Source organism: Cryptomeria japonica, chromosome 7 (assembly GCF_030272615.1).
Source record: "Cryptomeria japonica chromosome 7, Sugi_1.0, whole genome shotgun sequence".
NCBI classification, from domain to species: Eukaryota; Viridiplantae; Streptophyta; class Pinopsida; order Cupressales; family Cupressaceae; genus Cryptomeria; species Cryptomeria japonica.
The window spans coordinates 684,066,413-684,138,501 of record NC_081411.1 but is presented as its reverse complement, the minus strand read 5'-3'; the positions used below and the strand labels follow the sequence as shown (position 1 = coordinate 684,138,501).

Genomic DNA, 72,089 nt, shown 5'->3' with positions numbered 1-72,089 from the left:
TCAATTTGTAAAGAATAAACATGAACAAAATACCTCGAGATCTTCAGATGTTGAGAAGGTGAACATAGGTTTTGAAGATGATCCCAAAGTTGTTTTGATTGGAAAATGCCTTACCCGCAAGGAGAGGAAGATACTCATTGATTTATTGACAAGATACATTGATGTCTTTGCCTGGTGCTATGATGATCTTAAAGAGTTCATGAATGAAGAATTCAAGCATCATATTTCTCTCAAACCTAATTTTTCCCCATTCAGGAAAAAGAAAAGGCAGTTCAATCCGAAGATAACGGATGCTATTTTTGCAGAAGTGGATAAAATGTTGAAGGCTTAAATAATTTATGCAATTCACCATTCCATGTGGGTAGAAAACATAGTTCTTGTCAGAAAGAAGAATGGTGCGATCATAATTTGTGTTGATTTTCACAACCTAAATCAAGCATCCCTCAAGGATAACTATCCTCTTCCAGTTATGGGTCATCTTCTTCAAATTGTTTCTGGATCTAAGATGATGTCCATGCTTGATGGTTTTTTTGGTTACAATCAAATTAGTGTAGATCAAGAGGATCAACATAAGACCGCCTTTACCACCTTGTGGGTGACTTTTGCTTATAATCGAATGCTTTTTGGTTTGTTTAATGTCAGTGCCACTTTTCAACGTATGATGGATCTCTCTACTGGTGACTTAAGAAATAAAATTATTATTGTCTACTTGGATGACTTGACTGTCTTTTTAAAAAAATGAGATGAGCATGCTTATCATCTGGAGTGTGTGTTGCAACATTGTAGGCGACAATGAATTTACTTGAATCCAAAGAAATCAATTTTTGGAGTGACCGAAGGAAAACTGTTGGGTCACATTGTTTTGAAGGAAGGTATTCAAATTGACCCCGAGCGAGTCAAAGCTATTCAACAATTGTCATTACCTTCTAGCAAGCCTTCAGTTCGCTCATTCTTTGGCCAAATCAATTTCATAAGAAAGTTCATCCCAGATGTTTTTGAGATTACAAAATTAATTGTCAAGATGATAAAAGGTGATGTGCTATTCAAATGGTCAGATGAAGGAAAGAGAGCATTCAATCAAATCAAGTTAACTATAGCAGATGTGCCTACATTGATGTATCTATATTTCAACAAAGATTTTAATATTTATTGTTATGCTTTGGATTTTACATTGTCTGCAATCTTGACTCAACATCATAATGATAATGCCAAAGCACCGATTACTTTCATGAGCATTCTTTTGAAGAAGCATGAGCTGAAATATTCTCTGGTTGAAAAGAAAGCCTATGTAGTGGTGAAGACTATGAATCAGTTTTGCTTCTATGTTTTGAATTCTCACTCTAATGTATATGTTTCAGATACTGTTGTGAAGACAATCCTCACCCAACAAGAAATTGTAATGAGCAAGAGAGCTTCTTGGATCGCTAAGGTTCAGTAGTATGATATTGACATCAAACCTACTGAGCTTGTCTGAGGGCGGGGGTTATGCAAGTTGATGACTGAAAACACTTCGGGAGGAGAGGTTACTCAAGAGTCTGAATTGCCATTAGTCTTGTTTGTTGGAAACATAGATGATTGGTTCTCTAACATAGTATACTTCCTCACTTATGGAGAGTGCCCAGCTCACCTCACCCCTAAGGAGAAAAGGACCATCAAGTTGAAGGTGGCCAAATATATTATCTAGGGTGATGTCCTATACAAAAAGGGATTTGATTGTACTTTTCTAAGGTATTTGGATGAAGAACAGAGAGAGAAGATTCTTCAATTCTTCTATAATGAGGCATGTGGTGGACATTTCTCTTCTTCAGTGACAGTGCTCAAAATACTGAGAAATTGCTACTATTGGCCTAGGATGTTCAAGGATGCCAATGAGTGGGTGAAGAAATGTGATACATGCCAGCAATTCAAAATGAAAATACACCTTGCTGCTCTACCATTGAAGCCGATGATCATCGAAGAATTATTCCACCAATGGGGTTTGGATTTCATTGACCCTATTCATCTCCATTCTAGTGCAAATCACACTCACATCTTGGTAGCTAAAGACTATTTCACTAAGTGGGTTGAGACTGTTCTAGTTAAGAAAATAATGTCAAAGGTAGTTTGTGATTTTATCAAGCAAAAGATCTTGGTGACGTTTGGAGTCCCACATAAGATTGTCATCGAAAATGCTACCAATTGCTCTTCTCATGAAATATCGAAATTTTGTTACAAGTATGGAATCATGCTCTCTTATGCATCCGACTATTACCCTCAGGGGAATGGTCAAGTCCAAGCTAGTAATAAGAATAACATTACCATTATTTGAAAGTTAGTTGATGAAAACCAGATAACATGGCATAAACATCTATATGAGGCACTATGGGTTGATCATACAATAAAGAAAAGGGCTATCGGGTTATGTCCTTTTCAAATAGTTTTTGGTACAAAGGCAAGGGTCCCTATTCCTTTGGTGTTAGCTTTTCTCAACTTACAAGAAGTTTTGGAGAATTATGAATTCAAAGATGCATTATAAAAGCGAGTGTTGTACTTGACCAAGATGGAGGAGCAGAGGGAAGTAGTAGTGGATAGAATCATAGAACACCAAATGCGAGTTAAAGAATTGTTTGACAAGAAAGAAGGAGAAAGATCATTTTAGGTTGGTGATCTAGTTTTGTTATGGGGTAAGTGGAGAGATCCAAAGGGAATGCATGGTAAGTTTGACTCACTTTGGAGAGGGCCTTTTCAAATTAGACAAGTTTGCGGTGAAAATTCATTCTACTTGGCCTATATGGATGGAACACACTTGCCCCTTCCTTATAGCGGTAAACATTTGAAACTCTATAATCAGTAGGGTGGATTGTCCTCCATCCATGTACATAGGTTAAATACATGTTTGTCCTTGTCCCAGGTTTGGTTTGTTGTGGAGGTTTTCTTTCCTCCATGTTTTTGTCCTTCTAGTCCTTTGCAATATTTTTGTTTTTCATTCCTCGTGACTCTATTCCCAATGGATAGTGCATTGGCCTGCGAAACCAAAGATTTTGGGTTTGTCTTGCATCCTTTGCAGTCCTTGTCTCTAGTTAGAGCTAACTGATGCCCCATATTTGAAATACCCAAAATTTGAACTTCAAATTGGTCCCAATGTTGTATGAAGGCTCAAATATGTATTTCTGCAAAATGAGTGAGCATGTGATCCAAGGTTGTCATTCTTAACCAAGATTGTCATCAATCATAAATATGCCAGTCAAAATGTGAAAAATGGACGAGTTTTTAAAATTACAAACAATTGGGGGAAATCATTTTGTGAACATATTCTAAACATCATTTTGTACCATATGACCAATTTTCGCCTGAATCTAGTTCACAGTTTGCTATATTTTAAATTTTCAAATTTTGAAGTTCCTCGCTCTAAAAAAATTAAAATCCCTTACCCTGGGTTTCTTCATGAGGACTAAATGATTGTATATGCTCATTTTCTTACCTTGAAGGTTTTTTTGAATTTCGGAGCTTAAATCCTTACCTAGTGAAAGTTGTGGTAATTTTTCCTAAACCAAGGCATTAAAGTCTAATGGGAAACATTTGAATTATACATTTGAATTATTCTTTTGAAAATAATTCAAATATTTTAAATTATTTTTAAAATATTTCCCATTTTTCTCTTTTAGAGAGGAAGAGCAGTCAAAAGTCTTTATGTAGGTTCTTATGGAGTAGTTGCAAATGATCCTTTACTCAATGCCCTTTGTTGCTCAAAAATTTCATATTTCTAACCTCAAAGGTTAAAAATGCTCAAAAAGTGAGCAATGCTAACTTGTTTCTTTGAAAAGTCAAAATCCTTACCTTGGGAGGTTAAAAATGATCCAAAATTAAGCATTCCTAACCTAATATGCTCAGTTTCTCAAAAATCCTAACTTTTTAACCTCTATTCGACCATTTGAAAGAAAGTTCTAAGTTATGTTCATCCACTGAGCAGACGTAATACATGGCTTTATCAGATGGGTTGCTACTGTGTTGGTAAACAAGCTTGTAAAATGAAGAATATGTGCATTACTTGATAGCATGAATTAAAATAAATCATCTCAAGCAATCAAAATTAAATGATGGCATAACATGCACCAAGTGAATGATTGTTGAAAAACCTTTAGAATATTTTGCATAGGAAATAAGAGCTTTGAGACTGCCTACGGACATCCACAAAACATATAATAAATTCTCTCTTAATTAGACGAATATGGGAAAAATAGATTAGGTGAAAGATTTTTTGAAGCTTTCAAGCAATTTCAGCTAGCAGCCATGAATCCAAACTCTAACATCTATAACGATGAATCATCCCATCCTATTTATAGCAAGGAATTCTCTGGTACACTTGCATGCAAACTATGTGAAGTGTCTTAAGGATTATTTGTTTCAAGAAATAGAAATCAATGACTGCTCCACAAAAGACTAATTGATAGACCGTTATAAACTTTCAAGCAAACGCAAGTGTCATGGTCGTTGATATATTGGTAGCTATGAAGGTAAAATGTGTAAGCAAAGAAGATGTGGCAACCAATTGACAAAATGCCTTGATGAGATGCCATCACATGGTTTGCAACGATTACAAGTTATGCCAAATGGATATGTCGAAAAAGTCTCAAGAAATCTTGAACAAATTGATTCAAACACTGACATCAATAAAAGCAAAATGAAGAATAATCTGTGTTAGAAATTACAATTAGAAATGCATGAATATGTATGCAAATGCAGATGCACGAATCAAAATTGTTTAAAATAATGGCTTAAAAAGACACTATCTTGTGGAAGGCATGATTGTAGATATGCATTGCATGGATTCATTGAAATGTCTTTAGAAACATCCAAGCAAATACATGGGCATAGACAATGTGCACAAACTATTTGAGAGAATGCTTCGAAGAGATTTCATCTCATGTGATGCAGCAATAGAAGGATATGCACACAATGTTTTATTGAAAAAGATTTCAAAGCTTTCAAACAAATATAAGCAGCGGCTGTAAAACCAAATTGTAACCTCGTTGTCATTCTTGTTGCCAGTGCTTAAGTAGAAAACTTGAAACTGAGTATGAGCAATGACCAATGCAAATGCAATTCCAAGTGTAAAGCCAAATCACACTTAATGTTTATATAAATATGGAAGCCCTCAACCGCATATGGACACTCATCAAAATGATTGAATGAAATATTTTATTAGATGTGATATGTGAAATGCTGGCAACTGCAGATAGTTACAAGCATACATCAAAATAGGGTTGACTTGTGATAGTTTTCCAGTCATAATGAAGTATAAGTTTCATAGCCCCGATTACAAACCCATTCTCAAATGGACGCTTCCAGACATTGGTGATATGGAATTGGGAAATATAAATCTTCCGTATTTTTGGAAATCAATGTAAAATAAGGACAAAACATTGACAGCTCTGAGGTTGTTAGACATTGGATTGGCACATGCGGCAGGGTACCCTTCATCAATCCAATGCTCGTAATTAGTTTTGGAATGCATGAAAGCATTCAATCTAGAGACAAAAGAAATTAGGACATCAGAAGGTAATGTGGTGGCTAAAATTGATCCAATCTCTATTGTCATAGTATTTAGATTGCCTTTCAGAGACCAATTCACAAAGGTAGATAGAGAGTATGCAGATAGTTATTTTGTCAATAATGAATCCTAGTGTTTAAATAATATAGCTAGAAAATGGATGGCAAAAAAAAGAAGAGGGAAAACATAGCTTCCTAAGATAACAAAGGTCTCTATTGATGGAGGATATAGAAAACATGTTATTTTCTTGAACTAGATCATGAGAAATGAGGATTCAAATGAGTTGGAGGGGTGGATGTTTTTGTTCATCAACATCATCTGTGAAGGCATACAATTTATTAATTGGGCTAAGATCATTAGTAGTAATCTTTGTGATCAACTACTCAAATTGAGAAAGAATTATAATTTCTATATGGCATCATATCTCTTTTACGTCATTGTCGGAATGAAGAAATGGCGAGGGTTGAATGTTAAAGACATTTATGATGATGCAACTCATATTTACAATTATAATCCATAGTTGCAGTTGGAGGAAAGCTATCATCACTTCAGTTGGGATAACGATGCCCTTACTATGTTAACAGTAAGAGAACTGCAAGGTAACATTGGACTCATAATTTCTCTAGAAGCAACAACATTGGTACAGAAGTATGGTAGCTACTTGATATAGTTTTTGAAGTTCACATACATCTGGATAGGATGTTATGATGGCTGCCCTCTCATGTTGCCAAGGTTTGTTGAAGATAAGTTGATCCTCATTGAGGTGTGCAGGAAAATTGCAAAGGTCAAAAAAATTTGTCAGAATAAAAGGAAAAGCACTATCTCTTTTCCCATTGGAGTCGGTTACTACAGCTGTTAGAGTGACTCAGAAGTTCAAAGTATCGAGAGGTCTATAGAAAAGATTCACCTATGCCCTTATGATATGAAGTTCCTTTTGATAGAAAAGGGTATGCTGCAGGAGAGGTGGAACTTGGTGTCAGATTTGAGCATTTTCCTAATATGGAAGATTTCTGACAAGACTGTGAAGATGATTTTGAGGTACGAAAAAGGGATTGGATGAGGCTCACTGTCAAGCAGATAGTTGATTATAAAATTGAAATAAATGTGAATGGCATTGAGGATGATGAGTCTGATTTGATCAATGCTTCTTATTTTGCGAGGATTCAGCTTCTTCCTCTTCCACCCATAAATTGGTCACTTTGAGAGATAAGAAGCATCCAGGAAAGATTAGCCTATGTGGTTTGAAGAACACTCAAATGGGCTTAAAAGTAAGAGGATTGAGGCTACAACAACAAGATCTTCACATAAAGGTAGTACTACAAAAATAGAAGTGGTGCACCAAGAAGTTCTTCTCTTCCAACTAATTTGCATAGGTCAAATCTATCTATGAGTCTACACCAAAATATATCCAAGGGAGGTGATGATGAAGAAGATCCAGAAAAAGGAAAGGATCTTGCAAAGTCATGTGAAGTTAGTTTTGTCATTAAGAAAAAGAGGTCAATGACAAAAGGAAAGACAATGTATCTTTCCCAGGTGATAGAAGCTGAGTTAGAATGTATTTCACCTCAATATCATCACAACATGGATAATCAAAAAATTCCCTTTATATCACCTTCTATCATTATTTCATCACCACAACATGATGGTTTTTCCATTCTTGAGGAAGCTAAAATGAATGATGCCCATACTAAAGTTCAATCTCCACTCTTTCCAGACAATCCAACATCTTTAACCTTAGAATTTGTGAATAATCAAAAATCATTTCCATCATCTTCATCATTTTGGTTACAGTAGAGCTTAAAGAATAAGAAGAGAACTGTTTAGTTGATAGCTCCTAGTTTTGATGTGGTTGCAAATGTACTTCACAGGACAACCAAACCCAAGAAAACAAATGTTGCATCCTTATTGGGAATTAGTCCTTCATCATGAAATTTATGTGTTGAGGTAGCCCAGCCTATTGTTGAAAAAGATGTCAGTGAAGCTAGTGAGGCATATTTTAATGTGACATGAGCGGATCTAGGACCTACAACACATGAGGGAACTATTCAAAATTTTCTTTTTTTTTGTAGCTGTTCTTGTTAACAAAAAAAATAAAGATAAGGAAACAAAGGATCAACTAAAGCAACGGATACAGGTTCTCTCATCCTATATCAAATCCATTGTGGATTCTTCAGATGTACAGTTGGAGTTAGCATCAACTTTGGCATTATTGTATGCTGAAGAAATTATTGGAAAGAAGGTTATTGAAGATATACATAAATGCAGGAGACATGTTAAAATGGTAGAGGAATGGATTAATCAAATGAAGTCAGAGACATTAGACTTCATTGAAAAAGCCAAGGATGTTCACATGAAACTTGATGTACAGGAACAAGAAATTGCTAAATAATTGAAGAATGCCAAAGAACAAGAAATGTCTTGGTAGGATTCTTTGAAAGAATTCCAAAGAATAGCTAAAACAGATATGGATGTTCTCGTTGCTAAGAAAGTCTTCTCGCATAAAGAAGAAAATCAATCAAGTACATGGTGCAACAATATAAGTTGGAAATTGGATAATATCAAGCAATGCCTAGGTGAGTATCAAAAACTCTTGGTAACTTACGAGAAAACAAAAATGAAGGTAACAGAGGACACAATGAATATTATTGGTGATATATATGTAAAGTAACAATTTCAGCAAATGGATAGTCAGGAGGTCTTAAGAAAATTTCATGATAGAATCAATACTGAGTTAGCAAATGTGTAGGTTTTCGATGTAGAATGAAGAGACTTCATGTTATTTCAGTTGCTTTGGATGCTTGTGACATGCCTTCATATTATCATGATTTGGTTGACATTCAGGATGGCCAAGCTACTACCAAATTGAAGATGAACAATGTGATCATTCCCAGATACAAGTTCATGGTAGATGCTCTCAAAGCATATATGTTGCTCAAGTCCAAAATACTAGTTCGACAGGATCCAATAATCAACTAGCATGCTTCTCCATGATATTAAGAATTAATATCATACTTTCATCTTTGTATATTCTCTTTTGTTGTGTTTTAATTAGTTAGTCTCAAGTATTATTTTCAGTCTTATTATTATAAATTGAGATTTTCTATCTCATGGAGTCAAAGGTCAGAAAGTTGACTTTTTTTGCGCATAATTCTTTAAGTTATTAACTCATTGTAATTTGCACAGAAAAGAGTTAGTTACTAACTCGGGATTGAAGTTGGTTATGAGGTAGTTACTCATAGGATGTTATAATTAGTGGAAAGGTAGATTGTTAAAGGAAATTTTGGACTTTGTGAGTTTTGGGACAACTTAAATTTTGGATTGTATAACTCCATTATTTGAATACAAAGAAAATCGGAAGTGTTTCCATGATTGTCAAGTATTCAGTTTCTCAAATGTTATATAAATATCATGCGATATTGAAATAACAAGTTTGGAAATTGCTTTCCCAATTTCATGAAGACAATGTTCATGTAACATTATAGACTTCTTTGGTATCTTTGGGGTATATAGGTGTCATGCAAACTTCAATGCCTCATTTCACTACCTTTTAATGCATAGTCTAGATTTGATAGTGACAAGGTTAGAAAATAACAATCCTATGTTTGTTGTGTATATTTTTTCTAAGTTCATTTATAGTTAGTTTCCCCTTTCCCTTTTTAAGTTAAATTTTTTCAAATATAAAAATACCCCTATCATATGAGGGAGTTTCCCCTCTCAAACGCAGAGGAAGATCGTATCCAAAGAATGATCTATCCAACTATTGGGAACTTTTTCTTTGTCACTCCTCCATTGGGCACATAGTAGAACATTTTGAAGTGACGAATATGTTTACCAATAGGTCGATACATGTCATGATGATAAGGATACGAGGTATCATAAGAGTGATCTTGAGTATTGCCCCCAAATCTGATATGGTGTCTCCTCATGTCATGATTTTGAATATTTGCTTGAGTGTAATTGTATGTATTGGTATGATCTTGGTTATCACCATAACTGGCATGAGAATGAGTGTATGTGTTTGGAATTTTAGGTTTTTGAAATAGGGAGGAAGGTGACTCAAGAACGAGACACTCTCTTCTATTACCACCATTATCAGACCTCCTTTGTCTTGTATTAACTTGATTTATTTAATTCGTATCATCCTCCAAAATTTGTGACATATCAAAATCATGGGGTAGTCTTGTTCCACTTTGTGCCATGACTTGCAGGAAATATTGTTTATCCCTCTTCATGATTTCTTGAACCAATTTATTAAAATGGGGATCCATGATAGTCTCCTCAAATTCTGTAGAATCCACAGATGTATTGTCATTATCATTATCATTTCCATTATTGTTCTCATTGTTGTAATGTCATGGTTTGTTTTTTTGCTATGATTGTCAAATGTATTGTAAAATTCATCTCCATTAAATTCATAGGTAATCAAATTTAAAGACCTCAAAGCTTCTTCGACTTCTCTTCTAGACCTTTATGAATGGGTTTCAACCATGGTAAAGTCTTGACCAAAATGAAAGGTAGTATGAAAATGAAAAGACTATAGATGACCAAGAGGTGTATGAAGTGTAGATGAATCTAGGGTAAACTTGCAATTTCCAAGAATGTAAGAGTAAGGTGTGGCTTCCAAAGAGATGATGGATCTCTTGATGAGGTAAGTTGACCTTGACTCAAGAAGATCAAATTAGACCTTTAAGATGATAGATCTTGATACGGGAATCACCTAGTGTTGTGTTGTAGTATGTTTGCAAGACTGTGATGAGGACAAGCAAAGTAACCTTTTGACTTAAATTTGGGAAACATGTATGAGGGTAATTTAAGTGAAGGAAAATGATTGACTATGTGTGACCAAGATAGGTTGACTGCAAAATGAAGCCCTATAAGAAGCAACATTAGAAGCTCTTGAAATCTGAAAAACCTAAGTCCCTTTTGTTCTTGACAATTTTCTATAATTTTTGAGCTGTGAACACAGAAGCGGTTTCAATAGACTCATATATGATTTATGATCCCAGATGCAGTTACAGTAAACACAGACGCATTTTTCTGGTGATAATGACAATTTTAACTTGAAAGTCAAAGATGCAATTTTACTTTGCACAGAGGTGATTCAAACTGACAGGGATGTAGTTTTTGAAAATGTGACAATTTCTTGTTGATATTTTGCAATAGGACACAGACGCAATTCTATACTACATAGAAACAATTTATGAATATAGATGTGATTTTAACAGTCACAGATGCAGTTTCTTATAGTTTGCGCAATTTTGTTCGATTGTGAAGTTGTTTAATGTGACCAAATCTTAATGTTTTTTACTCTTTTTGTGGCAAGAGGACACAATAACAAGGAAAACTCAATGTTTGAAAGTGTTTTGTTTAAAAGATCAAAAATGTTTCCAAATGTGAAATTTTTTTGCATACACTTGAAAACACGGTAGACAGAATGTTTCTTTGTTTTGTTTGAAAATGTTTGAGTGTTTTTTATCATGCAAGTACAAATCTTATATTGGTCGAGGTGATAGTTGTTGAATCTCACTTGGGGGGTTACCCTGAGCTATGCAATTTAGAATGGATAATTAGAAGCTTGACCCCACTGGCTCCACCCTCGACACTCACTTCTCTGGAGCAACCAAGCACCAGTCCCCATGAAAAACTCTCTGTGGCGAATTTTGTATCTCTACTAAGAACTGTAAGAATGTGAACCACTTTAGAGGTCTGACCTTTTGTTCCAACAACTAGAAGGTTTTTGGCTTCTAACACAAAAGGTGTCTAGAAAGGGCATCCATTCGGGTGGCTATAATCAACAGTGTGTTATGCTTCATTAAATGCAAAGCCTCCTAGTCTATAGAGGTTACACTCTATAGGGTTTATGGGGAGTCATAATATCATTATACCAGTTGCTTGCAACTTTTATCACAAACACTTTTATTTATAGTGGTTTGGAAGAGCTTGGCTTTAGCCTGTTACCACTTCAATCATTCTCTCTCACTTGGCCTTATGGGCTACTCGGGAGGCAAGCCCTCTAAAAGATAAAACAAAAAGAGGCTATTTCTCAAGACACACAAGACACTTGTTAATTATCGAGCACCAATTCAAGTGTTTTGCTATACTAAAGAAGACAAAGCAAACAATTTCAAAATCAAATATTTTCCAAAGGTCCTGCACATCCTACAAGCACATAAGTAAGGTAAATTTAAAGATCCAAAAGACTTTGTGAAATAGGGGCCTTTGAGAAGACATTTTTCTCCTTTTCAAATAGCTGCATGTGAAATAGGGGCCTTTGAGAAGACATTTTTCTCCTTTTCAAATAGCTGCACCACTTCATTAATCGGATCAAAAGAGGTTATCCCCAAAAAACCAAGTCTGAAAACCCTAAATGAAAACAAAAATATAAAACTAGAAACATAAACATAGCTATACTGAATGCAGATGCAAAAACAGATCATAGATATAGAATGGTAGAAAAAAGATGCAATTTCCTAGATCCGAGACCTGCAAAACATACATCAAATGCAAATGCAACAAAAACCTATACAGATGCGAGATTTGGACACAGACGCAACAAAATAGCTCACAGACGCAATTCCAAAAACCTGTAACTACAAAAACTAAATATAAATACTACAAAACAAAAATGTAGCAATAGGCAACACAAACATGAAAAGAAAATAGAAATGTAATTAGATGCTTCACAGACACAACTTTAGGATGACAGATCTTCAAAGTCAACAAAAAATTAAAAACATATAAAAAGTAGTCGCAGACGCGGAAATAAAACAGAGACCCATCTAGATCCATCACAGATGCAGAAAAATGTAGAGTCATCACAATGCCAAACCTGCAACTTTTAAAACACAAAATATACAAGCAAAAAGTCAAAATAAAAAAGGACAAGAGTCCCACCAGGCGTACCAAAATGTATACGATAAAAATGGATAGTGAAAACAACAATATTGAAAGACTAACAAAGATCCAATCAAAAAACCCTAGCCTAACAGTGAAAACAATCCACCATACACAAATTAAGATACCTAAGATCATGCAAACAAACAAAATAAACCAAGATCTACCATTCACATGTCAAGTAGGGTTTCAATATCCATTTCTTCATCTCCCCATTAATCGTTTTTGATATATTTGCTCTCAAGTTTATGTATGCATAAGAGCTCAACAAAGAACAAAAATGTGGTTGATAGCTTGATCGCAAGAAGGCTTGATTGCATAAAATTGATTTGATTATTAGATGATTAAATGATTAGGTTTGAAAATGAAGGAAGCATCCTCTTATATAGAAGACACTATAGGAAATGGAGGGATAAGATTAAGAGGTGTAAAGATAAATGGTCGGCTAGGATTAAAGAGTAGGTAGAGGGAATAATTAAATGATAAAGGGGGTAGGTAAGAGAATAATTAAGAGATGAATGACATGTGTCATGGGTAGAAAAGGCTAATGAATTAATTAAATAAATATAGATTTATTTAATTAATAAAGGAAGTGGGATCAGTTAAAAAAATAAAATATTTATTTAATTTAGGAAAATGACAATTTAAATAAATAAAAGTATTTATTTAAATGAGGAAAGGCTTATAAGAGGATAAATGAATTAATTAAATAAAATAAATATTTATTTAATTAATAGAAGACTTAGGATAAAATAATTAAATAAATAAAATATTTATTTAATTAAAGAGGACAATTTTAGGTGTCTACAATTTTAAAACATCCACTTTGTTCCTATCACATTCTTATCCATTGCTATAGGTAGCAATTCGCATGTTTGATTCTTTTCTATCCAATTGAGCTCCTCTTTCATCCAACCTTCATCCTTGCTAGCTTCTCAAAAAAAATTGGCTCTACGTGAGATAGGAAACAAAAAAAATCTTATTCACTAGTCTTAACAAGTTTTCTTCTTGTTTAAACTCCTTTGTCTTTTTCTTCAATGATATTATCTTCTAAATGGTTCTTCCACACATACTTCATAGGCGCCTTTAGGTGCTTTTTTAGGTTCCTTCTCATCTACATCTCTTATTTATTCTCCAAAACTTCCTTCTTTTATGTAGAAATTAGAGAATCCTCTATCTCAACCTTAGGTTCAAGGGTGGCATGATTCCATTCTTCACTCACTTTGACATTCATACTTTCCACAATCTTCTTCATCCTTTTATGTGGCACCAGTATGCCTTACTCTTTGTATAATATTACTTCATCTAATCTTTCAATAAACTTTCCTAAGTCTTCTTTAACTCTCCTTATGTAGCACTTGCTTCCAAATATCTTAAAACACCTCAAAATAGAAGATCTTCCATGTCATAGCTTATAAGGTTGTGTGATTCACTCTTATTTTTATCCTATTAATAATTTATACAATAGTATGCACAACTTCTTTCCAATACACATTAGTCGAGTTAACATCTTTCAACATAGTTCTAGACATTTATACAACAGTCCTATTCTTTCTTTCAAACACTCCATTCTCCTAAAGAGTCCTAGGTGCAGATCCAATTGCCTTATAATACCATGTTCTTCACAAAATATATCAAATTAATTTGATGTAAAGTCTCCTCTTCTATCAAACCTCAAACACTTGATTTTAACATCTATTTGAGTCTCAGCCATAGCTTTGAATACTCTATATCTATCAAATGTTTCGGATTTCTCTTTTAAGAAAGTAACCCATGTAATTCTAGAGTAATCATTAATGAGCAACATAAAATTTCTTTCACGATTTACTCTACAAGTCCTTATAGGTTGACATAGATCTATATGAACTCCAAAGGCTTTGTTGTATAATACTCCTTGTTCTTGAATGTGTTCCCCATTTTCTTTCCCATCTAACATTCCTTACACATTATATTATAATGTTTGATAGCATGATAGAATGGACCTTCACCATGTTGCAAAGTTAACCTTTTATAGACTTTTATGCCATAACCAGCATTCACTGCTCCACACCAACATACAACAACTTCCTCTATTTTCCTTCACATATTAGACATTGTTATTTGTTCGTATGTCTTCTACAACTAACAAACTAGAACATCCTTTTCTAATTTTAAATCTAGACCCATGGAATGTGAGCTTGTATCCTTTACGGAACATCTAACTTACACTCAAAAGATTATGTCTCGGACCTTTAACATAATAGACATTGTCTATCTTATGCTTACCATCAATGGATATGATTCCTTTGCGATAGATAGGTACAGCCTCCTTACAAACAAACTTTAGTGATCCACCATCATATTTTTGAATTCTATGAACTTTATTTTATCTCTTATCATATGATTTGAGCATCCTGAATCAATTATCCAAGATTTAGGTTCCACCTTTACATGTAGTGCAGTCTTTGCAAAAATTGATCTTTCACAGTGTTATACTCATCATACAAAGTACCAAACATATCACTATATTTTTCTTCTATAGCTAAAAATAATGATTCTTTATTTGAATCATCACCATCTTCATCTTCAGAGGAATAGGTATCCATTGAACAAAAACTCTTTTGAGACTTATCTTTGTCGTTTACTCTTTTGTTTTTTTCATTTCTCCTATAATTATCTTTTCTATTATTATCACCATCTAATCTCTTATAATCCTCCTTGATGGCACATCTAAAAATATAATGACCATTTCTTCCATAATTAAAATATTTAAAGGGTAGCTTACCTTGTATTTCAATGATCCTTTCTTTAATCTTCTCTCCAAGTTTATTTCCACTTAATCCATGTCATTCCATGATCCTAGTTCATCTTCAATCTTCTTGGTAACCTTGAATGTTGCTTCCTTCTTCTCATTACCAATCATTAAGCTCTGCAATCTCAAAGGTAGGGAGAGATTTGTAGAGCTAGGCCAAAGTATATTTATCCACATCATGAATTTATTCAGTAGCATACATTTTAGGTTTATAATTGTTAGGCAATGTTCTCATCACTTTTCTCACAACTTCACTTTCTTCTATTTTTTGACCAATAACTCTGATTGCAATTACGATCTTATTCACTCCATGTAGATAACCTTTGATGTTCTCATCTTTAGACATCCTTAGGGTCTCAAATCTATACTTTAGATTCTACATTTTGACTTGCTTAGTCCTCTCATCTCCTTCATAAATGCTTCTCAACTTACCCAAAATTTGCTTTGCATTTTTGCATCCATTGACTTTTATAAACTTTGATTCACTCAAAAAATTGTCAGCTATATTGGTGTCCTTGTCATTATTTCCATGATCTTTGATCTCATCTGGAGTAGTAGGACCACCATTCAAATCAATATCGCCATACTTAATAATTTCCCATATTCCTAGTGTAGATAATTCAAATGATATTCCATCCACGACTTCCTAGAAAAGTAATTTGTGTCATCAAACATTGGTACCTTGAAATAGATGTCCTACACTATCCTAAACCTTCCTCAAGTGGTTAAGGTTGTATTAGAAGAACCTAGCTCTAATACTAATTGTTGAACATACCAGATGACTAAGATGGGGGTGAATTATTCCAAACATTAAAAAAATTATCTATAATCCTTTAAGCTTCAAATCACAACCAAATTACTTCTGTGATTATGAAACATGTAACCATAAAGCACAACACACACAAGAATACCAAATTTATTTGGAAAACCCAAGAAGGGATAAACCACAATGACAATCACACTCACAATATGAATAGCTAATTACAATTTCTTATTCTTGAGGCCAAGAAATCTCACTACATTTTATTGGAATTGCAAGACTAAGGTGCACAGCCTTAGGGAAAGATACCAAGGACCTGCATTGTTGAGATGCACAATCTTAGGGCAAGATATGGACAGATTGCACAAGCTACCAAAGGACTTTATGTCTTTCAAATGATGAATTAAAATGAACAAGATTTTGTGATCGTGAAATTGTCCTTGAACCATTGTGTCAAGAAAACAATATTATTGAAAACATCTTTGACTTCATTCACTATCTCAAAACACTATCATACTGAAGATATGATAAATAAAACTCATTAGAAATTAAAATTCACACTTATTCTTCACATACACTTCCATATCATTCGCATACAAATCACAATAATCTATTGCTCAATTCACACATCCGCACTTACATCTATACAAGGTTATACATTGAAACCCTCAACTAGGTTGCCCACAAATAAAATATACATGAATTATATAAAGTCAACCATTCAGACCAAAAATACACAATGCAAACCACTCTAGGAGATAAAGGGAACCCAAATACATCAGAAAACATCTTCTAAGAAAATTCCATTAAAATAGACATGCTAGAACATCATCCACAATTAGTATCAAATGTAACATGTAGAAAAGAAATGAAGCACATTAAATAGACAACCTAAAAACATCACCTAATGCAAATTAATCAATGCAAATCTGCATACACCATGATGAGACCCATATCAACATTCTAACTTAACCTCTAATGCATATCGAAACCAAAAGAGTATGATCCAAATGAGATAAATCAACTATGTCAACCAGAAACCACCACTGAGAACACCAAACATAGAACTACATAACTTTAGTTTCCGATCAAACCAACATTAGAAATATGAGCTCGAATATTGCACTAACCATATAATCATGTCCTCAAAGCCGCAACACTTGAATCAACATAGTGGAGAAATATAGAGTGTTCTCTGGACTAGTCCTAATAGATCACCTCACTATTAGCAAACTGCCACAACCAACTTTATCATCTGCCCAACTAAGAACCTAAAAATATTATAGTGCAACATCTATAGAATGTAAACATTATATCCAAAACCACAAGCCATCACCATCAACAACTAGAGAAATGCAGAGAATTCTTCCATAAGGGCATTAAATACTATTTCTTGTATATTATAACTTCCACTATAGTAGCCTCCCGGAAATACATTCATACTCACTTAACATCACCACCAAACAACATAATGACATCTAAACACTCATTTCTAGACCATATACTATATCTGTAGAACTGACCAACTTAAAATTCCTCTTCACTTTTGTTACCTCAACACACAATCATAGATAACAAAGACTGTGTCGTCAATGACAACACAAGAGAAATTTGATATCAATGACAACACACCTCAATTTTCCAACACTTTAGTGTTGTATTGATGATGCAGGATCTTGTGTAATTTTGAAGGTATTATATTTTTAAAAAATTGTTGAGGACATAATAAAGTTTGCATTATACGTAGAAACTAATGCCTTCAAAATTTTAATAATCTTTAGCTTCATTATGTCATTAAATATTTTCATTCTCCAACCCACCCATGTTATGCTTGACAAAGATATTAGATACTCACCTATGTGTAATATTAGAGATTTTAATGAGACATCAAATGAAAAATCTTTAACAAATAAATGATTGGAGAGTGGAGGCACTATAGGTTGGAGGAATACTAATATGTCAAACTATTTTCTCACTCAAGATGGCCTATTTCATGAGAAGAACATTTTATGTGTGTATGTGTGTCCCTTAATGGATCAATGGGGAGCACGGTATTCATCTGATTTTTTGATAACTAAATATCTCTCAATTAAAAAAGGGAGAATTGATATAATGCATATTGGAGTAAGTATCAATTCATAGAATAATCCTATTTTTTTCTTGTAGATAATTGAGTGTGTATTTATTCACAAGAAGGATGGTGTACTATTGAATAGTTAATATGTCTTAATTCATACGTATCATTAGACATTAAATACATTTGTAAAGGCACAAGTTGTTTAGGGTGTTGTAGATGAAAAAATAGATTTAGTACAGATTTTGTATGTGAATGTGACACTTAATAAGCATTCACACAATATATTGTAGAGATCCCAAAGCATTAATTTTATATATGGTCTTGACATAGTTAGTATATGTACTTCTATGCAAATATATATACTAATTGATTTTTTAATGACAAATTAATTTGATTGTTTTAATTATGTTGACAAAATTAGTTGTGTATATTGAAATTACTATGGATATCTTAAATGCATCTATCTAAAAAACTGTCAAGAGATATCAATTGAAATTATTGTATTTATCTTAAAATTATTATTTTTTATTAAATTATGTTTACTACATATAAAGGAATTTAAATTTTATTGTACTACATTATTTTTTTTCCAAATATAAGTTTTTATTTTAATTTCTAATTCCATCTAATTTTTTATATTTAATTTTTAAACTTCCTATCACTATTTAAAAAATTCATTAAAAACAAAAAAAAAAATATTAAATATTTATAAAACATACTTTTCATTTAAATTAATTATTTCTAATACCTATTAATATTTAAATAAAATATTTTCTATACATTGTAATTATTAAACGGTAGATTAATTTTTTCAAATATCTTTATTTTTCCCTTATATATATGCGTCTATCTAAAACATATAATTTTGATAAAGACATATCTTGTCTTTATAAAATCTTTATTTTTAAAATATTTTGTCTATAATGGATATTAATATTTTGATATGTAAATGGTTGTCAAATTTAAGATAAAAGGTAAGCATTTTTGCTAGCACACTTACATTGCCGCACTTGAGATATTACACTCCACTCCTTACTGTCATTGTAGAATGCCTCTCAACATTAATACAAAACCGTCTACATAAATATATATGAATGGAAGTAAATAAAATAATTGATAAGTAAAAAACAATAGCTCTTCACATAAACATAAAAAATACATTGTAAATAAAATAAAAGAACTGCTCAGTAATTATAAGATAAGATAAAATAATTCTTAAATTAGCATTTTTGGTTCACTTAATTTTAAATGTTAGAATATAATTTCAAATATCATTGGAACTGTTCCAATTGCCAAGTGTGTGTAATTGATTCTAGTTTTTACTTCGACTATGTGGGATGCTTTAGCTTGCCTCGGTCTCCTTTCACGGACTTTAATTCGCCAGTATCAAAAATCCAACCCCATTCTGCTTTACTGGTTTGAGAGGACAGATAAGATAGAAGTAAAGTATTTGAATATGAACTGGATTGCATCTAGCCGTACTGACCAGTGTAAGAGACGTGTTCGACAAGAACGTCGGTGGGTGAAGACAAAAGCTATTGATAAAGACAATGAGTGAATAAGGATAAGATTTCAACAAATTCATTGAAATAATGTGTGGAAGAGCTCAGACCTGGAAGCAGTGGGGAAGGTGCTTTGTACGTAAGCGAGTGACCAGAGGCTTATGTGTAAAGAAAGTCACTGTATTTTCTTTTTAGGCTTTCAATTTCCGAAGTTTACTTTTATGTGAGTGATAACTGCGAATTGACAAGCATCATTGTAAAAGAGCCCACCTCTACAATCCTTGCCCCCTTTAGGACCACGCCTGATTTATATTTCCACTGACTTTGTTCCCCACTATGGCCTACTCCTTAGTTGTAATGTCAGAATCTGTGAGTTGTCATGAGTCTTCTTGTTGTTGTGATTTAGAACTTTAAATAAATTGTAGAAAAGACCTCTATGGAAGTTTGATTTAGTGATCACTATATGTATTTTCAATCTAAAATTAAGAATTAGCAAATGTTTATATATATATTCAAATTTATAAAGAAAAGTTTGAAGGTCTGAAATTCCGGTCTTTACTGTAACTTTCTATTGAGTATAACTATTCATCATATTTCTTATATCAGTTAAACCAATTTGAATTTTTTATAAATCTCAAATTTATTAGATTAAATATATCAATTTTGAAATATATGTTTTTAATTTTTCATAAATATCATAATTATTTTTCAACTTTCTAGAATTACGAGTAATTTAATTTTGTAACTCATAAATATATCTTAGACATAAACCACAAAAAAAAAAATATTACACTTAGATTTTAATATAAAATTTTAAGATTTGTAATAAATAAGTCATTATATCTTCTAATTGAGATCTAAAATATAAAAAATGAGTTTATTTTAAATAAATTTTGAAACAATAAGTAATGTGGTTGAATCTCATTAAATGAAGTAAATCATATCACAAATTAAAAAAATATCAACTACCAAATATTAGACAACACTTATAAAAATATATATCAATATTATACCTTAAATTTAAAGTTTGGGGCATAAAAGTATAAATAATTGAAAATGGAAAGTAGAAGTGTGTGGGGATGTGTCACTATGTGTGTGAGTGAGAAAGTTACGAAAACTCAAAAGAGAATCATAGTACTAATGATAATGTTGTGGAGCTTCTCCATATGATACCCTAAAAGGTGGGGCCTTACCCTTAATAAATTGGATTAAAAGATGGAATTTCATATGAAATTATTGGTCCATACATGTTAAATAAGTTCTCACATATTATGATCAGACTCCCTTGGCCAATGTGCAAAATAATACTTTTTACATGCCTGCAGACATTGACTTATATTTAAATAAATAAATAATATCTCGTCCTAAATTCATGTAATACAATGGTATTAACCCTACGTAATCAAGCATAAATAAACAAACATAAATAAGGCCTTGTCATCATTATCAACATGACATATGATATTAGTATTGTTCATAATCATGTGTACCAAGCTCCAATATATAAACTTGAAACATGTTTAGACTATAGAATACAGACAAAAGGACTAGTTGTGTCCCACATAAACCTCATCTTTTCTTCTAATTAGTTGGAAGACTAGATATGATAAAAATATAGATCAATGTGGATCAACGTGTATAGATGTTCAGAAAATTTAAATTGATTAAGCGGGGTCTTAATAAGAATCTTAATTTAATTTAGTTACATAAATGACTAAACATAAAGTATTCAAAATAATTTTAATACAAATAAATCAAGAAAGGAAAATATTCCTTAAATCTAATAAAAGAAACCAGAATAGATTTGAATAACTTTTCAATTTAGGTCTTGTGTGTTTAGGTGCTTCTTCTTTTAAAATGATTATTTTCCTTCAAACATAAATATGTTTCAATAAAAAAATAGGTAGTTATTTATAAAAAAAAGTTGCAATAATTTGAAAATATCAAAAATAAAAAATGTAACCTAAAAAGACCTATCAAAATAAGAAGATAGTTCTAGCATTAAGAATGGTATATGAAATTATCAATAACAATTCTTATTTTAATTTTAAATTACAATAACTTACACTTACACTATTATGTACAAACTCACATTAATATCACCAAAAATCTTACACTCACACTATTTTATATTAGGTTCAAATTATTCTAAATTTTGTGTATATAAAATAATCAAATGATTACCAAAGAAGAAATATATATTGCAATCACATATCTCAATATTCAAACAAGTTATTCATCCTTGAAATATATCTCTTATAAATTTAGTTATTAAGAAATACTGGAACTCCATACTTGTATTGTTAGTTTACTTTGGAGGTCATTACTTTGTTTTCTAGTAGACAAGTGTTCACTTTAGATGTGAAAGATCATTAAATTTAATTATTTTTGTAATTTTTATTTTCTTCCTAATAGTGTAAAAGTAGGATGTCTTGCTTACTATTGTGACAATTATATGTATTGTTATATTTTATATAACTTTATGACTAGTTTAGATTCAAAGAATCAAATGAGTGTAGATTCTAAGTTCAATATGTATTCGACGAAGAAGATTCATATAAAGAAGTAATTAATGTAATTTTTTTTTTTTTTTTATTTGCATGTGAAAGATTTCTTTCAATTAATTGAGTTGAAGGTATTTTAGGTCAAATTAGAACTAATATGTTATGACCTTAATTAATCTTAATGGATTACTATAAATAATATATGGTTGCTAATGGTATATCTTTGTATTATGTTGTCTCTAAATAGTTATGCAATATGAAGTTGTCCAAGGACATCCTCCTTGGTTTAGTCATGGGTTCCCTTCTTATGTCAATGACTTTCCCTAGTCTTAATTGATTCTTCACTCTAAATTTTGTGGATTATCAATTTTGATAAGTAACACACTCATAAGATATACACCTTTTTTACTAACTACAAAGCAAAAAGTTAAAATTTGATAAATTTTACCATTATCATAAAGCATATACTAGACTACAAAATATAATGAGAAAAATGGATAGTGATAGGACAAGTAAGAATAAAATTGTAACCTTCCAATAAACAAATATTAATTATAAATTCAATATTCAATATATAAAAAGCTAGAATTATTTAGTGGGAAAATAAGATGCAGTATATCAATCTCTTGATAAGAGATTATAAAATAAGAAGAACCACTTAAGCAATTAGTTTTTATTAAAAAAATTGTATCAATGTCAGTGAGATCTTGCATCTTATTTTTCCACCATAGAATTTTAATATTATAAGGAACCACTTAATATATATTGCATTAATTATCTCTCCCTTCTTAATCTCTAGAAAGATGCTTCCAAATAGAATATAAATATAGATTTTCAAGCTAACTAAGAGTAGCCATCATACCTTTTCAAAATGAATTACATTATATTCTCCAATAACTATTAATCCCTTTTTCATATGATCAATTTTACATATCCTTTTCATATTTACCACTCAAAGTAAATGTGTCACAACACTTCAATTACAATTTTTAATCCATAAGAATAATCAAAACCACTAAACTAAAAAAATTTATCCTTTTAATTACTTTCAATTTCTTTACTTTACACATAAATTTATAAATGCCAAATAATTATATTTTTTTTCCACTTAAATCAACAAATATAAATAGATGAATTTTTTCTTTTCTTTTATATACATATAACTATAGTTATATTATTTTTATAAAAATTAGAAAACAGATGAAGATGATTTTTACTTCTTTCTATTCATATATAAATCATGAAATTCATAAATGGGATACAAAAACGATTATTACATTGCCAATATACACTAACCTTGAGTTTCTTATCTCATTCCAATAGGCATCTGTGTCCACAAATTTCCTAGATCTATTTTCTTTCGCATCATATTGGATTTCACTAATTCTAAGAAACAACTAATGTTAATTTTTATAACCCAGCAACCGATTAATTACTCAGTAAATATCACAGAAAATAAACTATCTAATTTGTAAAAATTAATACTGTGAATTATTTAACTAAATGAATAGCGAAAGCAAATTCAAAAGAAACCAAACACATAAACACGGATAACACGGATATACCCAAGAAACCCCAATGTGGGGAAAAACCTGTAAATGTTGAATCTTCTATTCAGTTTCAAGAGAAAACTTTCTTTCGAGAAATCACTTCACAAATCTTCCAATCTTAGAAGAATCTCATTCTAGTTTCTATAATGATCTTACATATATAGTCTTCTTGATGAAAACATCAACTATGCAAGATAAATGAAACTTTCCATACACAACACATCCTAAGAGAAACATTCCTTACATTACTCGGGAAAGAAAATTTCCTTACATGAAATGGAAACTGGAAGTTTCCTTACATGAAACATGAGAAAGGAAACTTGTCTTACACAACTAAGACTATCCACACATAAAACCATTCTTGGAAATAACCTCACAACTCTAAGAAACAATCTAACTATAAAATAGAAAATATCCTCTTGTTGAACATCCAACACGAGCTGTACTTAAGCAACTTCCATAATCACACCTTTCGAACTACAAAAAACTCAACACTCCCTCTAAGTGAGGAAGGTCTTTTGCACAACACCCAACTTATCCTTGAAGAATACAAAATTACTCTTCATCAAAGCCTTCATCAAGATGTCTGCTATCTTCTCATCTATAGGAATGTATTATAACTTGACTGAAGGATCTAGCTCTTGATCAAAGAGCCCAACTAGAAGTTTCTAAAGCTAGATATCATCATAAGTAGCCATACTGGCTACCATATTCTCAGCCTCTACAGAACTCAGTGCAATTGACATCTATTTCCATTTGTACCAAGAGACCACTGTTGATCCCAAGCTAAAACAACACCCTGAAGTGCTCTTCTTGTCAGTTGTACTCTCTGCCCAATTTGCATTGGTAAATCCCTTGAGCATCACTCCATCTTGCTGAATATAATTCATCCCATAATCAACTGTGTCTCGAAGATACCTTGAAGGATTTGAAAACTGAATACTGAAGAAATCTATGATACAAATATTTGGCTTCATTTTCAAATTTTATAGCTTTGATACCATGTTAATTTCTATAACCTAGCAACCGATTAATTGCTCAACAAATATCACATAAAATAAACTATCTAATTTGTAAAAATTAATACTCTAGATTATTTAACTAAATGAACACTAGAAGCAAATTCAAAAGAAACCAAACACATAAACACAAATAACATGGATATACCCAGGAAACCCCAATGCTGAGAAAAACCTGCAAATGTTGAGTCTTCTATTCAATTTCAAGAGAAAATTTTCCTTTGAGAAATCACTTCACAAATCTTCCAATCTCAAAAGAATCTCATTCTAGTTGCTACAACGATCTTACATATATATCCTTCTTGATGAAAACATCAACTATGCAAGATAAGTGAAACTTTCCTTACACAACACATCCTAAGAGAAACATTCCTTACATGACTCAAGAAAGGAACTTTCCTTACATGAAATGCAAACTAGAAGTTTCCTTACATGACACATGAGAAAGGAAACTTGTCTTACACAACTAAGACTATCCACACATAAAACCGTTCTTAGAAATAACTTCACAACTCTAAGAAACATTCTAAATACAGAATAGAAAATATCCTCTTGTTGAACATCCAACACGAGGTGCACTTAAGCAACTTCCACAATCACACCTTCAGAACTACATAAAACTCAACACTCCGTCTTAGTGAGGAAGGTGTTTTGCACAACACCCAACTTATCCTTAAAGAATACAAACTTACTCTTCATCAAAGCCTTCATCGGGATGTCTGCTATTTGCTTATTCATAGGAATGTATTGTAACTTGATTGAAGGATCTAACTCTTGATCAAAGAGGCCAGCTAGAAGTTTCTGAGGCCAGATATCATCATATGTAGTCATACTAGCTGCCATATTCTTGACTTTTGTATAAATCAGTGCAACTGACATCTGTTTCCTGTTGTACCAAGAGACCACTCCTAATCCCAAGCTGAAATAACACCCTGAAGTGCTCTTCTTGTCAGTTGTACTGTCTGCCCAATTTGCATCAGTAAGCCCCTTGAGCTTCACTCCATCTTGCTAAATATAATTCAACCCATAATCAATTGTGCCTCAGAGATACCTTGAAGGAATTGAAAATTGAATACTGAAGAAATCTATGATACAAAAACTTGGCTTCATATTCAAAGTTTATAGCTTTGATACCATGTTAATTTCTATAACCCAACAACTGATTAATTGCTCAACAAATATCACAGAAAATAAACTATCTAATTTGTAACAATTAATACTCTAGATTATTTAACTAAATGAACAGCAGAAGCAAATTCAAAAGAAACCAAATACATAAACACAGATAACACGAATATACCCAAGAAACCCCAATGTGGGAAAAACCTTGCAAATGTTGAATCTTCTATTCAACTTCAAGAGAAAACTTTTCTTTGAGAAATCACTTCACGAATCTTCCAATCTCAAAAGAATCTCATTCTAGTTGCTACAATGATCTTACATATATAGCCTTCTTGATGAAAACATCAACTATGCAAGATAAGTGAAACTTTCCTTATACAACACATCTTAAGAGAAACATTCCTTACATGACTCAGGAAAGGAACTTTCCTTATATGACATGCAAACTGAAAGTTTCCTTACATGACACATGAGAAAGGAAACTTGTCTTACACAACTAAGACTATCCACACATAAAACCGTTCTTGGAAATAACCTCATAACTCTAAGAAACATTCTAAATACAGAATAGAAAATATCATCTTATTGAACATCCAACACGAACTGCACTTAAGCAACTTCCACAATCACACCTTCCGAACTACAAAAAACTCTGCACAAGAGAAAACTCAGCTTCAAGAGAAAACTTTCCTTCGAGAAATCACTTCACGAATCTTCCAATCTCAGAAGAATCTCATTCTAGTTGCTACAACAATCTTACATATATAGCATTCTTGATGAAAACGTCAATTATGCAAGATAAGTAAAACTTTCCTTACACAACACATCCCAAGAGAAACATTCCTTACATGACTCGAAAAAAGAACTTTCCTTACATTACATGCAAACTAGAAGTTTCGTTACATGACACATGAGAAAGGAAACTTGTATTACACAACTAAGACTATCCACACATAAAAATGTACTTGGAAATAACCTCACAACTCTAAGAAACATTCCTTACATGACTCGAAAAAAGAACTTTCCTTACATTACATGCAAACTAGAAGTTTCGTTACATGACACATGAGAAAGGAAACTTGTCTTACACAACTAAAACTATCCACACATAAAACCGTACTTGGAAATAACCTCATAACTCTAAGAAACATTATAAATACAGAATAGAAAATATCCTTTTGCTGAACATCCAACATGAACTGCACTTGAACAAGTTCCACAATTACACCTTCCGAACTACATAAAACTCAACAGCAGCTAAGACATTGCAATGTGACCGAACGTCCGTTTACGGGCAAAGTCTTTGATACAAAATTCTACTGGTGGATAGGGTTGAAAGAGAGATGAATACAGGAGACGAGAAAAATACATGAGCATAGCAGAGCAAGATACGTAGATAACATGTTTATGAAAGTCTGTCATCCAATGAACCACTACACTTCTGTTCCTTTCACACTGACGTCCCTGATGATAATGAGGAGGCAAAACTCAGTGGAGAAGCCCGTGGGTAATCCCGAGGAATACGAGGCAATTCATCTTCCCTTTCCAGCGTGTCCAGCACTTGTTTCATACTTGGTCTCGCATTCGGATCAGGATGAGAACACCACAAACCCACCAACATTAGCCGCACCATTTGCTGACGATTGAAACCATCAAGTTTTTCATCTGCTGCATCTAGTATTCTCTGCTCTCCATAAAACTGCCAAACCCATTCTACCAATCTGGAACTATGTTCTGTTAAGGTCTTGTCGACGGGCCGCTTTCCACAGGCAATTGCAAGGGCGAGTGCTCCAAAGCTGAACACGTCAGATTCTCGACCGAACTTTCTCTCTGTGGCGTACTCCGGTGCCACATACCCAAATGTACCATATGGCATACTGCTATGCCAATGCTCTTCATCCTCAGATTTCAGCGGTCTCGCCAGGCCAAAATCACCCAGCTTGGCTCTGAAATCTGAATCCAACATCACGTTGTCCGCCTTGATGTCTCTGTGTAAAATATTCTCTCGCCGATCGAGATGAAGATAAACAAGACCAGCAGCTACATCACGGGCTATGATATATCTTTTATCCCAATCCAGAGGACCCTTGGGACTCTGAAATATGTATTTGTCGAGACTTCCATTGGGGAGTAATTCGTATACCAGAAGCTTTTCGCCCTTCCGGTGGCACCATCCCAAAAACTCAACCAGATTACGGTGTGTGAGATTACCGTTTATAATCACTTCTGACTCGTACACTTTCTGCCCTTGGTTGGAATTTAGATTCATCCTTTTCACAGCCACAGCTTGATTTGTGCCAGGCAGAGTGCCTCTGTACACTTTCCCGAAGCCCCCTTCTCCAATCTCTTCTTCTGGACTGAAGTTCTTAGTAGCGATGCAGAGCTCATCATAAGAAAACTTGCGCGCAGACTGAATAGCCCTGGCAAGCCGTTTGTCCAGCTCATCATCACTATCCTCTTCCTCACCATCGCGATCAACTGCTTCTAATGATGGGCGATTCAGTTTATCTTTGGTCTTCTTTCCCACTTCGCAGCTAGCGCTCCTACACAGCCATCTTATAAGCATAATAGTAATAGTAATAGCAATAACAAGAATAATGCTGATAATAATAAAATTATGATGCTTCTTTTTTCTAATGGGGGCTGGCGGTGCGGTTAAGGCGTGCGATGAATCTCGACAAGAAAAACTCCAGGCGTACACTGTGTGAGTCTCCGTTTCGATCCCAGCAGATGCAGAAATGCCCACCTTGACAAAGCGGGGAAGAAACTGACTCAGATCTAAAGTATACCACAGGACCGGACGCTCTGGTTTAGATGGAATAGCACTGCCGGGGTTTTGAGAAAGAAACAGCTGAACTTGTGACAGAGGGCCATAGTATTCCACCCATGCATCCCATTTTTCTCCGTTGTTGAGAGCAGCGTCTCCGAAAAGATCACTTACTGAAAATGTGGTTTTTGATTCAATGCCGTTGACATCGATTCCCACATGGTTGTCATCCGGATCGAACTCATCCTCGTATGTGTCGAACTCCACAGCAAGAATCTGATTCGATGAGTTCCCATCTGTTTCAGAATTGAACAGGCCAAGCCATTCGCCCTGATCGGCGTCGGAGGATTGAAGGCCGGAGGGAGCGAAAAAGAGAGTGAGGCCGTCTCCACTGCCATTGATTGCAGCAATGCTGAATTGGAAATGCGTAGAAAAACTTGCCAGGGCTTGAGAAGGAATAATGCTTGAATAAGTTGCCCACCCAAGGCTCGATTGGCTGTCGGTAAGCTGTATTGCTTCGTTAGAAATGAATGCATCTGCCGACAGCTGAATATCTGTTTGAGGGGGGAAATTAAAACTAATGGCTTCTGCATCTGAGCCGTAAAAAAGGGCAGAACAAGTAATTAACAAGCAGAAAAGAAATCTTGCCACAATGCTAGCCATGGGGATTTACCTGCAGTGGAATGACTATACGAATTAGTACTTTTAGCAGACCATAGGACTATAGGATAGAAATTAAGTAGATTTGTATGAATGAGTACTTTAAGCAGACCATAGTACTACAGGATAGCAGTAATGTAGTTAAATTGTGTATACATACCTGGCCAGAGATACTGAAATTATGTCTGACCGATCTCCATTTTCTGCAATAAATTTTGATAAAATAGTTTGCTGCTTTTGCTATGAAAAAAATCACAACAATTTAATGATAAAAAATCTGGTGTTTCAAAATGCAAAATGTGCATGTAAACAAAAGTAATTCAATGATGAATGCACACAAAAAAATGGAAAAAGTTGCTGCTATTGTTTATTGATGTAAATGTGAGTAATCTTGCTTTTTTGAACAAAATTACATCCAAGAACAACTTAAAAAACTAACTACTATAGCTGCTATTATTTCATTAATCAAAATTTATGTTGATTTTAGTAAACAATGGTTTGACACAGATTGGTAGTTGAGATAAAGAAAACAACCATTCAAAATTTCTGGAAACAAACTTAAACATGAAATAATTATATTGGTAGAGACAGACAAAAATAAAAATCAAATTATTAAAATAACAGAGCCATAAAGAAGTAGGGCTTCGCTTGGGAAGGAATATAACTTATGACTCGTCGACATCATCTGACTGGAAAGCACTTTGACAGTGTAGATTTTTAACAGCACAGCAAAACAAATCAAACTCAGACAACTCTTGCTTTTTCATGTGCACTAATTCATTATTTAAATATATTAAAAATTATTCTTTTACGTCATGCATGATGATGGAGGAGAATAATAGCAACTCTTTCCGCAGCAGAATCTTATCTGCATGCTCTGGATAATTCCTGAACATTTAGAATCCAATAAAACATTAAAAACTTATAAACGAGTAAAGAATCATTCTGTAAGATGATTGCTTTGCAACCTTCAAATGCTCTGGACCAACATTTTCTCAATGTCTTTTGGTAGTTGATCAGATTGTGGACAAATATGTGGTTGTACTTTTCGCAAAGCCCAGCTATTTCATGTCCTCGTCGTTATTTGTGATGGACTCTTGATTCCATTCATGCTTAATCATCCATGGTTGAAATCGTAATCTTGTCTCTAAATTATTATCAGTACAAATGTTCTAATATAAACAGTATAATGCCATGTGAAGTCTAGAAGAGAAAAGTAACCTATAATGTTTTACCCAGCCTTTTTTTATGGTTTGTTTTAAATATATACAAAATTAATCAGAGAGCACCCAACAGTACTCTATGTAGATCCTATCGAGCTTTGTCCAAAGGGGTACACATACCCGTTAGTTGTAGAAAGCTAGTGGGGAGCCATGTGGGCTGAGACACTCATGATTATAAGGGCGACATGGGGGCTCTAACCCTCCTCAGATTCCCATAATTCGGTTTATGTGGCATTCAAAACTAGTCTATAATGGTCACCATTTAGTTATAGTGGATCAATCATTTTTGTGGCATTTTTCCTACGATATCAATTATGGTATGTATTTAGTTATATAAAATTAAAAATGAGATTTAGTATCTTAAATTTAGTTGGCAATTTGATTTCTAATCAGTGATAATTTATAGCTGACAGTATTCTAGATTTGACAATATATTCTACTAAATTTGGTGGTGATGTCTTTCAAAATTGTCCCTTTCACCATAGTAACAACAAAATATTGGATGTTAAAATAATGCTAATATTTTAATGTGAGGAAATAATTTTATATCCCAATTCTTTTATATGGGTTGTTTTTGTCAGTCTTTACAATGTTTGAAACAAATTTTGATTTACGTATTTTTATAGTTTTTAATTTGTTATAGGTGATGCTACAAAGTTCTCATTTTAGAAATTTTGTTCGACTCCATATCTATAGACACTCTTTCTTAAGTGCAATTTACTTTAAAGTACATATTATTTTTGGTACTTATATTGGAACTATATATATGCTAACCAAAGAAGTATTAAATGGTCTAAAATTCTAGGTTCATGGTTGCTTCAAAAGCCCACACAAATGACATCATCAACAAAATCTTGAAAAATATAGAAATAGATCCTAAAGTAGTGATACATTACATTTATCAAAAGATCCCATTAAATAAAAAGATCACATTGACTATAAATATTATTTAAATTATGTTAAACTTTTAACAACCGATTTGAAATGAGACCACAATTTATATGATTTTTGTTTCTTTTTATTGCTAATAAGTAAAAGAGTAAAGGGAAAGAAAAAAAGTTAACTTCCTTTGCTTTTCTCATGAGAAAACTAAGAGAGAATCAAAATGATTATTGCATTGCCAATATACACTGACCATGGGTTTCAGGTCTCATTCCTAATGGGCTTCTGTCTCATCCATGTCCACAAAAGTCGTAGATCTATTGTATAGTACATCATATTCCTGATTTACTAACTCAAGGGAAAGAGAATGAAGGACTAAACCATTGTTGGATTCACACGCAAACAGCTTAACGATAGCCCGGGAAAACATCCGCCGGACGTCCCTGAGGACGGTGAGGCAAATTTCAGTGGTTCCGGCCGTGGATAATCCCGAGGAATAGCAGGCAATTCATCTCCTCTTTCCAAAGTGTTCAGCACTTGTTTCATACTTGGTCTCTCATTCGGATCAGGATGAGAACACCACAAGCCCACCAACATCAGGCGCTTCATTTGCTGATCATTGAAGTTTTCTTCCCCCCCAAGCTTTTCATCTGCTGCGTCTAGTACTCTGTTCTCTCCATGCAAGTGCCAAACCCATTCGACCAATCTGTTATGATGCTGAGCTAAGCTATTGTCTACTGGCCGCTTTCCACAGGTAATTTCAAGAGCGAGTGCTCCAAAGCTGAACACATCTGATTCTCGACTGGCGATTCCCGTTGAGGCTAACTCCAGTGGCATATACCCAATTGTACCATATTTTGTATTGGTAAGCTCTTCCTCCTCAGATTCCAGCGCTCTCGCTAGACCAAAATCTCCCAGCTTGGCTCTGAAATCTGAATCCAACATAACGTTTGCTGCCTTGATATCTTTGTGCAAAACACTCTCTCGGCGATCATGATGAAGATAAACGAGACCAGAGGCTACGTCACAGGCTATGGCATATCTTTTATCCCAGTCCAGAGGTCCCTTGGGATCCTCAAATATATATTTGTCAAGACTTCCATTCGGCAGAAATTCGTAGACCAGAAGCATATCCCCATTTTGGTGGCACCATCCCAAAAACTCAACAAGATTACGGTGTGTGAGTTTAGAATTTATAATCACTTCTGACACGTACTCTCCCTGGCCTCCTTTTGAATTTGGATCCATTCTTTTTACAGCCACAGCTTGATTTGTGCCAGGCAGAATGCCTAGGTACACGCTCCCAAAGCCGCCATTTCCAATCTTTTGATTTTCACTGAAGTTGTCAGTAGCGGCGCTGAGCTCAGCAAATGAAAATTTGTGCAGGGTCTGAACAGCCCTGGCAATCCGTTTGTCCAGCTCCTCATCGCTCTCCTCTTTCACAACGCCACGCTCCAGCTTATCCACGCTGTTGCCCAAGTCTCTGGTGCTTCCACACAGCCATCTTATTAGCATAATAGTAATAGTAATAGCAATAACAAGAACAATGCTGATTATAATAAAATTGTGATGCTTGTTTTTTCTAATGGGGGTTTGCGTTGTGGGTAAGGCTCCCAATGAATCTTGACATGAGAAACTCCAGAGGTACACCATGTGAGTCTCAATTTCGATCCCAGTGGATGCCGAAATACCAATCTTGACATTGGGGGGAAGGAACTGGCTCAGATCTATATTGTACCACAAGACCGGATTTTCTGGTTTAGATAGAGTAGCACCGCCGGGGTTGTATGAAAGAAACACTTGAAGCTGTTCCAGTGCGCCATAGTATTCGACCCATGCTTCCCATTTTTCTCCATTGTTGAGAACAGCGTCTCCGTAAAGACCGCTTACTGAAAAGGTTACCTGGGACTTTACGCTGTTGACATCGATTCCCACATGATTATCATCGGGATCGAAATCATTCTTGAATGTGTCGAACTCCACAGAAAGAATCTGATTCGACGAGTTTCCATCTGTTTCAGATTTGAACAGGCCAAGCCATTCGCCCGGATCGGCGGCGGAGGGCACAAAGTCAAATGGAGCGAGGAAGAAAGAGATTCCGTCTCCACTGTCATTGATGGCACCACCATATCTGGCCATGCTGAATTCGAAATGTGTAGAAAAACTTGCTAGGGCTTGTGAAGGAATAATGTTGGAATAAGTTGCCCACCCCAGGCTCGATTGGCTCCCGGTAAGCTGTATTGTGTCATTAAAAATGGATGCATCTGCCGACAGCTGGATATCAGTTGTTTGGGGGAAATTAAAACTAATGGCTCCTGCATCTGAGCCGTAACAAAAACCAGAACAAGTTATCAACAAGCAGAAAATAAATCCTGCCATCATGTTAACTGCCATGGGGATTTACCTGCAGCAAATGACTCTATGAATGAGTATTTTTACCAGACCATAAGACTACAGGATAGTAATAATGTAGTTTTGTGTATACATACCTTTTCAGAGATACTGAAATTATGTCTGAAAGATCTCTGTATTCTGCAATAAATTTTGGTGAATGGGTTTGCAGCTTTTGCTACCAAGAACAGTCATAACAAATATTGAAAATTTTTGCTGTTTCGCAATGCAAAATATGCATGTAAAAAAAAGTAATGCAATGGCGCATGCGCACAGAAAAATGGTCAAAGCTGCTGCTATTGTTTTTGGATGGAAATGTGTGTAGATTTTTTATTGGACAAAATTACATCCAAAAACAATTTTAAACACTAATATACGTAAAAAAATATTGTATATATTATAGGAGCTAATATATACAATAATCAAATTTAATGTTTATAGGCTGTTTTTGTACGGGGCACACAGATTAGTCGTCGAGATAAGAAAACCATCATTCAAAAATTCTCACAATAATTTTTTTTTTAATGAAGAACGTTCTGGCAAAGCTAGCATCCCAACAAATCTTAATGATGAAATAATTATATTCGTAGAGAAATTTTTTCAAATTATTAAAAAAATAGAGCCGTAAAACATTAGAACTTTGCTTTTGAAGGAAGATAACTTGGGACTTGTCGACATCATCTAACTGGACAGCACTTTGACTATGTACACTCTTTAATAGCGGAAAAGGAGAAATCAAAGTCAGGCAACGCTTGCTTTTTTATGTGCCTTACAATTCATTATTTAAATAAGTTAAAAACTACCCTTTTACATCATGCATGACGATGGATGAAAATATTAGCAATTCTTATCTGCATGCTCTGGGAAATTCCTGAATACTTAGAATCCGATAAAACATAAAAAATGCTTATAAACGAGTAGAGAATCATTCTATAATACATTTAATCAATTTATTTTGCTTTCCCGATGCAGAGGGATGAGTGAGCATGGAGAGTAGTTTTCTGTTGATTAGATTCTGGGCAAAAATGTGTGGCTGTGCTTTTCGCAAACCCCAGCTCTTTGATGTCCTCACTGTGTCCATTCGTGCTTAATGATGGTGCTTCGTGAAATGGTAATCTTGCCTATTCAATGTATTCATCCAGCCTTTTTTATATATATATATATATATGTGTGTGTGTAATGGTTCGCATCAGTATTCTAGTGGGGAGCCATTTGCGGTGAGACACCCGTGATTATAAAGGCCACTTTGGAGGCTTTAACCCGCCTAAGATTCCCATAACGGTTCACGTGGCATTTTAAACTTTCCTATCATGGCCACCGAAATTTGGTGGCCTTTTTAGTGGATCAACCATTTTTGGTGGTATTTTTGTCTATACTACAAGTTTGTCATGTTTCTACTTTTTATCAAAATCCTTTTAGATTTTAGTAAAACTCTACTAGGCAACTTTACTTTTAGTTTTTTTATAGTTTTTGTTGATGGTGTTCTAGATTTGACAATATTTTCTTAATTTTTATTAAATGTGTGGTGATGTCATGTTGATGTCAATATATCTTTTCAAAATTTTATCTTTTTTTATTATTATTATGGTAAGTTAATTTTAGAGACTAAGATCTTGGTGTCACAAATCCTTTTCTTAAAACTTTTTTTTCTTAGGTAATTTGAGTTGTTTCTTTACTCTTTACAATGTTTAAACAATTTTATTATATATATATATAATTTGTTAAAGGTGAGGTTGCATGTTCTCATTTTGAAAATTTCTCATGCTCCATGTTCATAGATATTCTTTATTTAGGTGCACTATCTTTAAAAGTACAAAATGTGTAGCTATTGATTTATATTCATTATAATTTAAATAAATATTTTCAACATAATAGTCTATTTTTGTAATTATAATATATTGAAATCGAATAACGCTTTGCATTTTGAGCAAGTGAAAATAACTATAATAGTAAGCATATATTTCTGAAGTATATTTTCTTGAATAAGATTCTTTAATTAAGTTATTTTTGTGCATGGATTAGTATGGCGAGGGGTGTGTTATGTGGTTCTATTCATTTTTTTAAGCTTTCATTTGTGCTCTTATAATTTAGAAAAAGGGTCATTCTATGTTCTTTCATTTAAATCCACATAACTATGTAACTTGGATATTAAATGCATGGAGTACCATAATAAGTAAGTGCCATGCATCTTATATCATACATTTTGAATATGAACTAAAAGATGCTAAAGAAAAGATGGAATGGCTCATTAGCAATACTAACGCACCTAGTTATCTGTACACATTTATTTCATTTGACCAAAGTTTTCGCATTGATGAATTTATAATATCTAAAAAAGGATTGGGACAAACATGTGTAATTATAAGGTCAAACTAATGGGATTAAGGGATATCAAATTTGTAATGATCTCACTAATCAAAATACAATAATTTTTGACAATATCAAAGACTATATTGTAAAAGTTGTGACCTAAGGTCACAAATAAAAGAATTTAGTATTGAGGATAAGGTTCTATAATAGATATTCGATTTCTTAAAAGAAAGATATCTTTTGAGTATACAAGATTCATTTGTACTATTGAAACTTATCTTTTGATTATGCGAAAGGCCTATACTATAGATCATTTGAATCACTTATAAAAATATTAGTGCTTGATAAAACAATATTAATCCTAATAGGTGTTATGAAGCAATAGAATTGACAAGCTTTGGTAGCTCATCATCTACATGGTGAGAAAGATTCCAAAGGAAACAATGAAAAAGTACTGAAAATATAATCCACAATCATCTTCTACTTCACAAGTAGACTCTAAGTCATTTTGTAGCAAATGAGAGATTTTCGGGTTGGCTTAAAGAGCACACACTAAGGTTTGACTCCTTAGGTGTCTTTGGGGCCCACTCCCCTATCGTTAGTTGGATTCCGTTCTGTTTGTCGCGCTGCACTCATCTGACTGTCAACAGTCACCATCACTGCAACTGCAATTTCTGCCATCACACTTATTCATAATAAAGTCACCGTTAAGTTTGAATTAAAATATTGAATCTAGTCTCCCGCCCAAGCCACTAAAACCGGCAAAGAAGGATTTCTGGCACACAAAGATATTTCTACCGGGCTCGTTTCTATGAGATGTTTGCTTCCAACTCGCATAGCCTGCCGAAACTGAAAGTTGATTTGCTGTATTTTTTCAATGTTGCTGCTTTAGGTCGAGGCATACAGATACAGATGTACCGAAGTTCAAAAATAATTTTACAAAAGATGGACAGAAGAAGAAGGCAAAGCTGAGATCTTTAGGCGTCTTGAGAGGGAATGATTCTTCATGGTTTTAGATGTTGTGCTTCCCAACAAAACAGATTGCTTGTTCTGAACACGATTTTAAGTATGTATTCCCAGTCTGCAATAAGAAAGGTCAATTTAATCGCTGAGATCAAATGAGAAAGTGCAGATTTAATGTTTCCCTCATGTGTTTGCGTTTTAATAGTATTCGGTTTAATGTATAAAGAAGACATCCTTACCAAAATTGCACACCCTTTGAAGAATGAAAAACATGGGTTTGAAGCAAAGATTCCATTTGGATTAATTCAATTTTTGGAATTGTTTAGGGCCTCAAATGCCATTGCACAACTGAAATTTTGAATGGGTTCACATTGATCGACTTACAACAGCCAGCTATTTCAATCGTCTATCTGTAGCTAGCCTACTTTGCATGAGTTATCTACTCTCTCTCAAGAAATAGTATAGTTCATTGTTTCTCATCAAGTGTTCTTTTTAGTCTGCTACTTTGTTCGTTTGTAATGTGAATAGCTTTCTTTGTGAATAGTAGCAAATATGGCAGGATCAATGATGATCAAAATCTTTACTGTGCTTCTTGTTCTCGCTGTTATATTTGCCCTGCAAGTTTCTGCTTGATATAAGCTTAAGACTGATTCAGATAGTAACTATAAAGAAGAAAAATTTAATTTGTTTCAAGTTGTGGACACCTTACAATCTGTTTTAATCCAGATCTTAAGTGCTGCAAACAATAAAGCAAGGCTGCATATGGGATTATGTCATTTAGACTCGTACGTACAATAACAATGATATACAGGTCTACGACCCAGTTCGTATTCTTTGCTAATGAAACTAAATGTTGTTTTTATTAAATCTTGATCTTGTTTAATCTGTAGTGAAAAAAGAGCAATAAAAAACTATTCCATTCCAATGTCCCTGCTATGTTTCACAGCTTAATGATATGGTGTAAGACTAAGTTTTTGCAAATATATTCTAACTATCCTCGTGAGAGTTCTGCTGGAGAAAATTATGGTTTTTATACTCAAATAAGTAGATTGATGAAAGTTTGCACATGCATTGCAATGAAGGATGTGAAATACATTTGTATACACTTTGGCATGTTCTCTTAACCTTTTTATATGGAAAACCCTATGCATAAGAAACTACAATAAAATTAGTTTGATCATATAGGGCTATTAGTATTGCTGTTAAAATCATTAAAATTTTGTTGGGTTCAAAATGTTTCATCATTGTTCCAAGAATCACACTTATATACATGTTTTTCTTATTGTTTGTCACATATGTAGAAAAACTCTAATTGTGTATAGCTCTTTACAATGCACTAGCATAATTCTTTAAACTTTGAGTGATACTAATAATGGGTGATAAGAGGACATTAAGATTGACAATGGGTGCATTCTAGAAAAAGTAAAGGTGTGCATAATTTTTTTTCCTACAAGGCTTAGTTTAGTTTCTAACTAATGAAAAATTATATTTTATCCCATACCATCTTTAAATTATGCTAATATCCTTTTTGAAAAGACAAGGCCTTGGTTGAATAGGTGTATCCAAGCTTTCCACTTGAGTACTAGCTAGAGACATATTGTATGAATTCATTCATTACATGGGGGATCTCTTTGACTTAATTTCCCATCATTCCAACTTGGAGCAATATAAATATACCATGTGAGAATCATGTACAATGTATAATCTATCACCTACAACACATGGCCTTTCGAATAATGCTCAAAGGGTCCCACCATATATGTCACACATTTCCTACATAGACACCACATTTTCCCACAGTTGGCCATTTACCAATAGGGAGAAATAGAAAAATGTAATTTATCCATATACACCAAAAATGCCTTAGTCACCTACACTAATAAGCTTAGACAAATGAAGAGAAGCCATATTAGGCATGCATAGACATATCCAAGCTTTCCACTTTAGCACTAGCTAGTGACATGTTGCATGAATTCTTTCATTGCACATGAGAGGTCTCTTTGACTTAATTTCCAATTAGTCCAACTTGGAGAAAAATAAATATCTCATGTGAGAACCATGCACAATGTATAATCTATCACCTATAACACATGACCCATTGAAGAATGCTCAAAGGGTTCTACCATATATGCCACACCTTTACCAACAAACACCACATTTTACCACAATTGGTCATCTACTAATAGGGAGATAAATAGCATAATATAAGTCATCCATATACACAAAACATGCCCTATTCATCTACACTAATAATCCTAGACCAATGAAGTGAAGCCATAGCAGGTATGCACAAACATATATCCAAGCTTTCCACTTGAGTACTAGCTAGAGACATTGCATGAATTCATTGATTACACATGAGGGGTCTCTTGGAATTAATTTTTCATTAGTCCACCTTGGAGCAATATAAACCTCCCATTTGAGAACCATGTATAATCTATAATATATCACCAACAACACATGACCCATTGAAGAATTCTCGAAGGGTCCCACCATATATGTCACACCTTTGCCATGTAGACATCATATTTTCCCACACTTGGCCATCTACTAATAGAGAGATAAATATCATAATGCAAGTCATCCATACACAATAAAAATAACCTAATCACCTACTCTAATAAGCCTAGACTGATAAAGGACCGCATTAGGCTTGCATGGACAAAAGTAATCATATATTCACAAACACATAATTAAGTATTAAGATCATCGATAAGATCTAATAATAGGCCCATGCATGGAGGCTATTCTAATCATAAGTTCATAATGACTAAAAATGAGGTTGTGCGATAATTGATTATTAAGATTCAATTATTATGGTTGAAAATATTGATCTTTGGGAATGTCTACAAGAGTGTTGTTGTAAAAGTCAACTTGAATACATTGTTTTCTAATTATTCTCATATCCAATCTTCTCTTCCAAATAACTCTCTAGATCTTCTATAAAGGTTATAACATTGTTAGAATTTCTCTCAATTCTTCTTTGAATGGATATCCTTATGTCCCCCATTAACTTTCTAGACCTTTCCAATTCATACCAAAGCTAAATCTCTATGGTATCTTCATCATTTGTGTTATAATTGTTTCAATATAAGACAATCTCACCTTCTAAGTTAGGTTCATCATAGATAATTTTTGGAGGATTGTACCTAAAGAGTAAATTATCTTCTTTTCATCTTCTTCACTTTCTTATTGTGTTATTTTTGGTAGAAACATAGTCCATTATTTTCTCCTTCTCACCTTCATTAATATTTAAATTTTTGAGAATTAGAATCTAATCTTTGTCTTTTTTTATCATAGTTATTATATATTGATATGAATTAATTTGTTAATTACTATTGTACAATTCTAAGGTTCGATGTGATAAATGTTAAAAGTGCATAGAAATTGTGATGATAGGATTACAAGGATTTTTGATGTATCAACAACATGTCCTAATAAACATTGTGATTTTGCCTGATTTAATCATTTTTTGTTGTGTTTAGGTGCATGATAGTGAGAACAAGACATTGATTGCAATGAGATGGATTAATGTTTATGCAAGAGGTTCTTCTTATGAAAATGATGCAACTATGATCAATCATTTGTGGTCATACTCATGCTTCAATCCAAGAAATTTTTAAGAAATTAGCATATAAGGATTTCAACCTCTTATTTCTTACTAGTGTGAATATCTAGTGGAGCAATAAGTATAATATCTATATATGTATAGTCATAGTGGTTTTTTTTATCAATGTATTAATATATCATACGTTGCTGCTTTAACTTCAAATCCAACCTCCTAATGTGCATATATGTAATCTTGATAACCGTTTATATAATTAGATGTAAGATCTAAGTTGATAATTAGATTTTGTTTGTTTTAACATCTACATAATGCTTGAAAAATATGAATAAAAATCATTTAACAATATTTTTTATATTTTACTTTGAAGGCCAGAGATTAACAATTCAATATTCATATGAACAATAACAACTTTTCTTTAAAACTTCAAATATATTCATATAATATTAGGAAAAAAATTTAAATTATTGATAAATTATTTTAAATAAATAATTTTTACTTATTGGTTGTATAAGATATTATCGTGATTTTTTAAAATGGGGTTAATTTTTCCAACACTATATTTTTTTTATCCCCTTCCAAATAGATTAAGATGATTATGGTGGAAAATTATTTATGTGTAACCCTTATTAAATTAGAGATCCCATTTTTCTTTTGAAATCTACAATTATTATTAAGATTAAATGGTGTATTCAATTCAAAATATATTAAAGTTCATTTTTTTTAAAATCCTTGTAAATTAGACTAGTGCTTACATATTTATCTCTAGATACATTACTTCATTTTTATTATTCGTGGAAAAATATATAACCTATAGGTATATATTAAATCTTTTTAAATTGCCATAATTCTTGTTGTAAAAAATGCTAATAAATATCATAATTCCAAGGAGGGAAATATAAATTATTTTATCCATTTTATGAATATGTTGTACATGTGATAGAATATAAAAGAGAGAACAAAGAACCATCTAATAACTACCAATGCTACCAACTATAGCATGTCAAAAAGCTATGAAAAAATGTTAATGCTAACATTCCACCCTTATTATATTATTCATGCAAAATTACCCATGAAATTTTTTCAACGAATGCCTCCTTAAAGCTTACATCACAAAATTTGTTAATTACAAAAAATGATACCAATTTTTGAGATGATCTCTTTTTGGAGAAAAAAATTTGGGATCAAGAAGAGCTTCATCAAGTTGCCTCATGACCCATAGAAGGGTGTATCCTCAAGCCAGATTCTCAAGTTATCACTCTTGAGGGATATTGTGTGGATTCAAGTATAGAACCATCTAAGATGGATGATGTTGAGTGGTTCCTCCAAGGGTTCTACTTTTATGTAGCCAACTAACAATAATTTTATCCATACTTAGATATTATAACACAAGGACCCAACCTATTAGGATTGAGCTTAACCTTCAAGTTTCTCAGTCTTAAAGATTCTTTTGGTTTTCCTTGAGGATAAGGTGACCAACATAGAAATCTCTAAGCTTCATTTTATTATTGTAGCTTATCTAAAGATGAATTGGGCAAGCTTGTAGATGGTTGAAGAATGCATGAATGCAAACCTATACTCTTCATCCTTGATGAAATTATTCAAGGAGATACATAATGATGGGAGTTCAACTTTTATTGCCAAGATGAGTTTAGTGCAAAATATAGGGGAGTATGGAGTGTCACTAGTTGGTGTGTAAATTCTAGTGTGACAGGCTCAAAGAGTAGGATTGAGGTGAAGGTGTTGATCACAATTGATATAATTGAAAACTTTCTTAAGGATTTTTAACAAGGTTTAATTAGTTGCACTAAAGCCTAGTTATTACCTTGAGAATAGTACAGGCGAACTAGCGGTGCTAAATTTTTGCTTGCAAAGGGTGTAGACTTCATTGTTTTTAAATGGATTATCATTATCAATTATGATGGTGGATGGAATACCATAGAGAAATTGATATGGTAAAGGATGAATTTGGATATTTTGGTTCCAATGGTGAAGGTGAGGTGGATGGATTCTACCCATTCATTAAATATTGTATGATAGTGATAATAAACTTATGGTCATGGGATGATGAGGGATGGATCTTGCCAACTAGGTTAAGGCCCTATTAGGAAAAACCAAGGGTTGGTGATAGGTCAAATCATTGAGATGGTGCGTGAGTGAGATTACAAATTATGTATTATCATATTAAACTTGATAAAAATGACTAGCATCAACAAAAACAAATGTTACTACTCTAAAATAAATTAAATGTAGCGACACATTAGGTTTTGGAGCCTTAATATCACCATACATTTGAATCTCCAACCAATAGTCATATAAATGTTTCATGTTAATTGAACTTGGTCAAGTTTATTTTTTGGGATTGATTAATGATGAAATAATTTGATATTTTGGAAGAGGAAGTACTAGGGTACTATATAGAGAAATAGGCTGGTTATGTATATTAATTTTTAACTCATAGCCATCCTTTGATAAGTATCCCCTATTGAATGAAGAAGTACAAGATACATAAAAGTTTAGAGGTCAATATTAAGATAAATTAGGTAAGGCATGTACTACACTAGGAATAAATATAGATCCTTAGAACTAGTGACAAAAAATGGATCGATAGGCGAAAAACCATGAACCTTAAAATGGATACTCAAGAAAAAATCCTCTTACAAAAATGAAAGGACCTTTTAAGGTATGGCCATGAGGAGAGAAAATCAATGAAAAATAATTGGACATTATTATAGGCTAGATGAGAAATGGTAGTATAAATAATGTACAAAATTCATAGAACATAGCTAAAATAAAATTACAAGTAATATATTATAATGTAATATATTTATATAATATATTAAATATAATTTAACTTATATTATACTATATTGTAGATCAATTAAGCTAATTTATATATTTAATTAAATGTACATTATAATTAAAATAATATATTATAATTATAATTAAATTAAATTAAGTTTAAATCATATATATTTAATTTATTATATTATAGATTCAAATCTCATTTGAATTTTGTTGTGTTGTAGATGAGGTCTTTAGTTAATTATTTGTCTCTTTAAAAAAAAAATTAATTAAATTTAATATGATAATATCTATTATAATTGTCCAAAAGAGACCCTACTATTTAAAATATTTAGGAGATAAATTTGTAACATCTTAAATAATATATTTATCACTTAAATTCAATTAAAGCACCTTATTTTATTTTATATTACTAGTTCTTTTAATCATAGTTTAATTTTTATATATAAAAGATTACAAAAGAATATTATAATAAATTAATAAGTAATTATTAAATATTATTTTATATTTAATTAAAAATTTGATTTTAAATCAATACTTAATTGATAACTATTACCATATTAAATTTAATTTAATAATATTTATTATTGATTAATAATTGAAATATAATATAATTAAAAATGATCAATAATTACATTAACAACTATTTAAATATGATACACAATAATTACTAAATTATTAAATTTCTTAATTTAGAAGTTAAAATATTGAAAGATTAAAAATGTTAATTAAATTCTCAAATATGAAGCGTGCAAATTCAAAATGCAATTCAAAATGCAGCGGAGTAAATTGTTTTACGCAAAGAATATTAAATTGTTTTATCCAAAGAATATTAAATTATTTTATCCAAAGAAAATTAAACTATTTTACCCAAAGTAAGGCATGTACGGACGTCAGTGATAAAAAAAAAAGTGTTTTGTAGAGGCACGGGTGCATCAAACCGAAGCTGGATTTTTGGGGGGTGTCTGACACTTTTTGAGAAATACACCAAATAGAAAACGAGAATAGATGGAAAACAACGGAAAATAGTAGTTGTCAATGGGGCCCACATGATACAGCACACACTAGTCAAAGCTTAGTGTGTGTTGTTTAAGGCTGGCCGAGATTTTCTTGTTATTATTTTAAGAGATTTGTTCAAGTTGACAATCATCACAATGCAAATAAAATTGATGAGTTGGCATATCATCTTAAGAAGAATCACATCATTTTTCCATCTTCCTATACATAGGACTTATCTTCTTCCACTTCTTCCAATTCGAAGAAAGGAAGATGACGTGCACTTGTTGTAGCCACAAAATCTAAACAATAGTGGGTGCTTTATTCAAGTGATACACATCACATGGGTTCTTGTTGATAATAGTTTTATTCATTGTAGTCTTATTCTAGATACCACACATTCTTGCAAGTGATGATGCTCTAGTGATGTTATTACAAAAGGTTTGATTGACATGGATGGTGGATCACTAAAAATATTATTTGTGTTCCTAACTTTTATGTCAAACTTCTTTTAGTATACCAAATAATTATCATAAGAATGAAAAAAAGTGAATTTTTCTCCTATTCCAATAGTGATTCATATTTTTGTTTTGTTCAAGTGGTGTTGTTGTTCATTCTCAAGATCATGTTAAGATTAATAACACTATTTTATTGATTAACCAAGTTGAAATGTTTAAATATGTTCTAATCCTACAATGTAGTGATTAAAAAAGATGTAAAACAAGCGCAATAAAGAAAAATTAAAAATAATCTATAAATAATAGTTAAAAGGGCTATTTTAAACTTAGAAGTACATAAATTGATTGTTTCTATTTTTAGCATAACTATCTGCAATGGATATATCACCTCACTTAAAATATCATTGGTTGTGAATGGTTTAAAAAAACAACATACAAAATATATGGTTTTCTTACTACTTCACAAACCAAGCAAGATCATTGATCATTAAAAATGTAGTCATATGTGTTAAACTTAACCTTGAAGATGCTAACATCATTCCTCACATGCTTTTCGTTGTCGGCAAAAGTTCATTTTCAGTGGAAGATACATGTTCAATGTGTGTAGATGATCATTGACATAAAGGAATAAACCACCTACCCCAATTAAGATTTAACATAATCATCCCTACTTTTGACATGGAAACATCATTTTACTGACAAAACTAGATCAAATATTTATGGTCATTGAATGCATTGATACCTCAAAATGCACATTTTTATCCCTCTAGTATTATCTTCTATAACATTTATTTTTATAATGTTTATTATCATTTTAATAATGTTCACTAGCATTGTTTCCCTATTGGAAATTCATCTTAATTTTGTGTCTAAAATAGTTGATCATAGGGAAAAGTTGAGAATGGAACCTCACATGTATGAATGTTGGTGAGAAAATTAATTATTTTTTTCAAAATGCCCAACAATGAACCTACATCTTTTCCATATTCCCTCCATATGACCATTATACATGGTCTTATTCACATATTATATCATTTCCTTGAATAACTAATTGAGTTTTCTATGTTGGTGAGATGTTTACCATCTAAAATACCATGGATCATCTCCCTCCCATCCCACTACTAGTAGTAGGAGGACTAGTTTTCAACACGCCTCTAACACTTGTACTTTGATACCGAAACAAATAATAAGGTAAATGCTTAATGTCTTATTTGATAAATAAAAAATGTATTTATACAAAGGTATATAGTTGAGTAACTATATAACTACATAATTGTTGAAGCTAGGTGGTGGTTTAGTAATCAAGCAATGTAATATGATTGAAGGTACACTAACAATTAAATGGATAATCAAATGAAAAAAAATTCTAATTTGGAGAATGAGTTAGCTTGTGGGAAGATAAAATTTATATATTTTTTAATTTATTAAATACATAAATAAGAATAAGAATTTTATACTATAAAGATGGAGTTAATTGATCAAAATAAAAGAATTTTCAAATTCAAAGATAGAATTAACTAATGAAATGGCAATGAATTTTTTATTTGTTTATTAAAAATAAATAATTATCTCTCATAAATTAGATAATAAAATATTATTAAATTAAATATATAAAGTATGATAAACTATAATTGATGATAAATGATTAGCGATGCAATAAATAATAATATGATAAATAATTTATTAATGGTAAATGTGATTGTTTTATAGGAAAATAGTTACGAGAATAATTCTAGTGTCTATAACATTTTTTAATATGGGAAATAAAAAATAGTAAGTTTGAAGATGGTTGATGGAAAAAAGAACAAATTGGGAATGAAATTGAATATAGGGTTCACTATTGCTACAAAGCATGCAAGAACTTGATTTAAGAATGAAACAAAAAGATAAAATGGGTATTAAAGTCAAATGATATAGATTAGGAAGGAAGTAGAGTTGAACTAAAACAAAATTCTCTCAAATTCTATCCAAACTAAGAAAAAAAATAGATGATGGGTGAAAAAATTGAAGTGAACTATTCTATAATTTACCTTGATTCTCAAAAAAAGAGTCGAATACTTTGACATTCAAGTTAACATACAATAGAGATATAATAGTTGAGAGTGAGATATGTGAATGTTTGATGTCACATTCGATGATGTAAGGGAGAATTAATACAAAGGAATTAATGTGGTTGTGATAATCAAAGCAGTTATAATAATTGCAGTAACCATGCATAACCACAATGTAATATACGCCAATATTTCTCCCCTTATTACATTGATCCTTAAACTTTCCCTAGGCCCCCCCCTTAAGGCTTACACAACAAAACTTGCTGATTACATTATATAAATACATATTTTTTAGAAGAACTTCTCTTGAAGAAGCAAATCCTTAACTAAGCAAGGCTCCATCCTCTTATGCCACTAGCGTCCAAGTTGATCATGTTACAGTTCACCCTTCAAAAGTAGCACTAGAGGAATAATTACAACCTCCAAAAACCCAATCAACAAAATAACAATGAATTATATCTCCAATTTCTATATGCACAAGATTCTACTCACTGTAGAGTCAACTCCACCTATTGATTCACAAATAGCATGGTCCTCTAACTCAAAAATAACTTTAATTATGTGGATTTTCTTTTCTAATTCATCTTGTATTTTCATCCCATTTACTAAAAGACTCACCTCGAGATGGCATTGAAGATCATAGAGTCACTTTACTAGATTTTCTATAATGGCCACAATAACTATTAACCAATAACTACACCTTGTATTTATTTACATAAAATATTGATCAATAATACATTCGTTTAACATGACTCCCAATATTAAAATAATTTTTTCTTGAACCACTCCAATCAACAGGAAGACAACTAACATCTTCTTATGTTCTCTTTTTATTTTCCTTTGATTCCCCTAAATATTTCAAATGATATTTCTCCTAAAGGAACTACATAATAGTATCGAAGAAATTCAAATCCTTGTGATCTTCAGTGAAGACAACCATACCGTAGCATTGAGTCTACACTCTAGACATGGAGAAATCGAGAAAACGCTACCATTTATCACACGATCTGGTCAAAGAATTGGAGATGAAAAATGCAAATCCCGTAGTACTTAGTCTATGGTGACAACATTACGTTGTGGGAGTACACGTTATTTCTGCTCATTGCACTACGTTCTTCTCCTGCAAACGTGATACCACAAAGATTGGCATATGCTCTTCCAACTCAAGGGTCACTTTGTAAGGAAACGTGTATTCTTGGGATCGATTGAAAATCTTCTTTGAACAAGCCTACGCTATCACCCAGTATAAGGGAGCAAATTAAATACAAGCTAAAATGTGTGTAAAACATAATTAGAGTATGTAACGTTTTACATTACATAAGAAAATTCTCTTGTAATTTAGCATAAACTTATATTATACATATATTAAATTATTAGAATTATATAAGTCATGTTCAAAAGTAAGCATATATTTTTAAATCTAATTTTGTCAAGATTATAAATTGTCACTACTACATTATGTTAACTTTCTTAACTAACTTGGAATGCTTCTTTAACCACACTAAATATTAATTATTATTTTCTAATTTAATAAATAATATACATTCTTCTTTTGTCATAATACCAAAATCAACTTTTCCTATCTTCTATGAGTATTTTAAACATCTATTTATAAACCTTTTGACTTTTCAAAAAAACTAAATGTATCATTTTAGAAACATTACATATATAAATTCAAATTATATATATAATAAATCATCAAAAATACATTTAGTCATATTTCGAAATATATATGTATTTCAAAATTTATTTTAACTCACTCAAATAATATTACTATTAGAACTATCATTTTGTCTGTTAGATTGTCTTTCAACTTTCAGCTTTCAACTTTACTTATTTTTTGAAACTTCGAAACATTCATATAAATCAATAAAATCATATGTTCATCTGATAAGTGCTAAAAACACCAATCATCCATGTTTTAGTGCTAAAAACACCAATCATCCATGTTTTCTTTTATAAATGACAAAAATATAAATATATTGATTAAGGAATCCTAAAATGATCTACAAAACAACAGCAATTACTACTAAGATTCAATAGAATAGAAGTCAAGTAGATTTCTCACAAAACCACATTCTCCAAACCAGAAAAAAACGTTAAATCCAATAAAACATAACATAGTTAAATATTAGTTATTAAACACATGGAATGGAATGGAATCCTTATGTTTTTACACCCATATTTAAAAGGATAACTCAATGCTGGACAGAATTTGGGTTGAGCGGTGGAGCCGAAGGCTGCACAGGATTCCATGACCGTGAAGGTGATGGCGAAACCTCCATCTGGGAAGTCTCGTTTCTCTTGCCCCAGCAACAGCATATGCAAAACCCTATTATTAAAAATATAAAAACAACGATTCCAATAATCGATCCGATTAGAATATACTTCATTTTTTTGCGTGCTGGGTGAGAGGATGGGCTTGGATTTGGCATTACAGGAGGAATTCCTGGTGAATATTGATTTAAAAAATTCCAAACGTGGACAGCGTGAGTCTCAATTGCAACACCATTGGAGGCCGAAAAGCTAAGCTTGACGTTGGGGGTAAGAAACTCACTCAAATCTATATTATACCACAACACCGGCATTTCAGGTCTAGATGGAGTAGCACCGCCGGGGTTATATAAAAGGAAGACTTGAATCTGTGTGCCGTTGTAATCAACCCACACTTCCCACTTTTCTCCATTGTTGAGAGTAGCGCCTGTGTAAAGATCACTTACTGAAACAGTTTTCACTGATATGACACTGTTGACATCGATTCCTACATGGTTATCATCCGGATCAAACTCATTCTCGTATGTGTCGAACTCCACAGCAACAATCTGATTGGATGAGTTCCCATCTGTTTCAGATTCAAAGAGTCCGAGCCATTCGCCGCGATCAGCGTCGAAGGATTCAAAGTCGGAGGGAGCGAGAAAGAAAGTGAGACCGTCTCCGCTGCCATTGACTGCAACTATGCTGAATTGGAAATGCGTTGAAAAACTTGCCAGAGCTTTAGAAGGAATAATGTTGGAGTAAGTTGCCCACCCGAGGCCCGATCGGCTCTTGGTAAGGTGTATCACGTTCTGATAAATGGAAGCATCTGCTGATAGTTGGATATTTGTTTTGGAAGGAAAAATGAAACTAATCGCTCCTGCGTCTGACATGTAACAAAAAGCCGAACAAGTAATAGACAAGCAGAAAAACAATCTCGCTGCTTGTACTTGATGGGTGCTAGCCATCGGGACTTACCCGGCAATGAATGAATGGTTTTTATGAATAACGCCCACGAGACCAAAGAATAGTTATTCAGTTTACAGACCAGGTGGGGTGAGAAACTTAGTATACAGACGGAGGGTTTAGTTTACAAACTGACAGTTATATAGAGGGAGCTGGAGAAGCCGTATCGAAAAATTGTCCAAATCTCCAGAATCTTTTGCCTGCTTTCTTTCATTCGACGAAGAAGAAAATTAAGAAAGAGGGAAAGAAATTAAGAAGAATAGAAATAGTTCGATTAGAATTACGAAGAAGATTCCTGAAACGGAGACATAAATGAAAAACAAAAATAATTCTCTTGTACACACGTTAGGATTCGCTAAACTTTCTCCTCGCCTTCTTCACCCACTTGTTATTTTCACCGAATTCTTGTAGACAATTATGTTTTTTGTGTTTTGTTTCTCTGGCTTCCCACTTCGTACTCAGTTTCTTCACCCACCTCATTCCTTTCCGCGTATCTTGACTTTTTGGATACAGATTTATATTTGCTTTTTGTTTATCTGAGTCCCCATCTAAAGGAGTTTCTTCTTGGTTTCAAAGGTAACGATTGTCCTGGCCAGCATGTTTTCTTTCGTCGAAGAATTTTATGTGTCTGAAATTTTGAATGGACGAAGTCTTCTCTCTCTTGAAACAAATGAGAGAATTAAAAAAATTAACATAGACCAATGGTGAGAGCTTTCTCTTTTATGGAGAATTACGTGCGATGGGTAAAATGGCATATTCATTCCCTCTCCCTTCCTATTTTGTGTTGCTTTTGATTAGGATGTCTTAACTGGAATAACTATTCTATTAATATATTTCTTGGTTTATATTTTAAATTTTATATCATTAAGTTTTTTTCTATTTATTTTTATTTATATATATTGTTTCAAATTTAAATTAAATAGAGTTGATTAGGATCAGTTTAGCAATTACAAATCTTTTTATCTTTTAGTTTTTAAATTTTTATTTCTTGTTTAGTTGATCATTTCACTAGTCATTTTGAGTTGATGCAATACATGTTATGTTGTTCACTGCACTTGGTGGATGTATTTCAAGACATTTGTTTCATTCATTTGAACTCATCCCTGATCATTTAAGAATCAATCAAGCCCATCAAAACATTAATCGGGACAAGAAATGGAAATGAATTTATTACATAATGAAAGTATTCATAATACATTATCATAGTTCCATCATGTATTTTATTTTTTTTGTTAAATATCTATTAAAATTTAGTGTTGGATTGTATACATATTTGACTAAGAAGAACATTACTCTAGTGATCTAGAAAATTTATAAAAGTTGTTTATAAACACCATAGATCCTTATAACCCTTGAACACGAAGGTGAGGTAATAGACAAATAAAATTGGAAGAATCACGTCTATGAGTTGCAATGCCATTTCTAGACAAGTCACAAATATCAATTTTGTAATCATGAATATGGAACAAAGGAAGAGACGATGTTTTTCTTGAACTTTCTTACTCTCTTCAACCAGCTTCAAACATAATAATGTTGGTAGTTGTATTGATTGAAATAATTTCTTTTGAAAGAAACTTAAATATGTGCTAAGAATGTGGAGATTGTTGAATATAAAATATTTATTTCACTTTGGAAAAGAAATAACTTTAGGAAATTGTAACATAGTCTAATGGAATTATTTTAGAAAATTAAGTTCATGTAATGATAAAAATACATATAACACCTTTATTTGGCTTATGTTTAGGATGCTTGTATTAGGGTATCCTAAATGAAATAATTAATACACAAGTAGCTCATATTCATGAACAAATTCACCTCATATCATGATTCTTATTACCATTAATTGTTTAAGTTTCTTTTTTATCTTCATACTTTTTGTTCCATATTTGTGATTACTTTGATGCGTGTAAAATTAACCTATTTTAATCTCACCACAAATATTCAAACACTTAAGTTCTAAAATTTTTATCTTTACTGATATTTGACTAGTTTTTGTGAGAGTTGACATAATAAAAACTATTTTTATTAATGCATTTGGTTGTTCTATAATTTACTCATTAATTTGAAACAATGAAACTTTTTTTAGGAATCAACTATGCACATCTACACTTTGATTCACAAGAAGAATTTATTATACAATCAAAGTATTTAAACAATATTATAATAAGTTGATTGGGCATTTTACTTTATTTTTAAATATTCAATTATAATTGTAATTAGGAGTTTTATTATGTATAAATTTTTCCTTTTATACAATTTTGTTATAAATAATTTCTTAAATTTTTCAATATAGATTTTAATATCAAGAAGAACTATTTAAGAAATTACTTTAAAAATTTGTTTATATCAGATTGAATGAGATATTTCATTTTACATTTCCACTTTAGAATTTTAATATTAGGAAGAATATGAATATATGTGTATGTGTGTATGTATAAATATATATATGTATATATCTGTATATATATGTATGCATGTATGTATGTATGTGTGTGTGTGTGTGTGTGTGTGTATGTATGTATGTGTGTGTATGTATATATATACATATGTATACACATACACACATTGTGTCCCCCTTCTCAATACCTTATACCTACCTTGCATCATCAATAAGATGTTTTTGATAAAAAAATATATCGAAATACAATATCATAAATAGTTATTCAAACTAGTTGAAAATAACCGTCATATCTTGTCACAGCAAATTACATTATATTCTTCAATAACTATTAATCATCTTTGTCATAAGATAAATTTTAGATATAACATTTGAACTAAAATTATTTATTTGTAAATATAATGAAGAACATTAAAATGAATTTTTTTCATTCTTTAATTATGTTTTAATTTCTTTCCTTTACACATAAATTTATAAATAAATCATTTTCTTTTTCATATATTCAAATAAAAAATAATAATTTCTTTCCTATTTTTTTATAAAAATAAATTATACGAAAATTACTAAACAAAAGAACACTTTTATAGAAAATAAATAAATTAACTTCAGTTCCTTTTCTCATGAAACTAATAAATGGGATACAAAACTATTATTGCATTGTCAATATACACTAACCTTGAGTTTCCTGTCTCATTCTCACCGACTGTAGTCCTAGACCTATGTCTTAGACCTATTTTATATCACATCATGTTGCTTATTACTAACCCGAAGACAATGCAATGTGACAAAACGTTCATTTACCTGAAAGCGAGCTGAATACAGGAATCCAGATAAACACGGAGGCATAATAAACCAAGGTACGTAGAAGACTTGGCTAAGGATTTGGCTGTACACGAAAGACTGCAACCCAGTGAACAACAATTACACTGTTGTTGCATTTACACTGGAAGAACTTACGGATAGCCCGGGAATACTGGCTAATTTCGATGGAAGAGCCCGTCGATAATCGTGAGGAATATGAGGCAATCCATCTCCGCTTTCGAGCGTGTGCAGTACTTTTTTCATACTTGGTCTCGCATTCGGGTTGGAATGAGAACACCACAAGCCCACCAACATTAGCCGTTTCATTTGCTCACGATTGAAATTTTCATCAAGTTTTTCATCTACTGCATCTACTATTCTGTTCTCCATGCAAGTGCCAAACCCATTCTACCAGTCTGTAATTATGTTCATCTAAGCTATTGTTCAACGGCCGCTTTCCACATGCAATTTCAAGGGCGAGTGCTCCAAAGCTGAACACGTCTGATTCTGGACTGGCTTTTCCCGTTACGACTAACTCCGGTGCCATATACCCAATTGTACCAGCTGGATTAGTGGTATAATAATCTTCCTCAGATTTCAGCGCTCTCGCTAGACCAAAATCCCCCAGCTTTGCTCTGAATTCTGAATCCAACATCACGTTGCCTGCCTTGATATCCCTGTGCAAAACACTGTCCCGGCGATCCTGATGAAGATAAACGAGACCAGAAGCTATGTCAAGGGCTATGATATATCTTTTATCCCATTCCAGATCACCCTTCGGATTGTCAAAAAGATAATTATCCAGACTTCCATTTGGGAGTAATTCATAGACGAGAAGCCTATCCTCCTTTCGGTGGCACCATCCCAAAAGCTGAACGAGATTACGGTGTGTGAGATTACCGTTCATAATCACTTCTGACGCGTACTGTTTCTTTCCTTCAGCGGAATTTGCATTCATCCTTTTCACAGCTACAACTTCATTTGTGCCACACAGAGTGCCTCTGTAAACGCTTCCGAAGCCACCATGTCCAATCTCTTGGTTTGCACTGAAGCTGTTAGTAGCGGCCCTGAGCTCAGCATATGAAAACTTCCGCGCAGACTGAACAGCCCTTTCAAGCCTTTTGTCCAGCTCCTCATCGCTCTCCTTTTCCTCACCAATGCTCCCGAGTTCGCAACGCTCGCCTCTTCTAGCACTTATACGGCGTTTCCATACAAAGAAAACAATAATAACCATAGCACAAACAATACCAATAACAATAGAAATAATTTTCAACCCAGAATGGCTAGAGCTTGGGCTTTCCATTTCTGTTTGGTTTGGGTTCGATATTTGGGCTGTTTGGTTTGGGTAAGATATTGGGGCTGGGCTTGGGGTTAAACTGTCCCATGAAAATTGACATGAAAATTTCCAAAAGTGTAATTCGTGAGTCTCAATAAAGACCCCCGTGGAGGCCGAAAGGCCAACCATGACGTTCTGGGGAAGGTACCAGCTCAGGTCTATATCATACACCAACACCGGACTTTCCGGTTTAGATGGACTAGCATTGTTTGGGCTCTGTGAAAGAATTACTTGAAGCTGTGCCAATGTACCATTGTAATCCACCCACGCTTCCCATTTTACTCCGCTGTAGAGAGCACCATCTTTAATTGAAAATGTTTCCTCGGATTTAATGCTGTTGACATCGATTCCCACATGGTTGTCATCGGGATCCCAGTCATTCTTGAATGTGTCGAACTCCACAGCAACAATCTGATTCGATGAGTTCCCATCTGTTTCAGATTTGAACAACCCAAGCCATTTGCCCGCATAAGCATCGGACGGTACAAAGTGGAACGGAGCGACGAAGAAAGCGAGTCCGTCTCCGCCGACATTACCATCAAATCTGGCAATACTGAACTGGAAATTCGTGGAGAAACTTGCCAAAGCTTGAGAAGAAATGTCCCACAGAGGAACAGTTAGCAAAAGTTGCCCAGCCACGGTTCCATGTCATGTCGTCGTTGAGTTGACTCTTGGTAAGCTGTATAAATGGAAGCATCTTCAGAAATATGGATAGCCGTTCGGGGAAGAAAATCAAAACTAAGTGCTCCGGCAAATAACACGTAACAGAAAGCAGAACAAGTAATAAACAAGCAGAAAAGGAATCTTGTCACCTGTAGTACATGAATGTTGGCCATCGGGATTTCACTTTGGAGGGAACGAATGAAAGAATGATAACGTTCACCACACCAAACAATCTATGAGATCAAAGAATCGTACCAAAGTTGTTTCGGATACACAACCTTCGAAAATTGCTCGCAGATTATGGCTGAAAAATTAAAAAATTGTCCATGAAAGAAGACATGTCCGGCTCACAATGTGGCAACAAACAAGGCATGTTAAATATTTCATATGATGTAAGCAACCGGCCTGCAACGAATATAATCTTATGCGGCTTGGATCCCATTTTGGAAATTAAGACAAGACAATATGCTTACTCTCTTGAAAGAACAACTAAATATATGTAGAAAAGAGCTAACATTATCCGATGACAAACGCTTCTTTCTATCCCTTTCGCAGCCGTCCTGCAATCTTCGAAATTTCCTAACAGTCTGTTTCCTCGACGAGTTTAATATTATGCGTTCTGTTTCTAAGATTGTCACACCAGACTATTTTTTTACTCTTTTCAACCAACTTCAAGCAACACCGAGGATTGCTCAGCCTTGAAGCCATTTGATATACAATCATTTGACTGTGCACATTTTCTCCTTCACTTTCTACATGCACCTAGTTGCTTTCAGCTAATCTCCATGCTGTGCAAACAGATTTATTTTTTGAGTTTTACGTGTTGTCCTGGGCGGCTTATATTCTTTCGACGTAGAAGTAGATATATGCTCTCTCTGTTTTTTTCAAAAAAATTACAGTAAAATGATTCTCAAATAATAATAGTCAGGAGAATCAAAGACTAGCGAGGCTTTCCTATATTCTATCGTCTTTAAGAAACAATAACTCAACAAAATGCGCAATCACAAAAAAAATCAATCAAGAAGGATTAAGCCAAATCAAATTATGAATAGACTATTACGATTTATCAGTAGAAAGGACTTCTATTTCAAAAATTCCAATTGCGATTAAGAAGAGAGAACGATTTGGCCAAGCAATTCATATCAACATTCTATTCCCTAGTTCCCTATATATATATATATCAAATTTTAGTTCCCATCTATTTAGAAAAAGGATAAAAATTGTAGAATCCATTTCATAAATAATCTTTTTAGTGTCAAACTCTAAAGAAAAAGATTAAAATGAAATGAAAGGACCACCTCCTGATTTCTAGAGAAGAAGAATTATTAGTATTCATTTTGAAAATAATCAAACCTCCTAATTTCTAGAGAACATAAATTACCTCAAGAAGAATTATTAGTATTCATTTTGAAAATAACAAAATGTGTGATAAGAGCATTTTCCATCTCTATTAACGTAGTAGAAGTTTAATTCTAGAGCCATAATGGATTGAGGAGCTAACTAAATTACACAAATTTAATCACATCAAGAATTAAGCATATGAGAGATATATGGCTTCATCCAAAGGAAATTTATTTGTCAATTAGAGCAATCTCAATTAGATGGAAAAAGGAATATTGAAGAAATAATTGAACATATCAGCATTACATTTTTTACCAAATATTGTCCAATATATATTCAGCACATTTCAAAATTAATAGCCTACCAGATTTTTACAACCCAGAGATATTATCATCAATAAATTGAAGATATTAATGGGGTGAACCCACAATAGTGGGTTACACTTTTTTGGACGAAAGAATTCCACTCTTTTGTCCAAAATCGATTTTTACCCATGTTCTATTGAAAGTCACTTTCGATCAAAAGCAAAAAACACTTTCGATCGAAAGTATTTTATGGGAAGCTTTCGATCGACTATAAGTTTCAATCTAAAGTTATTTTCTTTTTTTTTTTTAAATTAATATTTAAAGGGGTTCGATGGAACCCCTTTGTTTAGGGTTTTTTTGAATAAAAACCCCAAAACATCCCTAACTGTCATTTTCGATAGTTAGGGACGAATTTTGGGGAAAACTATGGATAGCGACACCGGCGAACCCCACCACCAACCTTTGAACCAAGTTGGATTTTTTTTGTGATTTTTTATGTAATATTTTGCTCTGTATTAGATTTCAATCAATTTTTTTCGTGTATATACATACATACATACATACATATATGTGTGTGTTTGTGTGTTTGTCTATGTATATGTGTATATATGTATATATATATGTGTGTGTATATATATGTGTGTGTGTGTGTGTGTTTGTGTATTTATATATACATATACATATGTATATATTTACATATATATGTTTGTGTGTATATGTTCATATATACATCTGTGTGTGTGTGTGTGTGTGTGTGTGTGTGTGTGTGTGTGTGTGTGTGTTTGTGTTAATGTTTTATGTTTAATGTTAGGAAAAAATGTATTTACATGTATGTTATATGTTTTTTTATGTTTGACTTAAAATATTATATGTTGATTAGAAAAAGTTGAAATTATTACTATATATACATTAACGTTTTATGTTTTATGTTTCATGTTAGAAAGATTTGTATTTACAAGTATACATTATATTATGTTTATATTTTATGTTTGATTTAAAAAATATTATAATATGTTGATTAGAAAAAGTTGAAATTATTAGTTATTTTAAATCAAACATAAAATATTAATTTAATCTCTTTATTAAACTAAACCAAATGAGACTTAAAAAATTAAAAACATAAAACATATATTTATTTAAGAGACTTAAACTTTTTAAATTAACTAGATCCTTCAATAATTATTTTATAATTTATTTTCAAAATATGAAATATAGAGAACTTCCAATGAAAGAACTACCAATTAACTAGATAGATCTTTGTTAAAATGTGACCTTTAAATTTATATATTCTCATCATATTAGCCTTGATTTATACCACTTGAGACTTAAAGATGTCCTTAAAAACTTATGTTTTGATTCTTTTCCTTAAATTTCTCAACTCACAGGTCTTCCTCTCTCTCTCTCTCTCTCTCTCTCTCTCTCTCTCTCTCTCTCTCTCTCTCTCTCTCTCTCTCTCTCTCTCTCTCTCTCTCTCTCTCTCTCTCTCTCTCTCCAAGTAAGACTCTCTCTTTCTCTCTATAAATCCCTCCCATTTGTCCCTCTATCTCACCAATTAAGATTCTCTTTCACTTTCTCTTTCTTTCTTCCTACCCGTAAGACTTTTTTTGCTCTCTTTCTTTGTCTTTCTTCCTCCCCTTAAGACTCTCTCTCTCTCTCTCTCTCTCTCTCTCTCTCTCTCTCTCTCTCTCTCTCACACACACACACACACACTCATGTGCATACATTTAATACTCATGTCACGCATGTTTAAATTTATACATGATTGATGAATGTTTAATTTTGATGCACGTGCATGTACATTTACATAATGACACATATATGCTATACTCTCACATGTGTACACTCGATGTACTATTCTTGATTTTTTTTAGAGCTTACTAGATCTTATATTTAGAATAAAATAAAATTCTTCATTTTAATGGACCATTAAAATTCAAATATTAGATCTTTGAATTAGTTTGAATACATGTATCTAGTAATTTTGTCTAAGTCAATGTTCATGTGACATTAAATTATTCTTTTGGTGTACCAGATCTATATATTATCATCACATTGATCATGGGAGATGATGCAATCCCCTATCAGGAACTGTTCTCATGAATAAAAATGAGATTCAAATATTGAGAGCATCCATAAATAGTAGTAGTAACACAAGTGTCTATAAAAATACTTGTCAAAAAATTCTTGATAGCCTTGTGAAAATCAAGGATGACATTCAAGGCACTAGTGCCTATTTTATTGATGCTATATAGGTTGTTCTTGCTAAGAAGCGGCAAGAGGTTTTTCATGGTTTGTCCCTTACTGAGGTTCAAAGTTTAGTACCTAAGGAAACTCTAAAAGAGTGTAGTTTCCCATCATACTTAGGGAAAAATATGGTAAAAGGATATCAGGTCACCAAATGTGAGGATGAGGACATGGTTGTTGTGATATACCCATGTTTCCTTGTTGCCCATGGTTGTTATCCAAATAATGACCAAATTCCACTTTATTTTGCACAGTAGTTGTATGCTGAGGTTCACCTAAATAAAAATGTGAACTGCACTGGTTTGCCACCATATTTAGGTTAGGGTCATGTGGTAGGCTTGCTGACAGGGACCCTTATCATTGAGCCAGTCAACAGATTCCAACACTAGGGCCATTCTCAGTTAGAGGGCACATAATATTCAACCTTTGTTAAGTCTTGAGGTAGATGAGGTTGTTCATAGTACCCAGCTCTGGGAGGCCATACATAGAGTTGGTGACATTGCAGCTACAACCGCTTTGATATCCAGTGATTGTGTCGACTAGTATTTGATGAGTCATTGACGCTCTAGATCTTCATACAATGCAACACACCCTAGTAGTAGCTTAGATTATCTTTATACTACAACATGCATCACTTTGCCTACTAATATAGAGGGCCTAACATGAAACATGCCACATGTTACTTTGATGAGTTTAGCTGAAGATATTTTCTATGCATATGCATTTATTACATCTAAGCATCATATCCCTATAACAGATGTTAGAGGTTGGGTGGGCACCATCTTTCATGAGCCACATTCAAGCTCTCATGATGATTCTTATCAGCCACAATGCAATTGAAGGAAACTAGCATTACATGGAGGTCTAGTTATGCACATACAAAACATAGTGGAACAAGAAAAAGTTAAATGGAGACCAAACACATACATAGAAAATAACCTTCCATCTTTTGTCGATGAAACTAGTGATAAACCAAGCTAATGAAATAGATGGAAACATGGTAGAGTGAAAAGTTTGGTATTTCATCTATCAAATTTTGGTTTGAGAAATAATAGTTAATTTTTATTAATTTTTACTTGTAATCACAATAAATTAGCATTCACAAGAAATATATATGGAAAGTATTATGAATATGTAACCAATGTCAATAAAAGAGTGTAGGAGGAAGTGAATTTTTTTGTGATAGACTTATATGGAATGTGATTCATTAAAAAAAAAGGAGTGTTGGAGAATGAAGGAATATATATATATATATTATCAGAGCCCATGTTTCGAACTTGGGTACTCTGGGATTGTAGTGAGCCCATTCAGCTTGACCTTTTGTGTAGGTCTTAGTGTTTATGTTTCCCTTGTTTTCTTCTTGCTGTAGATCTGAACCATTTTCTCTTTTGCAGTGTTAGGTCATGGCTAGGAAAGATAAGGGAGTTGGTCATGTTAGTGGATGCAATAGAGGTAGAGATGGGCAACGGGGTCGAGGTTCAGACTGCCATAGTCCTTCGCCACCACCCACTCATGTGAGTGTGGACTAGGAGCAGTCTGTTCATTAGGATGAACAACATGCAGACTGAGATAAATGTTTTAGGAGGTTCTAGCCAAGCTAGGCCCGAGGCCTGAGGTTGATCAACCCATCCGCGCTCAAGTTGGGGAGTTGCATTAGTAGGTTCTAGAGGAGAGACAGAGAGAGAGGTCTCCTAGGAGGAGGGAGATCCCAACTGACCAGGACCTAGCTCCCATGGGTCACATAAGGGTCTTGATGAGGTCCAGTCCTCCCTTCTTTGATGGTAGAGGTACTAGTCTCGATGCAAAGACCTGGCTTATCGACTTAGATCAGTGTTTTGCCATGTATTCATATGGTAGCAACACCAAGGCGAGATGCGCTATCATGCATCTCGAGAGATTTGCATCTATATGGTGGTGGTTAGAGGAGGAGAGGATTGGTGTTAGCATTAACACTGTATCATGGGAGATCTTTTTGGAGAGATTTAGGGCATGATTTCTCTCACCCCAGTGGAGGCAGTCTTAGGCAAATGAGTTCTACGCTTTGTGTCAGTATGGTTTATCAGTAGATCAGTTTGAGCATCGATTCTACAAGATTAAACAATATGTCAGAATTGGCAATGATTAGGTGATGCTTTTTCAACACTTCTTGAGGGGTCTAAATGACCGCATCAGTGGGGGAGTGAGAGTTTTTGAGCCAGCTTCAGTCGAGGTAGCTGTGGCGAAAGCCGGGTTGGTAGGGCAGGACCGTAGTCATGCACATAGTGGTCAGTCAGGAGTGCAATTAGGGAGTGCACCTTTTAGTGGGCCCAAGTTTCGTGGGAACCAATCTGAGCCAGCTGCACTATTTAGGAGTCCTCAAACACCCGCTAAGGGTGGACAACAGCAGCAACAGCCACCGAGATCGAAATAGTTCCAAGGCCAACAGGGTGCCAACTCTCAACATAGAAGAAACAGGGACTAGCAAAGGAGTAGACAGGGTCTTCTAGGGAAGTCCTGTCAGGGTGCATTTGAGGCCCCTAGCAGTGGAAACTTCCAGCAGTCCAGTGGGTCGATTGGAGGTACAAGACCAGGTAGGGGAGCTTGCTTCTCATGTGGATAGTTTGGTCATATAGCCACTTAGTGCCCTTAGCGTTCTCACCAGATGGAGAATCTGAGGCCAACAGCATCAGAGCTGACAGTAGGGGATGCAGGTAGATCCCACAGGGCTTTTACAGCTGTTTATGACCACCAGGTTGAGTGTCAAGGTATAGTTATTGAGGCCACAGGTGTATTGTGTGGTATTCCTATCTTTGTTCTTTTTTATTTTAGTGCTTTAGATTCTTTCAACTCTTCATTCTTTGTGGAGTTGTGCAGGCTCACATTTACTAAGAAGGCAGATAGTTGGCTAGTAGAGTTGGCTACCAGAGTGCATGTGTTCATAGATGCCTTTGTTCCCATTTGCAAGTTGGACCTAGGACCCTTTATGACTTTTGTTGACCTTCGAGCAATTCAATCTATCAATGCTGGGGATGACCCTCCTTCAGCATTGCTACAAGTTTTTTCATTTTAGAAAATGGAGAACAACAAAGATGATACTGACAGACATAGATTAGTGTTATCTAATGCCACATACATGCAGTTGGAAATCTTGCCTTCTAAATATGCTTCTCTAATAGATTCAGATATTCTAAAAATAGGCACAATAGTCTAGTTATCGACCTATACATGCTGATACATATGGAACACAAGGTAGGAAATCAACTATGATTATTAAATACAATATGTTTCATCTTTTTTTAATTTCGTTTATGTATAGTTAACATTAATTTAAGAAGAAGTCTTTTGTTTTCACAGGACTATTGTAATACTTAATTTGGAAGTGAAACAAACTGATTGCCTATTCTTTGGTAAACCAGAATATCTATTCAAAGAACAACAACCAGAAATTATGTTTGAGGACAGACCATCAACATCTAAATGATCTCTTCAGTTTGCAACTGAATTGCCATCCCCACAAACAACAACTTTTGAAAATATAAGCCCTATCAAAACTTTGAATCCATATCAAAATAATTGGACTATCAAAGGGAGAGTTACTCATAAACGACCTATTAAGGCATATAGCTCAGTGACCAAAAATGACCATGTGTTTAGCTTTGACATTGTTGATTGTGATGGTTCTGAAATTAGAATTACATGTTTTGATGAGATAGCTAAGTTACACTCTAACCGTGTGGACATAGGTTCACATTATATTATTTCAAAAGGATCTGTTAAGGAGGAAAATGCAAGGTACAAAAAACTAAATAGCCATTTAGAAATCACCTTGTCTGATACATCCATTCTAAAATGCGCACCAACGAAGAAAAACCAAATCGACAAAGTCCTCCTTTCATGCCCATTAGTGAATTGTTTCATCTAACAAATAACACCCTGGTTGACATAATTGGTCTTGTTCTATATGTTAGAGATATCATTCCTATACATAGGAAAGATGGCAATCAAACAGAAAAATGTCTGGTGAAAATTAATGATCTATCTGGTTCAACAATTGACATCAACTTATGGGGTCCAATGGTAGAACAAAAGGGCCTGTAATTGAAAAATATGTTGACCAATGATAGTGTGCTTATCCTTGCTTTGCATAATGCTCGTGTTGGCTATTTCAATGGGAAGCTTATAAACATAACAGCTGCAACAACATTACATATCAACCCAAGTTTTCTAGAAGCAGTGCTTCTAACATTAAGAGGAAAGGACCCTTTGCTTGTTGTACCCTTTATTGCAGAAACTATCCACATAGATGGCAGATATACTAGAATGACAATTTCTTCAATCCATGAGCGGATGAGCATCAAACCAGAAACAATTCAAACAACATTGCTAGCTGTTCTACGCTTTGTGAACATCAATGACCAAAATTTCTATTATGCAGCTTGCCCACTGATAGTCAATGGAAGGCCTTGCAAGAAAAAATGTACACAAAATGCTGATGATTCTTGGTTCTTCTCTAGATGTCAAATGACTATGCAAGACTGCAATTATAGTTACCTCTTGCCTCTAAAGTTTTAAGATGCCATAGGTACTCTATGGGCCACTGCATTTGATGAGGGTAGCATTCACTTGCTACACAAAACTGCAAAACAGCTCTATGCACTAGAAAGCGATACAACAACAATAGAGACACCTTCCTCAGTGATCAAGACACTACTATCACGTTACTATTCATTCACAGTGCTGGTTTCTACTGAGACACATAACTCAGAAATGAAGATGAAAGTGACAGTCAATAAAGTTGCTCCTATTGACTTCAAAGCTAAGTGCCATGCATTACTTGCAGAAATTGGCTGCTTAAGTACAGACACTTAAAATTATAACGCATCTTTTCTAATTATTAAACTTTGTAGTTTACAATACTATTATACTATTAGCTAACTTTGATATTTAATACTTTTACATATACAAACAAGTACGTTTTACAAAGACAAGAGTGCTTCTATAAATATCGATATGGACATTTCTTACATCTACCAATTATTTGTTTGAAAGTTTTTCCTATTGACATAAGTTATTTTTAGTCATAGTCATTACTTTTAAATGTGTTGACACTATGTTGTTTGCAAATAAAGTATACACATATGCACATATATTGTTCTTTTTCTAGTCTTATAACTATATGTATAACAATACAATACATAACTATACATAAGTATTCATAGTTATAGTATTTTCAATATATACATGTACTTATATATGTGCATATGTTCATATACAAAACCTTAAATTTTTAAATTATATGTATTTGTACATGTGTATATGTGTACATACATCTGCATGTATCAGAATTTACTATAGTTGTGCATACCTATATTACAATCATGCTTTTAAAAACATAAAACATAAAAAATTGTTGTATCTATACATAGCTATATGACAATGCTACCTTTTGCAATACCAAGTTGCTAATAGCAGCATATTTATGCAGTACGACACTAGAAAGTCAATTTATGACTTTCCACAAGCCATAAATTTCAAGTAAAGGCAATTAAAAAGATATATAAAAAGTTGTCCATATAAGTTGAGACAACGAGAGCAACAAAACAACAGAACAAATCATTATAGATACAAATAAACACAGCAAAAATAGTTTACTACATTCTTATACATTCTTCATACATGCTTCAAAGTTAACTACCTTCAATTATGAAAGTTCTGACATACCTCTGCTCTCTTTAAAATATTAGATATCTATCCAACCTTGCCCTCAAGAAATTGATGCTATCAAATTGAAGAGAAGCCAGACCAATAGAACTTATTATGCAAAGAACAAAGCTGATATCTCCAAGAAAAGATAACTGAAGCGTCATGCACTTCATATACCTTGCAATAACTCACGATAGTTATTAGAAACAAAAAATAGTGATGTTGAGCAAGTTAATCTCAATCAAACATTTTCTATTGCTCTTGAACTTGCTATGAAGGATGCTTCATTTCAAAATACGTTGTCTAATTTCCACAAAAAGATTGATATGTTGGAGGTCACACAACCATGTTCTGTTTGCAAAGAAATGTATGTGGGCATGATTATTAAAAAATTCAAAATGTAGTTGTGTGCATGAGATGTTATGGTGAAAAAGACCTCCACCGCTTCTCATTATCAAACAATATGGAACTAGGTGAGCAACCTTCTATTTTAAAGTCTCTCTCTCAAGTAGAAGAAATGCTCATATCAAGAATTGCCCCTGTTTTACAAGTAACACATGCAAGGGGAGGGAAATACAAATATTCTGGCCATACAATAAACTTCCCACAAGATATTTCTGATATTGCAATAACATTACCTCGACATATTAACCAATTAGAAATTCTAATTGTCCGTAGAACAAATTTCCAAGGTTTAACATATGACTGTTACGTGAATAGATTTCACGTCATGAATGCATTGGCTTACAAAATAAAACATGATCAATACTACAAGGATGTAGTCATTGATCCAGATGCAGTGCTTCTATTGCCAGAGAAAACCACTGACATTATAGAGCTACTACATTCAATACATTCCCTGCAAGAAGATGTTGTTGAAAATACCTCTACTGTACCTGATATTGACAACGAAGAACAAATCAAGGAGAATAGTTCCTCATTTATCCCACAACTACCATCATCAATACTAGAACTTGATGCAATAAAAAACATCCTCCATCTAGATAACAACATCAACAACATTATTCCTTGGCCACAAATTAGTACATCACCTATCAATGAGTACGATACTAAGGGCCTCCTTTCCATGGCATTCCCAATGCTTTTCCCTACTGGAATAGCTTTACCACTACAACAAAGAGCAAAGCAAGTGCATTTACATAAATATGCTTTGAACTTGATCAAATACTATGATCAAAGATTTGGGCAACATGTTCACTTTAGATATTATAGCTACAATCTCATGATGAGACATCGATCCTAGCAATCAACTTCTTTCTTCATTAAGACTAATCTACAAGATAATCTTCCACAAAATCTTTATGGCCTAAAGGAATACTTGCAAAACACACCGTCAAGTGAATTACCAAATCATATCATGCGATATGCAGGCTCATTGTGTGGTACACGGGCATTTTGGAGCAAGTCCCAGCGTGACCTTACATCAATGATAGAACAGTTAGGTGCACCTACACTGTTCTTCACCTTAAGCTTAGCTGACACAAAATGGCCAGACTTGCATAAGTTATTGCCAAAGTCAAAGTCAGCTACTACACCTAACAATAGAAGAGAATTTACTGAAAATTTAATCAATAATCCTCACTTTACAGCTTTATACATACACTTAAGATTTCAAATCTTTCGTGATGAAGTCATTGTGAAAGAGCTGAAAACTATTGACCACTGGTACAGATATGAATGGCAACACTGAGGCTCTGCACATATACATGGCTTTCTTTGGTTGCCACAAGCACCAAATGTTGATAACCTTAACCGGTTAGATTATGCAAATATCCAATCAGTTAAACACTTCTTTGACCAGTACATCACAGCATGGAATCCACATCCTAGAGAGGCTCGCTTGAACAGGCAATATATGCCTGCAATTTCAGATCCATGCCTTGCAGATATAGAAATCATATCCAAATCAGATCCTTGTACTGATTACACTGAGTTGCTCAATACTGTTCAATGGCATACAAAGTGTTCAGAGTATACCTGCTTGAGGAAAAAAAAATCAATCCTTCAATGCCAATACAAAGCTCCTTGGCCTGAACAACCTGAATCCTCACTAATATTAGACCACAACAATAACCCATCATACAAACTAGCAAGGAATGATAGTTGCCTAAATGTACACAACCCTACAATGCTTGCCATATGGAGAGCAAATGTTGACTATCAGCCTGTCTGCTCCAAGAAAGTAGTTCTACAATATATTTCAAAGTACGCATCAAAAACTGAACAAAAGTCAGAAAGTTATATTGATATCTTGAAACGTATAGTTGAATCAATGAATTTAGATGATACAATCCTCCTAGCATACCAAAGGCTGCTCATGGGAATAGTTGCTCATAGGGACATTAGCGCACAAGAAACTTGTCACATGCTACTTAAACTCCCATTGATATCTTGCACATGCCAATTTGTAACACTGAATGTTGGTACAAGAATCTTCTAACACATAGCTAATCGTGATGAAGAATCTCAAACCTCAATATCTTATATCTCAAACTACATGAAATGACCATCAGAATTATCAAACCTGACTCTTCTTCGTTCAGCCCAACTATATACATACTCTGAGCACTATAAATCATGTAAATGGATGAAAAGAAAGCTACACGCAATTGTAAATGTCTACCCACAACACAAATCATTACCTTTAGAAGAGGACAATAGTTTTGAAAGTTTCTATTGGAGTGAATTGCTTCTTTACAAACCATTTTGAATTATTCCTATACATATAGGGACCTCACCTGAAGAAATTATCATAAATTGGAAATCTCTTTAAAGTATAGATTACATCCACTGGCATGTAAATGGTTTTGAAGAACACATTACCAAAGAAAATGGTGGAGAGCTACAACCAAAAGATATTCATCAATCAACTCAGGAAGGACTATACGAATGGGAGTTTTTGTCACAAATGGGAGCATCAAACAACTTCAACATTGTTGGTCTTCAACTGCTTGGCAAACGTGATTTTGATCTACAGTTTGATTGGACTACTTCTATACCTGATGAACCACAACATTCAAAAGCATTTAACTTTATTTTAATAGAGAAAAGCCAAGCACCCCACAATCTTGTGAACCCGCATTTAAATGCACCTACTAACTACGAGCTTGCATGAAACCAAATGATTGGACTTGATATTATTAAAACTCATACTGAACACAACCTAGATTTTGCACCATTACAATTAATCATTCAAGGCACTGTAGGTACTGGAAAATCATTTCTTATTGACTGCATATATAGACAGTTAAATTCAAATACAAAACATGCACAATGCCCTTTTCTTGTACGAGCACTGATAGGTATCTCTGCATATAATATCCAAGCAACCACAATCCATGTTGCCCTCTGTATACCCGTTCAAGAATACAAACCCTTAACAGGCCATTCCGTATTAATGTTCCAAGAGCAATGCAAACACTTACATTACATTTTAATAGATGAAATGAGCTTTGTTGGCCCTCAATTACTCATGAAGATTGATAAAAGATTGCGAGAAGCTTTTCCCAGCAGACAACATGAATCATTTGCAGGTATCTCAGTCATTTTGGTTGGTGATCTTGCACAGCTTCCACTAGTTATGGATAGGCCATTATATGCATCTCACTCAATGGCACTAGCTCTATGGCACACATTCAATATTGTTGTTACCTTGGATATTCCATTTCGTCAACAAGGCACAAGTTCTTCACACATAAGATTATGTGAAATATTGCTTAACATCCTCAACTCAACACCATTACAAATAGATTGGAAATCCCTCCAGTTGTGGTCAACCCATACTTTATCACTTGATGAAAATAATCACTTCAGCCAACAAATGCAGCTTCAAGTGCACATAACATAAAAATGTTAACACAATTGCACTCGCCCATTGCACATGCAACAACAATCATAGCACATCAAAGAGATAAGAAGGCACACCAAGAAGAACAACTAGCATTTGAAATTCTTCTTTCTATAGACCAGGAAATTATGCTTATTGCAAATCTATGGATAGAAGTTGGCCTTGTAAATGGTGCTTTGGGCCAGATCAAACAAATTGTCTACACTGCAGGTTCGAAACCACCTGATTTGCCAAAATATGTTATTCTTTTCAAAAATTATATTGGGCCTTCATGGGATCCACAAAATGAAAAACATGTCCCAATTCCACCAATTACTAGAGGAAACCGAACACAAATTCCACTAGCAATGGTATGGGGCATTACAATTCACAAATCATAGGGGTTGACACTAGACTTTACCATAGTTGACATTGGCAAAATAGAGAAACAAGGCCTAACATTCACAACCCTTTCAAGAGTAAAAGCAATTGAACATCTACATATACAACCAGACTTTAGCTACCAAAGGTACTCCCGATTGAAAGGTGCAGCATCAACAGTACTTCGAAAGGAAGAGGAAGCCTGGTTGCTAGAGCTTTCACACAACACAGAACAAGCATACCTACAGAACAAACAGAATCAGGTATACAAATCAAATCTTGATTATATTTTCATGTATTGTATATCTTCTATTCATTGTTTCATCACAAATTAATATTTCTACTTCCCAAGATCGACAACACAATGAATGACTATAGAAGTGAAGAGCCCTTTTGCGTGCCCCAAGTCTACAAGAAAAAAGGTACACATGTCATGCCTACTCCCTAGTCTAAAATTTTGTTACTTTCATGTACTATTACAAGATTCTCTCTTCCATATCACTTGTTCAATACATTTAATACTAACTAGTGATGTACTAATACAAGATTCTTCATAGGCATTATACTTTAACAAGTATTACACATATAATGGTTTGTGATGCTATTTACTCACTGCAACACTATTTACAATTGGTAAGTATTATACTATGTACTAATACAACATTCTCTCTACCATTTCACTTGTTCAATAGATTTAATATTAACTAATAATGTATAAATACAAGATTCTTCTTTAACTGCACCTCTTCCATTTCACAGGTTTTACACTTTATGAACAATTACTTTCAAAAATAACAAAATCCAATACACCAACTTCAGTAATTTGAAGGTATGTAGCACTCTACAAATTTTCTGTCCTCTACTTTCAAGTTTCTTGCTTTGTTCATGTTCTCTAACTGTTCACAGTTTTCACCACTTCCAGTGTGCAAATGTATCATCACAAAACAATATTTCTACTTTCTAGGATCTACAACACAATGAATGACTATAGAAGTGAAGAGCCCTTTTGCATGCCCCAAATCTACAAGAAAAAAGGTACACACGTAACACCTACTCCCTATTCGACAATTTCATTCCTTTCACGTGATATTACAAGATTCTCTCTTCCATATCACTTGTTCAATACATTTAATATTAACTAATGATGTACTAATACAAGATTATTCACACGCATTATACTTTAAGAGGTGTTACACATATAATGGTTTGTGATGCTATTTACTCACTGCAACACTATTTACAATTGGTAAGCATTATACTATGTACTAATACAACATTCTCTCTACCATTTCACTTGTTCAATAGATTTAATATTAACTAATAATGTATAAATACAAGATTCTTCTTTAACTGCACCTCTTCCATTTCACAGGTTTTACACTTTATGAATGGTAACTTTCAAAAAAAAGAAGATCCAATACACCAAATTCAGTAATTTGAAGGTATGTAACACTCTTCAAATTTTATGTCCTCTACTTTTAGGTTTCTTGCTTTCTTAATGTTCTCTAACTATTCACAGTTTTCACCACTTCCAGTAATCTAATTTGTTTTGTTGTTGTCAACAATATTTTGCTCTGAAAATTTCCACATATAAGGTTCTTAGCTTTTGTTCTCCTTGTGACTGTTTAACGCTCTGCTTCCCAAGACATGTTGTGTTTAATGATGTCTTTAATGATTTTGTCCTCGAGGCTGGCCACAAATGGCAATGTTCTTTATACATGTTTGCAACCTTAAAATGTAATTTGTTTTGTTGTTGATGCCAATATTTCACTCTGCAATTTTCACTCTGGAAATGTTCACATAGATTGGTGGATTTTGTTCTCGTTTCGACTCTTTTGCTGGTTAAGTTTGCTTCTCGTTATCACTATTTTACTTGGCTTCCTTCTGAGCTTAACACCGCTAATGGTTTGAAGTTGCAAGGTAATGTTTCATTTTATTTTAAAAGGTCTTTTTTTGTATTACCTTTTGTCTATAAACTGTTTATTTTCTCCTACCATGTACTTGCAGGGTTCCTGCTTTGTTTCTGTTTCTTAACTGTTTGTGGGTGTCACTACTTGCAGTTTGCTTTGAATTTGCAATGTAGATTCTTGTACTATTTCTTTTCAATCTGTAAATTACCTGTATGCTTTCGCAAGGTTTTGAATCTGTACCTATTATTCAATTCAACATTTACTACCTTCTCTCTCTAACAACCGTTCCCACTTTCAGGTTCTCTTCACTGCCAAAAAAATCTTAAACAAAAGTTAAGCAAAAAAGTTGCCTCAGAACAAAGAAGTACTCACATGCATCATACAAGACATTCCAATACTGCAATTACACATTCATTAGGTATTATATTACTTAAAAATACTATCTTTCAAATTTTCAAGATTTTCAAACTTTTTAACTTCACAAAATCTTTATCTTATCCAAAACTAACATATATAAATGAAAAAATGATGCAAGTCTTTCATCATATACATCACATGCAATTCAACAAAAGGTTATATAACACACTTCTCTTACCAGCATGGGGGATGGAGGGTGGATAACAACAAGACTCTAGGTCCAACAAAAAAATTTGGTTGGGAATAATATAGCCTACAAAAGAAACTGTATAACTATATTCATAACATATTCTTCAAGTACATCATGCTACATACATTGGCATGGGGGATGGTGGGTGGAAATATTAAAATTTGGGAACAACCATTGGTTGGGATATGTACACAAAAAATTAACTCTTTCACTTTAATCAAAATTTCATATTTAGTTATTTCAATATCACAACTTTTAATATGTGTGACTCTACAACATGGATCACCTCATGTCTCTTGTTCCCTGACTTCTCTAAGCACTCATTTATTGAAGAAGCTTAGTTTATAAAAATAAATAACTAAGTGATTTAGGTCACCATGCTACTCACGTGTATATGTATGACTCTATTGAAGGCTTCTACCCTTAACTAAACTGTGTCACTCATTCATGCTCCTTAACAATCACACCTATTGGCCTCCTATTGCAGGCACTTCCCCTACAACTGCTAGTTAATAGCGGAAAAGGAGAAATAAAA

General features: G+C 33.3%; 4 protein-coding genes across 4 annotated transcripts; all 4 read right to left on the bottom strand.

Moving 5' to 3' along the window:
• Nucleotides 1-26,753: 26,753 nt before the first annotated feature.
• On the bottom strand, nucleotides 26,754-29,745 carry LOC131054123 (probable L-type lectin-domain containing receptor kinase S.7). Its single transcript, XM_057988584.2, has 2 exons — nucleotides 29,337-29,745; nucleotides 26,754-29,189 (listed from the first exon to the last, which is right to left on the bottom strand). The coding sequence occupies exon 2, from the start codon at nucleotides 29,177-29,179 to the stop codon at nucleotides 27,200-27,202; it is 1,980 nt and encodes a 659-aa protein (XP_057844567.2). The 5' UTR covers nucleotides 29,180-29,189; nucleotides 29,337-29,745; the 3' UTR covers nucleotides 26,754-27,199.
• Nucleotides 29,746-31,489: 1,744 nt separating this feature from the next.
• On the bottom strand, nucleotides 31,490-34,029 carry LOC131054112 (probable L-type lectin-domain containing receptor kinase S.7). Its single transcript, XM_057988572.2, has 2 exons — nucleotides 33,771-34,029; nucleotides 31,490-33,685 (listed from the first exon to the last, which is right to left on the bottom strand). The coding sequence occupies exon 2, from the start codon at nucleotides 33,673-33,675 to the stop codon at nucleotides 31,657-31,659; it is 2,019 nt and encodes a 672-aa protein (XP_057844555.2). The 5' UTR covers nucleotides 33,676-33,685; nucleotides 33,771-34,029; the 3' UTR covers nucleotides 31,490-31,656.
• Nucleotides 34,030-49,018: 14,989 nt separating this feature from the next.
• LOC131054121 (seed lectin-like) lies at nucleotides 49,019-53,565 on the bottom strand. The gene is made up of 3 exons (XM_057988581.2): nucleotides 53,363-53,565; nucleotides 53,239-53,249; nucleotides 49,019-49,959 (listed from the first exon to the last, which is right to left on the bottom strand). Exons 1-3 carry the CDS (start codon nucleotides 53,563-53,565, stop codon nucleotides 49,019-49,021), a joined length of 1,155 nt encoding a protein of 384 aa, XP_057844564.2.
• Nucleotides 53,566-53,596: 31 nt separating this feature from the next.
• LOC131054120 (L-type lectin-domain containing receptor kinase IX.2-like) lies at nucleotides 53,597-55,410 on the bottom strand. Its single transcript, XM_057988579.2, has 2 exons — nucleotides 55,206-55,410; nucleotides 53,597-55,161 (listed from the first exon to the last, which is right to left on the bottom strand). The coding sequence occupies exons 1-2, from the start codon at nucleotides 55,408-55,410 to the stop codon at nucleotides 53,597-53,599; spliced, it is 1,770 nt and encodes a 589-aa protein (XP_057844562.2).
• Between the last annotated feature and the right edge of the window lie 16,679 nt (nucleotides 55,411-72,089).

Excerpts from the sequence above, each read along its gene's own strand:
- LOC131054123 (XM_057988584.2), bottom strand. The coding sequence starts at position 29,179 with ATGGCTAGCATTGTGGCAAGATTTCTTTTCTGCTTGTTAATTACTTGT.
- LOC131054112 (XM_057988572.2), bottom strand. The coding sequence starts at position 33,675 with ATGGCAGTTAACATGATGGCAGGATTTATTTTCTGCTTGTTGATAACT.
- LOC131054121 (XM_057988581.2), bottom strand. The coding sequence starts at position 53,565 with ATGAAACGGCTAATGTTGGTGGGCTTGTGGTGTTCTCATTCCAACCCG.
- LOC131054120 (XM_057988579.2), bottom strand. The coding sequence starts at position 55,410 with ATGGCCAACATTCATGTACTACAGGTGACAAGATTCCTTTTCTGCTTG. Across the intron at positions 55,162-55,205 it reads TGACATGGAACCGTGGCTGG|CTTTGGCAAGTTTCTCCACG; the intron begins GCAACTTTTGCT and ends TTTCTTCTCAAG.